This window comes from Rhipicephalus sanguineus, unplaced genomic scaffold (genome assembly GCF_013339695.2).
Source record: "Rhipicephalus sanguineus isolate Rsan-2018 unplaced genomic scaffold, BIME_Rsan_1.4 Seq333, whole genome shotgun sequence".
Classification (NCBI taxonomy): Eukaryota; Metazoa; Arthropoda; class Arachnida; order Ixodida; family Ixodidae; genus Rhipicephalus; species Rhipicephalus sanguineus.
The window spans coordinates 37,452-109,540 of record NW_023615038.1 but is presented as its reverse complement, the minus strand read 5'-3'; the positions used below and the strand labels follow the sequence as shown (position 1 = coordinate 109,540).

The following is a 72,089-nucleotide window of genomic DNA, read 5'->3' as shown; positions in this document are numbered from 1 at the left end:
AAATACCCCATCTGCTCACAAAACTCACTTTTGTCGTCGAACAAGTGCGATCCACCATTCACGCCGATTCCGTTCATATTCTCTAAATGGAAACCGGTAAAAACGCGTGTCCGGAGAATTCCTGTAGGTGTTGTTGCGCCCAGCAACGCAGCAATTATTCCCTGAGTTCGGCATTCCTACGAACAGCGCAACCGACACAAAACGAACTGCCCGCGTAAATACCTCGCGTCGGTCACAGCGGGAGTGTGGAGCGCGCAGGGGTGCAATCGCGGAGCGATGTTTTATGCTATATTATTCTTATCGTCCACCACTTGCGGCTGAGTGATCGCGTTGATAACGCGGACGGACGGTCGCTCTGGTCACTGGCCAAGCGCGAAAAGCACGAACAGTATAGTCATCGTATAAGGCATAGTACCTCGATTTCACCCCATTGCGATCGCGTGAGAGCATCCCGCCAAATCTGCGCTTCTTGCCGCTAGGGACACCTTCGCTCGGGCAACGGAGTTACGTCTGCACGGAGCCTTATTTTGCCAGACAGGGGTATCTGAAAGTGCCTACAGTCCGCCACCAGTCACATGGGTCACTGTCGTTCTTCAGAAGTGGTCCCGCATAGTGAATGAGTGGTAGTGCGGCACGTTACGGCCGCATAATATTGAAAATGTACGGTTACATGATCGCCAACAGCGCTGCACGTCGGAGATGCACCAGCAATAAATCATACGTGTTGCGGCGCTCGTCGCAGTCAGATATCGTGCCTCCGTGTACTTACGATGTTTATCGCTCCTCTCGGCAACGTTTTGAGCGATACGAACGCCGCAGAAATGTGGAAGACAAGTTATTTTATGCATGATAATCGAATCGCATATTCGAATTTTTCGAATATGCGAAGTTATCGAATATTCGAAACTTTTCGAATACACGATTTTCGAATCGAATACGAATATTTCGAATGTAATATTCGACGAATATTCGAAACTTTCGGATATTCACACACCCCTACTCCCAAGGCTACGACGTGACTCTGGAAAGCGCAGACCGGCGGCGGCGAGTCGCGCACGGCGGTGGCGGAGTCTGCGCGCGCGCCGGCGCCAGTTTGTCTGCCGCGACTACGACGCCACTCCTCACGAACGCGCAGACCAGCAGCGGCGAGTCGCGCGCGGCGGTGGCGGAGAGCGCGTGAGATGCCGGCTCCGGTGAGCTAGCTGTGTGACATAACTGATCCTCGCGTGTGCGCAGCACAGCTCATGAGAATCTACGCGAAATCGGCTCCGGCTACGCAAGTGTAGCTAACGCTACAAAAAACAACGCAGTAAAATCTTATTATGTCCTCGAGCACACAACACGGTGAGTGACTGCTACCGAAAGACTACAAATAGTCATGCAGAAAGACAAGCTATTCCACATCACCTGTCTGCAGGCTCTGTCGCCGTGATGTTACGTTATTTCCTGCGGTTGAAAATATGCGCTCACTGGGCACCTCAATAGCAGGAATGGGAAGACATCGCAAATCGATTTCAGCGATACATGGATAAAGTGCAGCTCCTTGCTTGGCGGTGCGACAGTGGCGACTGCACAGCGTGAACAAATGTTCACATGTGAAGCCAATCGCCCAGGGTATCGCGGACCAAAGTCGGGACGTTTTACGGTGCTTGCGGCATGCGCAACCGAACTACGCAGGAAGTCCGTGCCTTCGTTTAGGACGAGAAGTTGGCAAAGGGCTTGACAGTTTTCTCACGTGTTTTTTTATGTGCGGAAATGACATAATACTGTTTTTTTTAAATAAACATGCGTTCGCTTTTAAACCAGGACAGCGCTGAAAGTTTCAACGCAAGTTCTACTGTAACGATGTTAGCGTTAGTTTTAGCCACCCCACTCTAACCAAGTTGCACCATTGGGCTTTGTCGTGTTTTAGATATTCGAATTATTCGGAAGTTCAAATACTGGCTATTCGAAAGTCGAATCGAATTATTCGGTTAGGTATTATTCGATTCGAATTCGAAATTCGAGTATTCGCACACCCCTACTTTTGCAATATTGTGAATGACGCATATTAATTTCTGGGATTTCACATGTCGAAACCATGGTACGACCACGAGGCACGCCGTAGCGGAGGACGCCAGTTTAATTTTGACCACTTTTAACGTGCGCCTTAATCTAAGGAAGCGGGGGCTCTCTGCATTTCGCCTCCATTCAAATGTGGCCTGCGTGGCCGCAAATCGAGCACGCGTTTTCGTTCCTAGCAGCCCCAGACCTTACGTGCTAACCTACCACGGCTTGGTAAGAACGTTTAAAAGGACAGACTGGTGGGCTAGTTGGAATTGCATAACTCTGAACAGTAGAGCAAGATATCATACAGACGACGACAGAGCAAGACGGGACACAGCGCAGAAACACAAGCTATTCCACATGACCTGTCTGCAGGCTCTGTCGCCGTGATGTTACGTTATTTCCTGCGGTTGAAAACATGCGCTCACTGGGCACCTCAATAGCAGGAATAGCAGGCATGTATCCCGTCTTGCTCTGTTGTCGTCTGTGTGATTTTTTGCGCTACTGTTCAGAGTTGGTAAGAACGACGCAGGATAAGTACGGCCGTTCGCAGCAGAACCTGCTGTTAACATTCCCGTCGGCGTTACGGCACAAGTGCCTGGATTATGGGGCGTTCTCATGATGCCCTGACCTACATCTGAGCGTTGAAGGATACATTCGCGAAGGCGTATTCGGCTCTGGTATCCATTAAAGCGGTGGCAGCGTCCAAGGCGGAGATTTGTTGTCTTGCACTACGCTTAGGCCGCGGCGTCGGACGACCGCTGCGTCGGGTTTCCCCGCTTCTTCGACGCTTTGTTTGGCTGTCAGCGTATTGTTACGACCGGGTCGAGATTAATATTCTAGCGTCGTCGTCGGCGGCAAACGTTTCTCGGGAAGAAAAGCAGCCGCAGATCCATAAGTTACAACTTTTTCTTTTCCGAATATGGGCTGACATCGGCGCTTGGGATGGGCCAGTGTACGGCTGACGCTGCGGCAACAGTGCCGAAGGTAAACGCAGTGGACGTTGAGGACTCCAGGCATTCCCATCCAGGCAGTTCTCGATGACACGAGGTCATTCACCTGACATCTGATGCGGCGCGTTTACAGCGAACCACACAGTCCGAGCTTGTTGTACTGGCAAATGCAACACGTGTGGCCGGGTCCTCCGCAGTCGTTGTAATCGAGACAGACTACTGGGTCGGGTCATACGCCTTTCTTCCATGAGACTCCACGCGGGCTGATAGCTGGGCAGTGGCGCTGGCTGGCGATGTTGCGATGACACGGCGTCTTCAACAAGGCGCCGAGGGGGAGCGCGTGACATCGCCGTAACTCATGACTCCTTTTCTAGGCTGCTCCCAGTGACTGCTGTATTTCCTTGTGGACGACGGCAGCGGGTAGAAACACTTGCAGTTGCCACGAAGGGGAAAACTTGGGCTGTTTTTACTCTGTTAAGTTTATCAACTTGTTCCTCGTGAAGGAAATTTCAACAGCGCGGGAGTAAACACGAATGCACGAAAAGAGAACTCACACGGACAAGCGCAGACTTTCAATAGATTTTTTTTATTCAGAAAAGACGCATATATGCTCTGAAAAATTGCGCATCTCGCGATGGCGAAATAAATAAATAAATAAATAAAAATGAAGTACAGACAACTTTATCTTGTGAAAGGATGCGCAGGCGAAAGATAATCGACTTCTTTTTTGTGCAAGTCAATGGAAGGCATGCTAATGCGTTCCTCCCCGAAACGTGCAATGTGGGCTGCCTCTACAATTTCTCTAGTGAGCATATTTTTTTGTTTTTAACACGAAAGTGGTTTACGCCGGGGTCCACTAGGACTTTCATGACGCATTTCCTTCACGGAAATACGTCAGCAAAATGAGCGCCATCAAGTGGCAAAGAAAAAATCTAAGAAAAAGTTCCGTTCACAGGAGTCCAACCCGTGAGCTCTTAGTCCGCTACGACGGCTGGCGGGCGTTTAGCCCACTCACCTACCATCAAACACATAACGGAGGCTACATGAACACGCCTTTTATCTTTCACACTTTCTTTTTACAGTGCTGTTGTATGGATGGATGGTATGAGCGCTCTCTTTACAAAGGGGCGTTGACATGTGTGCCATCAGGCTCGAAAAAAAAAACAAAAAAATGCGCCGTTGCTACGACCGTCCCATTCGGCGCCTTTCCCATAGAAGAGTATTTTCGTCAACGCTTTAACACGCCGCGAGGTAGTTTTTAGCCCAAGCCTCGCTCATAGCACCCATCCATATCGAAAAATAGCTTTCCGACGTCCGTCTGGCTGTCACGCCGCGTTTCCCGCTGGCCCTGTGAAAGTTAACGGCCAGGCTAGAGGGAAGACACAACGCGCGTAGCATTTCTCTCCGCGTTTCACGATGCTTTGAAAGAGTGCATATGGAGTATCAGTGCTTATGATGTGCTTTTTGATGCCATATTTGCGCGGGATTACCTATATGCGGTGTCCACGTACCTGTTAAGAACTTCAGCTACCGCGATGGTTAAATGGGCGTTAGTGGTCGGTACGGAGATGTGCCACTAGGCGTCAACGTGAGTGCGTCCACGTAAAGCGGTAATATATTGCCACGCCCACTTCTTGCCTTGTTTTGATGCATTCGGGTTTGACCGGCAGGGACGGTTATCAACGCTCGACGCTGTCCGCGAAGCATTGTTCGAGAAGCTTCACGTCTGTAGTAGATCGTTCTGTTAAGATTGCGCCCCGCACGCGAATGTTCCAGCTTTGTCTAGAGATAACGCCGCCACCAGCGATATTGCTGGAAAGTTCGATACCGCCTGTATAAAAGCCGACGCGATTGACCGCTTGTCAGTTGATCGACGGACGACGCCCTGTTCGCCGCTATCATTGTACAGCGTGTATTGCTGTAGTTCTAGTTCTCAGTTTCTCGGCCACAAGTTCGGCCAAATAAACAGTTTCATCTCGGACGTGCTGACTGTTGTCTTCGTCGACGTCACGACCACGTGACATCTGGTGGAGGTGCTGCTTCATGATCCGGACGCCACCGCGGAGCGCTGACCCAAGCCCAAACCGCGAAGACGACGACTCTAAGGACAACCCGGATCCTCGAACCAGCCGCCGGCAGAAAGGACTACCCCCCCAATACGGACCCCTACCGGATAAGCCAAAAGCCACGGCGACAAGAACAACAGGCACGATGACGGCCGCAGCGAACCCTGCCGCGATAGTGATGCAGCCGCCCAGGGAGCCGCCGACATTTCGTGGTTCGCCATGTGAAGACCCCGAAACCTGGCTGGAGACGTTCGAAAGGGTCGCAACATTTAACAACTGGAACGCCGACGACAAGCTGCGCCACGTGTACTTCTACCTGGAAGAAGCAGCAAGGACATGGCTCGAGAACCGGGAGCCCACGCTTCGAACCTGGGATCTCTTCCGCAGTGCTTTTTTGGAGACGTTCACGAGCGTCGTTCGAAAGGAAAGGGCCGCAACCTTGCTGGAGACACGGGTTCAGCTCCCGAACGAAAACGTGACAATCTTCGCGGAAGAAATGACCCGGCTGTTCCGCCACGGTGACCCCAACATGCCTGAAGAAAAGAAGGTTCGTTTCCTCATGCGAGGAGTAAAGGAACAGCTCTTCGCTGGCCTTATGAGGAATCCGCCGAATACCGTCCAAGAATTTGTCTCCGAAGCAACAACGATCGAGAAAACGCTTGAGATGCGAACACGGCAATACAACCGCAGCTTCTCGACCACAAGCTACGCCGACGTTCAAGCGCTAGGATCCGCCGACCTGCGTGAGACGATTCGAGCAATCGTGCAAGAGGAGCTGCGAAAACTTCTACCTTCGTCGCAACCTCAAGTAGATTCCATCGCCGACGTCGTGCGCCAGGAGATCCAGCATTCACTCGGTGCGCCTCAGCTAGTAGAGCCGCAGCCGCAAGCTATGAGCTATGCTGCTGCATCCCGCCGTCATGCTCCTCCTCCACGCCCACGCCAAGACGACACACAGCCGCAGTACCGTCGCCAGACGCCGCCGCCGCCACCGACGCCCTACCGTCCACCTGTCGGCCAGACGCCGCCGTCACCACCGACGCCCTACCGCCAACCTGTCGGCCAGCGCTACACCCCGAGGAAGACCGATGTCTGGCGTGCCCCTGACAACCGCCCGCTCTGCTACCATTGCGGGGAAGCTGGCCACACTTACCGCCGCTGCCAGTACCGAGAGATGGGACTGCGTGGGTTCGCCATCGACGCGCCGCGTCCACAGCGAGGGGAAAGACCACACGACATCGCCGACTACCTCGCGGGAACGCAATGGACGCCCCGACAACCTTTCCGTTCGCCGTCGCCAGGCCGCTACGTCTCCCCCCAACGCCGACCATACACTAGCCCAGCGCGAGGCCGGTCACCCAGCCCGTATCCGGAAAACTAAGGGCAGCAACCGATGGAGCTGCGGTTGCTGTACGACGAAATACCGAAGATCCTCCGCCGCCGACGACAACGCCGCAACGACATCTAAAGAACACGCCGCAAGCCGAACGAAGCCCTGACGTCGAAACTTCACGGCCCGAAGAAGACCTGACGACACAACGACGAAGCAGCGGGACAAACCGACGTAGCCGTGATCCGACGCCGCGACCAAATCGAAACGGTAGGCGACGAACGAGTGACCTCGACGTTCTCATCGACGGCCACAACGTCACCGCTCTCGTCGATACTGGAGCCGACTATTCTGTCATCAGTGGACCGTTCGCGACGAAGCTGAAGAAAGTCAAGACCGCCTGGGAAGGCCCCGAAATCCGCACAGCGGGAGGTTACCTAGTAACGCCGGCAGGAATCTGCACAGCGAGGGTCTCCATCAACAACCGGATTTATCCCGCAAGCTTCGTAGTCCTTCAGCATTGCTCCCGAGATGTCATCCTTGGTATGGACTTCTTAGGCCTTCATGGTGCAGTCATCGACCTCAGATCCAAGTCGATAACACTATCTACAGAAAAAGCATTACCGCGGTACACGCCGCCAGGGAAGCATGCCTTGAATGTGCTGGAAGACCAAGTCACCATTCCCCCTCGCTCCAGCGTCATTTCCGTCGGCTCTCAGAAAGTAGCAGACCTGGAAGGCGTCATTGAAGGCGACCAGCACCAGTTGATTAACCGCGAGATTTGCGTCGCAAGAGGAATAGCAGAGTTGCGGGGAGGCAAAGCAACAGTGATGCTCACAAATTTTAGCAACGAGTATAAGCACGTAAACAAAGGCACGACAGTCGCCTACATCGAAGAAATCACGGCTACGTCGATGGCTTTCGCCACCGCCAATTCTTCCGAGCCAACACCGACGAACCAAGCTTCTCAACCAGTTTTCGACGTTAATCCTAGCCTTCCGAAGCATAAACAAGAACAGCTCAAAACCCTGCTCTTGAAATACAGGGACTGCTTTTCGTCATCGTCAAGAATCCGCCAGACCCCAGTCGCAAAACATCGCATCATAACAGAGGAAAATGCCAGGCCACTCCGGCAGAGCCCGTACAGAGTTTCAACGCGAGAACGCGAATCCATAAAGAAACAAGTCGACGAAATGCTACGCGACGACATCATCCAGCCGTCGAAGAGTCCATGGGCGTCACCCGTGGTGTTAGTGAAGAAGAAAGACGGAACCCTACGCTTCTGCGTCGGTTATCGCCGCCTGAACAAAATCACGAAGAAGGACGTCTACCCTCTCCCACGGATAGACGACACCCTGGATCGACTCTACAACGCGAGGTACTTTTCGTCGATGGACCTCAAGACCGGCTATTGGCAAATCGAAGTCGACGAGAGAGACCGAGAGAATACTGCCTTTATAACACCAGACGGCCTCTTCGAGTTCAAGGTTATGCCCTTTGGTCTTTGCTCGGCACCTGCGACGTTCCAGCGCGTTATGGACACCGTGCTGGCTGGATTGAAGTGGCAGACTTGCCTTGTGTACTTGGACGACGTCATTGTGTTTCCCTCAAGCTTCGACGAACACCTCCGGCGCCTTGACACTGTACTACAAGCAATCAAGACTTCTGGCCTCACCTTGAAGCCTGAAAAGTGCCGCTTTGCATACGAGGAGCTGCTGTTTTTGGGTCACGTGATCAGCAAGGGTGGTGTTCGCCCAGACCCGCGGAAAACAGCTGCCATCGCTGCCTTCCCGCCCCCCACCGACACGAAAGCCGTGCGCCGTTTTCTCGGCTTGTGCGCCTACTACAGGCGCTTTGTCAAGGAATTTTCACGAATCGCCGAACCGCTAACTCACCTCACGAAGACCGACGTGCCATTCAAGTGGGAAACGGCGCAAATCGAAGCAGTTGAAGAACTGAAACGACGCCTTCAGATGCCTCCGATACTAGCACATTTCGACGAATACGCCGATACGGAAATCCACACCGACGCAAGCAGCGTAGGACTCGGCGCCGTCCTTGTGCAGAAGACTGACGGGCAGGGAAGGGTCATCAGTTATGCTAGCCGGTCGCTATCAAAGGCAGAAACGAACTATTCCACAACAGAAAAGGAGTGCCTAGCGATCATCTGGGCTGCATCCAAGTTTCGCCCCTACCTCTACGGCAGGCCCTTCAAAGTTGTGAGCGACCACCACGCATTGTGTTGGCTAGCTAACTTGAAGGACCCTTCAGGTCGCCTCGCACGGTGGAGCCTACGACTTCAAGAATTCGACATTACCGTCGTTTACAAGTCCGGAAGGAAACACTCCGACGCTGACTGCCTGTCTCGCGCCCCCGTCGACCCACCGCCGCAGGACGACAAGGAGGACGACTCCTTCTTGGGAATCATAAGTGCCGACGACTTCGCCGAACGACAGCGAACGGATCCAGAACTCAGGAGCCTTGTGGAATACCTCGAGGGCAGGACCACCGTTGTTCCGAAGGTATTCACGCGGGGACTGGCGTCATTTTTCTTGCGCAACGGTGTTCTCCTAAAGAAGAACTTCTCACCGCTTCGAGCCGATTGCCTTCTCGTGGTACCCTCGACATTGCGGCCAGAGGTCCTCCAGGCTCTACACAACGACCCGACGGCTGGACACCTGGGTGTTTCTCGCACGCTAGCAAGAATACAGGAGAAGTACTACTGGCCGCGCCTTTCCGCCGACGTCACTCGTTACGTGAAGACCTGCCGGGACTGTCAGCGACGCAAGACACCGCCCACTAGGCCAGCCGGACTTCTGCAGTCTATCGAGCCACCTCGACGGCCGTTCCAGCAAATCGGGATGGACTTACTGGGGCCGTTCCCGACGTCCAATACCGGAAACAAATGGATCGTCGTAGCTACAGACTACCTCACCCGCTACGCCGAGACGAGGGCCCTGCCTAGAGGCAGTGCCGCCGAGGTAGCGAAGTTCTTCGTTGAGAACATCGTCCTGCGTCATGGCGCCCCAGAAGTTCTCATCACCGACAGAGGTACGGCGTTTACTGCTGACCTAACTCAGGCAATACTGAGATACAGCCAAACAAGCCACCGCCGGACCACAGCGTACCACCCACAGACAAATGGCCTGACCGAGCGGCTAAACAAGACCATCGCCGACATGTTGGCCATGTATGTCGACGTCGAACACAAGACGTGGGATGCCATCCTTCCGTATGTGACCTTCGCATACAACACGGCCGTCCAAGAAATGACGCAGATGACGCCGTACAAGTTGGTCTACGGAAGGAGCCCGGCGACGACGCTCGATGCCATGCTACCCAACGTCACCGACGAAGAAAACCTCGATGCCGCCGCTTACTTACAACGTGCCGAAGAAGCTCGACAGCTCGCCCGCCTGCGCATCAAGACCCAGCAGCACACCGACAGCCGTCGCTACAATCTTCGACGACGCTTCGCGGAATACCAGCCCGGCGACCGTGTTTGGGTCTGGACGCCGATACGCCGACGTGGGCTTAGCGAAAAACTCCTTCGGCGATACTTCGGGCCATACAAGGTTCTTCGACTCCTCGGCGCTCTTGACTACGAGGTGATCCCGGACGGCATTACGAACTCCCAGCGACGCCGCGCACGACCTGAAGTCGTCCATGTCGTGCGCCTTAAGCCGTTTTTTGCGCGTTAGCGAACCTGGGGACTCTATTTTTCTTCCTTTGTTATTGAAATTTATTTTTGTATGCACTTGTTTTTTTTTTTCTCTCTTCTATGTTCTTTCACAAGCATCGGGACGATGCTTTTTCAGAGGGGGGCAATGCCACGCCCACTTCTTGTCTTGTTTTGATGTATTCGGGTTTGACCGGCAGGGACGGTTATCAACGCTCGACGCTGTCCGCGAAGCATTGTTCGAGAAGCTTCACGTCTGTAGTAGATCGTTCTGTTAAGATTGCGCCCCGCACGCGAATGTTCCAGCTTTGTCTAGAGATAACGCCGCCACCAGCGATATTGCTGGAAAGTTCGATACCGCCTGTATAAAAGCCGACGCGATTGACCGCTTGTCAGTTGATCGACGGACGACGCCCTGTTCGCCGCTATCATTGTACAGCGTGTATTGCTGTAGTTCTAGTTCTCAGTTTCTCGGCCACAAGTTCGGCCAAATAAACAGTTTCATCTCGGACGTGCTGACTGTTGTCTTCGTCGACGTCACGACCACGTGGCAATATCTGCCAAACAACAGTAGACATTGTACGAGCTTTCATATACCAATGCACTATAAACAATCAACTACTTCTGTGACGGCATGTTTCACTTTCGTGCTATAACGATTCCTATAACAGAGGGATCGGCCATCTTTTGTAGATTACCTCAGTTTGATTGTAGGCAGGCAGGCACCCACGCCCCTTACAGTTCGCGCTCAAATGTCCGGAGTTGTCGCGCTGCACATTCCACCGGTGTTCACGTAGGCGTACATTGAGGCATGTTGACGTTTGGCCGACGTACTTCTGCCCGCATGACACTGGGATGGCGTACATAGACCACGTTGTCGGCACACGGCACGAACGAGTCCGTGTGCTTCCGTCAGAAATTTGGCATATTTGTCGCCTTCTGGTGCAACTTTTTCGATCTTTGTGGTAGCCTACACAGGTCGCTCCCTGTCGTCCTCATGCAGCATTTTCTGGAAGTCGTCGCATTTTTCTTGCAGCATCTGTAACCATTCGTTCATTCCGCTGGCGAGAATGAAACTAGTAGCACCTGCAGGTGGTGCTAATTTATGTCACTTCCTGCGGTGAACCTCCCTAAATCGAAGAGTATCTGGTGTTCTAAACTGGTCTTCGAACGTGCGAGCGCGCAGGTCGTCGTCCGGTCCAGAGACCCCGTCCGCATACGACGGCGCTGCGCTCACCTGGCTTCCTTGTCCGTGCGTGAGTGGTGGAGAGCTTCGTTTTTTGAGAATCTTGTTTCGTTTTTCAGATGGCAGCAGCAGTCAGAACTCCATGAAGTGGTCTAAGTTTAAACGAGGCCGCTGGCTGGTTGTACGCAGGATATGGTTGGCAGGGCATTCGGTCCTAGCACCTTGCTCTTGTACCTTACCTTGAAGTCGTCATGCTTCATTTGAGCGAAACAGAGGACTGCCTTTGAGTGTGGCACCCACCTGTTGTCTTGGTTGTCGCCTTGTCGCGAAATAAACCAGGCATCCCGAAGTTGTTACCTTATGGGGAGCTCGTGGAATAAACATCCAAGCTCTTCGTACCTTTGGTCTGCAAGCCGCCCTCCAGAGCTTATGACACTGCAATTGCCGTGAAATATGCGATCTTATTAGGCACGCAATGACACAACCCACGCAACAAGAAACAACCGCACGTTTTCTTACTTGCATGGCCCAGCGTATATCTGCTTCTTCTAAGAGAGAGCTTGCCTTGCACTCGCCCTAGCCTTCACTAAGGAGCAGCCGCGGTTTACCCATGTGCAGCGCCACCGCGCTAGCGTCTGAATATATCGCTTCTCACGCGTTCCTCTATTGAAAACGCACCCACTCGACAGGCGGCGCCTCTTTTTCATTGAGTGGTCATGCCTGTCATAACCGTGAGAACGAGAACTGAGAGAGAGAGAGAGAAAGAAAGAAAGAAAGAAAGAAAGAAAGAAAGAAAGAACTAAACAAACAAACAGTGAGACGGAAAGATAGGTATAAAGAAAGAGAAAGAGAAAAATTCTTGCTGGAAAAAATTCTTCACCAGGGAATTCGAACCAGCGTACCCTCGATCCGAAGGCAAGCGTCCTAACACTCGGCTATCCAGGCACGCTAGCAGAGCGTAGCATAGCCTTGTATAGAGTGTGTTCAGGTAAGAACGTCGGTGTGTGCGTCTCAACGCCCGGCATCTTTTGAGACTCAGATCTTCTACATCCGGTGAGTTCTTGGCATTTCACCGACGCTGAAAATTTCGAGGCGGGCAGTCCGCTTCGCTAGTCCTAACACAGGCGCCACAGTTTCGGTGCGAAGGCATCGCTCGCCTATCACGCCTGACGAGCCACTACTCCGAAGATGAGTGCCGGACACACCGTACAAGCCGCAGCAACGAATGAAACAACCCCGCCTGCTGCAATGGGCGAAGAACCGAGCGAAGACAACGAAGATGGCACTTGGTTTCTCGTGGCCCGGAAGCGCAAGCGACAAGCGCAGGCCATGTCGAGCTTGCCGTGCAGCACTGAGCTGACGCAGAACAGCCAGATTACATCGCGCAAAAGCTTTATGCTACCGCCACTCCCGATCGACGACTTGAAAGTGGTTTTCCGACCGAGAGATGGCCTTAACCTGAGTGAGTGGCCGCAACATTTCATAGCACGGGCCATTGGTATGGCAGCTTAATTACCCGACATCACCCTCCACCAGCTGACCATACGTATACGCCGAGACCAGAACGTTGCAGTGGTCAGCACACTGGACGAGGAAATAGCTCCACGACTACAGCAGATCAAGTTTCTATGTCTGTCAAACAAGCAGCACGAAGTTCAGGCATACGTGGCAGCTCCGGATGCTTCCTGCAAAGGAGTAATTTCAGGCATAGAGAACACTACGCCCACAACACTGATGACAAACCTCAGATCACCGACGGCACAGATCCTCCATGCAAGAATGATGGGCACTTCAGCCACGGCCATTATAACGTTCTCTGGCACTCGGGTACCGCGGTATATCTACTATTACGGAGCGGAGTACCGTTGCTACATTCATAAACCCCGACAACAGCTGTGTGGCGTGTGCCTCTCCACGACCCATAGAGCAGATGTTTGTCCCACCCCCGACAAACCCAGATGTACCGTATGTGGCATTCCAAGCCCCACGGACAACCATGTATGCGCCGAAATGCTTCAACTGTGGTGGAGAGCACCCCACCACCGACTCCCGGTGTCCAGCACGGCAAAGGAAGCCCTTTAACAAGAGCCACATACACCGACTGCAGAAGAAAATGGCGGCGCAACAAATTGAGGAGCAGAGAAAGCCCAGCAAAGCGACATCGTTCAACCTTGAGGAAACAAAGACCACCACTGCACCACATCACCGCTCCTGCACCCGGTCTCGGTCAAAGAAGCAGTCCAGGAACCGCAGCCATTCTCAAGGTCTCGACTGGTCCCGGAGCCGTAGCCATTCCAAGGATCACAAGCGCTCGCGAGGCCGGAGCCATTCTGCCAGCCATATCCACAACCAGCAGCGAGAGGGCAACCAACCTCAGAGTGTATGGGCGACAAGGCTGCAGCAGCAAGGAAAGAATGGGGCAGTGGGGCCCGCAGGCACTGGTGGCAAGACAACGTCGGTGAGTTGGTCAGCGCAGTTTCCTCCTCTTTCATCTTCCCATCCTTCACCCGCCTCCACACAACAGTCACAAATCCAAACAGTTCCCGGACAGGCTAACACACACACTGATACACCTCCACTTACGCCTGACAAACGGAATGACGACTACTGTGCAAAACAAGAGGTGCGAGGAATGACAGCTGAGATGGGGAGTATTCTAAGGGCAGAATGCAGAAAATCAAAGATATTATGGCCGATGTGAAGTACATGGTGCAAGGGGTAATTGAACAGGCCATGAGTGACATGAAGCAATTCATTAGCACCTCCTTCACCCAGCCAGCTGACTCCCTTCCACATGACACATACTCCGCTCGAGTTCCACGAAGGTCACACCCCTATACCCGTCCGCGTCGTTGAAGCACAGTTTCCCTCATTACCGACACACCGAGCAATCATGACCAGCAAACATTAGAAACTTGTTACGACACCCTTCCGAGTGTGGCACTGGAATTGTAGAGGTTACCGCAAGAAGCGCGGGGCACTCACACAATTCCTATCAACAAAGCCACACCAACCAGATGTGATAGCACTCCAAGAAGTGCACTGCACTCCTACACTTCCTGGTTACAACACATACACAGATAAACACGACACCACCAATCCGCATTTAGCAGCCGCCCTCGTATCTAAACACACCACAGTGGTCGATCACACACTCCACAGTGGTCGATCACACGTTCTAATAGAGATCTGACCCACATCTCGATCGCAAACCAGCTTGTTCGTACTAAACATCTACAGTGCACCTAAATCTCGACGGGACGAGTTTGGACACCTTTTTACTGCTGCTTGCAAGCAAGTAAAAAAGTTGATAATTCTCGGAGATTTCAATGCGTACCATCCAGCGTGGGGATATCAAACAGAAACTCCCAAAGGCCGCTGGCTAGCTCACGCTATGACCCTTCATCAATTATCTCTTTTAACAGAACCTGACACACCTACGAGAACAGGCAACAGCGTGAGCAGGGATTCGTGTCCCGACCTAACAATGGTCAAAAGGTTGACTAAATGCTCATAGATTAATCTGATGGAGAGCTTGGGCAGTGACCACAACATTCTAGCCACAGAGGTCGAAGTAGCGCCGACACGTATTCCCTATCGTAAGATCGAAATAACCGATTGGGAGGCATTTCGGCGCAAGAGAACAAACTCCGAACAAAGCGATGCACCGTCCCTATGTGAATGGATTCGAACTCTACAGGCAGATTTCAAAGCTGTAACCAAACAGCTAACTACGACAACGGAGGTCCCAGAGGTGGATAAACATTTACTTCACCTCTGGGATGCTAGAAGAGGTCTTACGAAGCGATGGAAGAGGCAGCGGCACAACCGCAAGCTTAAACAAAGGATCGCACGGATTACGGCAGAAGCGAAAGAATACGCCGAAACCCTCACTAAGAACAGCTGGCACAACTTCTGCGACCGCCTGAATGGCACGCTGAGTACATCTAAAACATGGTCAATCCTCCGAGCATTACTCAACCCAACACATACAAGAACTCACACTAATAGCACCATCCGTACTATTCTTCACAAAGACCAGATGGATGACGACAACCTCCTGCGAACGCTGCAACAGCGATACATATCTACAGGTCCTCGGCCCGAGTACAAAGACTATCCACACAAGGAAGAAACGGACCTGGATGCAGACATCACAGAGGCAGAAGTGAGGGCAGCCCTGCTAGACATAAGACGAAACGCGACACCGGGAGCAGACGGCATTCATTATGCACTACTACGCAACCTCGATGATAAGGCCATCCATCAACTCACTGACTTCTACAATAAACATTGGAAAGACGGAACACTTCCTCAGGAATAGCGGCAGGCCGATATCACATTAATTCCAAAACCTGGCAAACCTTTGTCCCTTCAAAATTTGAGACCCATATCCCTGACATCGTGTGTCGGAAAACTCTTCGAACACGTTGTTCTACTGCGTCTGCAAGATTACCTCGAGGCGACCAACTTCTTTCCTACCACCCTATTCGGTTACCGCGCTAATTTGTCGACACAGGACGTACTGCTACAACTTAAGGAAGATGTCGTGGATGGCCCAAGTGTGGCTCAAACTAGAGCAATTTCGGCCTTGGACCTTAATGGGGCATTTGATAATATCTCACATGACCTCATTTTAAACAACCTTGCCTCCTCCCGATGTGGCAAACGCACCTACGATTACGTACGAGCGTTTTTATCTGACCACACGGCAACCATTGGCCTTGGGGAACTTCGGTCGGGCACTATTAGCCCCGAGAAGTTGGGGTGGCGCCGCCTGGCGGGAGGCCTGGATGACGTCACGGAAAGGACTCTTCGACGCCTGCCGTGACGCGCCGGCATATCATGCGCTTGCTTCGTACGCTGTTCCGCTGTTTGCGTTTGCTTTTTGCCTGTCTCAAGCGTCAGATGAATGACGAAAACAGCATCGATAATGTTCCTGGTAAAACGACAAAAAGCTATACATTTTTTCTTCACAATCGCCAGCCGTGCCCGCGCTTTGTTGTGCACACTTTGAAAGGCCCCTGATCAGGTTTGTTGTTGTGTCGCGCTGCTAACCTCGGGGATGGGTCTGATTCCAGACCACAGCAGCCGCAATACAATGGGTAACATCCCTCTACTTAGATACAGGAGAACATTAAAGAATTTGAGGCGGTCAAAATTAATATATCACAATCATGTCTCGGTCTTGGCACGCAAGACACCTTATTCACATTATTACGTTGCCTTGTTCACGGGCGATTCTTTTAAAAAATATGATGACTTCGCCAAGTGTTATTTGATCGGACGTATCCGCGATCTGCGGACAACGTTTTCGCCGGTGTGCGAAGACCCGCGCACGATTACAAAAACGCTTACAGTAATGAGTTTCACACAATATCTCGATAGCGCTCGCCTGAGCACCGTCGCAGTTGTTGTGTTTGTTTTTCTTGTGTACTCACTCAGTCACCACGTTGTTTAGTTTCACGTTTTCCTCGCAATAACTTCAGGGCTTCATTTTGCTACAAAAACAAGTTGAGGTAAATTGCGGAAACTTCTTATTGCTGTCAGATTTATTTATTTATTTGATCTGTATACATACTAGCACAAGGACACAGAGAAAAGAGGGAGAGAGCAAGCTGGCAACTGCCACCAGAAGGGGCACAACGCCTGCCTTCATCAGCATCTTCATGCAGCATCGCAGCAACGGCGCTGTTACACTTGTATAAGTACTAGCTTAGAAATTATTTTTCGTTGCATTTGATATATCCCTGAGCATCATCAACCTTTATGCGGACATGACATGCCAGACCATTCAATGACTTATTGAGGCGAAGGACGTTTAAATAATACGCGGGCCACCTCACTGAGAGTGCCATCGAAACAGTTCAGAACGCTCATTTCGACTTTCACCCGTTTGTTTTGCAGACGATTGCTATCAACTGTGCTCCCACGAGAAGTTAACATGGCTTGTGACCCGGTGGTTCATCGGACCAGCAGTTTATGCAAATCAGGGTATACGGCCGCATAATCCCAGACGAGTGTGGAGAAGAAATCTTTACATAATACAAGTATACTAACATCTCAGCATTTCCGAAGTCATTGTGCGTGAGGCAGTATTATGTCGTTCAATGTTCCAAATGTATTAAATGGATCTTCATGATAGAGAGATTCATCCAAAACTCTCCTGTAGCAGAAAGCGCAGTTCTGTCAAATCACCTAGATAATCTGTAAAGGCAGACATAACATGTACGATAAACCGCAATGTATATAGTGAATTGAAAACGTCCTAGTTTCATTTGTAATTCTTCGGGACGCATGTTTTAACCGTGGGGTCTACGCCAAATTCTAATGAAGTTAGAACCATTCGCGTAAATTTTATTGGCACCAATGTCTTGGAGTACGCGGTGAAAACAACGAATGTCTTGCTCTCGTACGTGCATCACAGTGAATCTTTCGTCCTGACGGGGATTTGCCCACTATAAGCTATATTATCCATGCTTTCTACAGCTAACTTTCGCTAGTAGTGTAAACTTCCATCTTCTACCTTGGGAGATTTGCACCACTGGACTAATCAGCACCGCATCGCGAAAGAGCGGGTACGCGGCGGGCGCAGGAAAAGGCGATCCTCGGCCGCGGAGCAAGCGAGTCCTTGTCAGATCGCCGCGACTGCCGCGCCGCCAGTGTTAGTTCTCGGGGCTAATAAGGCTTTCCGGCAGAGGCACTCCGCAAGGTTCAGTTTTATCACCTACCCTGTTCAACGTGCCCATGGCAAAACTACCACCACTCCTAGACAAAATTCCAAATGTGCAGCATGCGCTCTACGCCGATGACCTCACAATCTGGGTAAGCAAAGGGTGAGACGGCGCCATTCAAGACGCACTACAGGACGCTGTCAATGTGGTTGAAGGGTATGCCTTAGCCGGAGGACTCACTTGCGCTGCTGAGAAGTCGGAACTACTGCTGGTGTTTAAACGCCGAAAAAAAAACAACATATCACCAGACGTTATCGTGCATCTGAATGGAAACCTTATTCCATGGGTAGATAGACTCCGCATATTAGGACTTCATATACAACACAACGACAAGGCCACATGTACCCTCCAACTACTGCGCAAACAAATCGCCCAAGTGACTCATATGATTAAGCGCATTACCAACCACCGACATGGACTTCTCGAAAAAGATACTCTCCGATTGGTGCAAGCCCTCATCATAAACAGATTGACCTACCACCCCACAACCTTACTCAAACCGAGACAAGCCGGATGGACGCCCTTCTCCGCACGGCACTAAAGGCTGCTCTGGGACTGCCTAATCACGCGTCCACGCAGCTCCTTCTACGACTTGGGGTTCACAACACCATACGTGAACTAATTGAAGCACATTGTAACAGCCAAATTGAACTTCTCCAGCGGACAAGACAGGGTTGTCTCATTCTCTCTCGGTTGGGATACAGCGTGCCAAACAAATCGCAACAAGAGCCCAAACATCTTTCACTTGATATCAGGAGGAAAATTCAAGTAGCCCCCATACCCCGCAATATGCACCCTGATCGACATAAAGGCCGGAGACGGGCAAGAGTTCAAGCTCTAATGCGAGTCGTAGGTGATGGCACATGTAACGCACCAGTCCTTTACACTGATGTGGCCCGATATCCACAAAAACGGGCCATGTGTCTGGTCGTAGTGGAGAATACCGATTCTGTAAAGGTACCGGCTACGCTTAAAACCCTGGACAGTGGCACGGCAGAGGAGGCTGCTATCGCCCTGGCTATTATACACGCTTCACAATTACCAGCCCCGGACGAACCAATTACCGTGGTTACCGATTCACAAACTGCCTGTCGGAACATAGCGAAAGGAATGGTCACACCCTACACACACCGTATCCTGACATCAATACACCCCACTTTGTTACACAGGGTGCGTATCGTCTGGACACCTGGACACGCCTCTCTCCATGGCAATGAACGCGCTAATGCGGTAGCTCGAGAGCTCACAAACCGGGCGCCATCGGAAGAGCTGTCCAACCCAGACGATGCACCAACAGAACCACTCAACTACACTGAAACGCTACAACACTACCGAAAAGCCGCATGTACTTCCTACCACCACACAAATCACTCAACCGAGAAGACGCTGTTGCCTGGCGGCAGCTTCAGACTAATTCATTCCCCTGCCTTTGCATCCCTCATCTCTTCCACCCCACACAATACCCCTCATACTGCCCCTATTGTGGAGCGAAGCCCACGGTGTATCACTGCACCTGGGAATGTCCACAACCACCGGGCTGCCGCCCTATTACTTCACCCTCACAATCCTCCTGGGAGACTGCGCAGACCAGCTCAGAGCCGCAGGAGCAGCGTCGGCTGATCCACCGGCACGTGGTATGTCGCGGCCCCGCCACGGTGGTCTAGTGGTTATGGCGCTCGACTGCTGAACCGCAGGTCGCGGGATCGAATCCCGGCCGCGACGGCTGCATTTTCGATGGAGGCGAAAATGTTTGAGGCCCGTGTACTTAGCTTTAGGTGCACGTTAAAGATCCCCAGGTGGTCGAAATTTCCGGAGCCCTCCACTACGGCGTCTCTCATAATCATATCGTGGTTTTGGGACGTTAAACCCCAGATATTATTATTATTATTATTACGTGGTGTGGCGCGAGCCAATGGGGCCTTTAACTAAGGGCTCCACCCAACGAGGATAATCCTTGAGGCCTCCACAAATAAAAGTTTTCTCTCTCTCGGGGCATGTCCGCGCACCGCCTTTAATTTCACTGAAACAAAATATATTTTTCTATTCCAGTCCCAAGGGCGACGAAACTATTCTTAGTTATGCGAAAACAAATGTTGCCTTAGTCAGGAAAACCCGTCCCCGCGCGCGAGCAAGCGCGGCGTTCGCCAGGATCCTGGTTGGTGCCCATTTTCGCGCGGTCGCGCTGTTCGCGGATGGCAAAAAGGTGCACGAAAACGACACCAATTCTCCCGTACAGTACAGCCGGCTGCGCATTTGTCTTGCATATCAGGCAACAGTTCAATCGACGCACGTTCACGCGCAACCACTTAAATGAGCGAGCATGCAGCTATTTTTGCCATTGTCATGATTTTTAGGGCTTAAGTATGTTGTCTCGTGTTCACGAAGAATCAAATTGACAGAAAAAACACGAAGAGTTGCTTTAAAGTACAGATTTGTACATAGGCGCGTTTGTTCTCGTTGTAGTATTGTTCTTCGAGCGGTCCAACGGAGAGCGCATATGCATACTAAGATGGGCCGTCCAGTAGAGGACTGCCGGCAGTCGACGACACGACTGACGGACGTGATAGCTGATGCGCTGTAGCGATTTCAAGCTTTCTGAAGTGTAGTGAGCTGTTTATTTATTTATTTTTATGTATATATTTATTTATTTATTATCCTTTTTTGTATTTTTAACCCATATATGCCCAGTGCCTTACATATAGGACGCTTCTTTTATGCACTCTAACATCGCTATTTCTTTAGCTGATGACTAGCGCCGCCTACAGCACATCAAGCAGGCTTCATTGAGGCCTGCTTGATGTGCTAAGAATAGTCATGTGCTTTAAGATTATGTGCTCGAGAAGCTTACATGATGTACTAGTTAGTGGAATGGGCCTGGAATTTGAAGGTGAATCTGGGTCTCCTCCTTTGTGGATTGGTTTTACCTGGGCTATTTTCCATTCTTGATGTAGTTGTGAAGAAGTGAGTGATTTCCGGAAAATTAGGCCTAGGTATCTGCTGCACCACTCTGCATATCTTTTGAGGAATGTATTTGGTTTATCGTCGGGGCCATTACCTTCCTTGGGGTCCAGCATATGCAAAAGGTTGAAAATCCCTGCGTCCGTAATGTCCAGCATAAAAAAGCATAGATATAATTCACAGTAATGCGTATTAAAACCAGCAAAATATTTTCGACACATCATTTATAGTTCGCGTTAAATTCGGCCGTGAAATCCGAAAATATTGCAGTGAACAAAAACAGAAGGTCCGCGCCGCCACCTTCAAATATTTTTTGGCACGCTGGGAGCGTTTCTTGGAAATAAAATTTTAGGTTCCGTGCACTTTGAATGTGCCCACATATTATATAAAAAACCCAGGCAAAACAAAAATATCGACCGGACAGGCATGTTCGATCTCTCGTGGAATCACCCTTTAGAGGGCGGCAGCAGCCCACTTTTGCACACGCTAGACACAAATAAAATCTGAGAACATATTTTTCTTGACGAAAAGCCACCAGAGCAAGGTTTTGCTGCAGCAGAATAATTAAAACTGAGATTTACGCACAATGCAAGCTGATAACAACCATCGGTCGCACTGAAGTGAGCACACACAGTAAGGGTCATTTTGGCCAGTTATATCTCGTAAACAAAGCAAATGAGGACATATGATATTAAAACCGTGTGTTCATTGACATAAGCGCTCTCCGATAAAAAATTGTCGTCAAAATTGAGACCGGAGTTTTTTTTATTTTCTTTTTTGAAAATGTGCTTTTTTGAAAAAACTCGCTTCTTTAACTATTTTTTTTCTTTTTTTGCGCTGCTCGTAGGAAAATGATCTTCGGTATAAATGTTGCGAAGGCTGTTTTCTATATTTTACATCGTTTTCAAGTTTCTGTTTGTAATAGCAAAGGCGCCAAGGCGCCTCAAACTTAGCACACTTTTTTGATTTCGGCCGTGTTTGCCATTTTTTCACATTTTCGTCTTTTTGAGGACGGCATAAAAAAAGCATGGATGTAATTCACAGTAATGCGTATTAAAACCAGCAAAAAAAATTTCGACACATCATTTATAGTTCGCACTAAATTTGGCCGTGAAATGCGAAAACATTGCAGTGAGCAAAAACAGGAGGCCCGCGCCGCCACCTTCAAATATTTTTTTGGCGCGCTGGGAGCGTTTCTTGGAAATAAAATTTTCAGTTCCGTGCACTTTGAATGTGCCCACATAACATACAAAAAATCCAGGCAAAACAAAAAATGCGACCGGACAGGCGTGCTCGATCTCTCGTGGAATCACCCATCTATTGAAGCATGGGAACCGGTTTCTGAAAAATGCTGGATTCATGAGCGAGGTGCGTCAGTATGCTGTCGTCATCGGCGTTTTCGGAGTCTGTTACTACAGATACAGAAGAATGAGTGGTTATGGTGCCGTAAAGGGGTACAAGCACACTGGTATGTCGTAGTCAGATATACCATGGACTACATCAGTTTTAATGCGGTTTATGTCGAAGTAATTACTGAAAAATATTAGATGAAGTACGTTCTGAGGAATTCCCTGTGAGCGGGTTGGACGTGAACCGACCTGATGGAGAATAAAGGTAAGCATAAGGTCAAACAGTGTATCCGAAGCTGATGATGAGTAGCACATAGTGTACCAGTCAACATCTGGCAGATTAAAGTCACCCATGAGAACATCGTGCGAACCAACGGTGTGACGTTGCATGTAATCATGAATGGCACTGATAGAAGCACCACCAGAGTTTGGGCTCCGATAAACACAACCCATGAATATTCTCGCGCCGTCACAAAGCAGTTTGCAAAAAATGGCATCTGCGCTTTGTACATCTGGAACAGCGACAAATGAAAGTCCCTTTTTTATCAATAACGCCACTCCACCGCCACGTGTGGGGTGGTCGTTTCGGATCGCAGAATAGTTAGGTGGTGCAAAATCGTGATCAAAAACGTCAGGTGTGAGCCAGGTTTCTGTAATTGCTGCTAAGTGAGGCTCATGATCACTGATCAGATTTTCAAGCAATTCAGGCTTATCGATGACGCTTCGTGCATTCACCGTGAGGAGTGCTAGTTTGCCGATTTTGCAGCACGACGAGTAACAGCTCCCTCTTTTGTTTGATAACTGGGTACGTTCACCGCCGTTGCTGAACTTGTAGTAGCTGAGTCTGCTTCTACGATTTTTTTTATTAAGCGGTTCCTTGTCATCCTCTTCATTGTTCCACACATATCCGCCAATATTTATATATAACCTATCAAAAACAAGGGAAACTTTTTCAACAGGGTGGCTACTTGGGCTGGTTGGTACTGCATTCTAAAAAGAAAGATACGTTCTTTGTGCGCAAAACGTTTCTGAAAAGAAGACAGATAGGACAGAGCGCAGAGTGCGCTCTGTCCTATCTGTCTTCTTTTCTGAAACGTTTTGCGCACAATGAACGTATTTTTCTTTTTAGGAAACTTTTTCATTATTTTCTCGGTTAGCTTTCGCACTGTTCTATAGTTTCCTTCGGATATCGCGTACACGTTTAGAAAAGTCTTCAGCAATCGATAGGCCGGTATCTTTAAGTCCCCTCTTTAGTATTGAAGGTTTGTCTCTAGAGTATAGTAGTTTAATAATTACAGGTCAAACCTTGTTTGACGCTGCTCTACCTATCGGATGTATGCGCTCGATTGCTGTTGGTTTTAGTTCTAGACTGCCTTCAATTATGTTTTTGTTTACGGTACCTTCAAGTATCGGGGGCGTCTCTCCTTCTGCCTCTGGTAAGCCGTATATTATCAGGTTATTTTGCCTGCCACGATTCTCGAGATCGGCAATTTTTTCTAGCATGGATTTTGATGAGAACATTCAGATTCCCTATTTGTTCTTGACAACAGCCGACGTTTTCTTCTTGGCGTCAGCAAGTCTAATTTCTTGTCAATTTTAGCCAGGCGAATTTCCTTAATCTCTTTTATATCCGCAGCTATTTCTTTTAATTGTTGGCTGATATCAGGACCAAGGTTCGTCTCGATGTCTCCGCCAAGCAATAAGAGTTTAAGTATAGACGTCTCATGCTCAATCACAACAGCACATAACCGTGGGCATCGACGCCTGTACCGACGCCTGTACCGTCGCAATTAAAGACAAATTAAAACGCAACGAAAATAAATATAAACAGATCAATACGCTTCAGAAAAGTTGAAATCGCAACAGCGTTTTCGACACGTCCGTCAGTCGTGTCGCCGACGCCACGCCAGTCCTCTACTCAGCAGCCTATGCGCGTGCGCTTTTTGTACCTCCGTGAGATTGTCGGCTCAGTTGCACAGCTCAAAGCGAGCGCTATTTGAACAAGCACAAGAAAAAGATTAGCTATAAGCGGAACTTTCGGAGTATAAAACATCTGGATAACGCCTTTTTCATGAGCTTTCTGCCAGAATAAACTCTCGCCGTCTTGGAGACTGCTTCAGGCTCTTCGAACAGAACCCCGCAAATTGTACACATGCGTCTGTAGCTGTCAAAAATTTTGTTCCTGAGCAAAATGCTGCTGAGGAGCTAAACTTAGTAATTTACTTAACAGACATTTCTCCTCTGAAGATGGCGGTGAAGAGAAACGTCATTTTCGGACGTGCTACAACAGGCGCTAGAAGGCGGAGATCGTGGGTGCCGTCTCCAGGACGCTTTCTGCGCGGACCCAGTCTTCCTTCAGTGCCTTTCTCGCGACCTGTGCGCCTTAGGGCTGAAGAAACTATTACACGCGAAAACCAAACTCGAGTGTGCACCTAGACGAACTTTTCCCAATAATTCCTTTCGCCTGGAACAATGCTACGACGAGTACAAACACGCATATGTACAAATTTGCACTTCAAAGCAACTCTTCGTCTTTTTTCCGTCAATTTGATGTTTCGTGAACACGACTGAACATATTTTACACCTAAAAATCATGACGATGACCACTGTAGCTACATGCTCGCTCATTTAAGTTGTGCCGCGTGTGCGTCAGTTTGTACACTTTTGTGGCTTTGTCACTCCGATCTCACAAAAATACTGCAACAAGTTTTTGCAGTTTAAGTTAGAGCACAAACGGGGCTTTAATTCTGGGGAGCTCTAAAAAATCGAAGATGGCTTTCTTTGTTTAATTTCAGTTCAAAAGATTGCATTTTTAGAGACATGCCATCACTTAACATTAACACTTCACTCAATAATTAACATAATTCTCGGCAATCATATTTAACACAATTGTTCAAATAATGTGTGGCAACAGTCTGGGAAATTTTTGAAAATCTGAGTAAAAAAGACGCGAAGCAAGAAAATCTGAAATAGAGCCTTATTCACCAATGGGCCGTATTTGCAATTTTTTTTTCATAAGATATGGGCAACAAAATTGCACGATAGCAACATTTTCCAAGCCTACGTTATTCATAGTATGCCAAGAAAATTTTTGACTCACAGCCAATGTGTCGGAACGACACCTGGCTGTGAGTCAAAAGAAAAGCCTTGGCTGTGAGCAGCACCAGAGACGTTCCTTTCGTATGAGTCTTCTCATTCGAAGCTCGTAAGCGAGCAATTTCAAACCTTTGCATTTCTAATGCATTGGAAAAAACATGGCTGATCCCTCCGTCATAGGAATCGGTATAACACGAAAGTGAAACGTGTCTTCAACAGAAGTATGCTTATGATATATGAGAGCTTGTACAATGTCTATTCGTGTTTGCAGCTATAGCACCGTTTGACGTGGATGCACCCATGTTGACAGCATGTCTCTATCGCGAAGACTAACGCCCATGATCATGATTAAACCGTTGAGGTAGCTGACGTTGTGAACATATATTTGGACACAGCGAATCGTGAATCGCGCGTAAGGATGATATCAACAAGTTCATAATCAACATTGGTACCCGGTATGCACTTCTTCAAAGGCGTCGTCAATTAAGGAGAGAAACGGCACGGTGTGCGCTTTCTAGTAATGGGTAGCCGACGCCTGTGCTCATGCATACATAACACACACTGCACTTCAGCAACGCGGGAGGTAGAGGTTCGTAGCCTGAGCCGCAAACGCGTGCGTCCCGCTGGCCTCTGTCTCGCAGGCGCTGCTCTCGCTCCACCAAGGCACGACATTCGCCCGTCGAAATCGCGTCCTTTCTGCAACGCATATTGCAGCAGTTTTTTAGTCGGTGCTCTCGCAATTGAAGCAGTCGGCGGCAGAGAAATCCGTTCGTGCACGTGGAAGCTGCACTACTCCGATGAGCCGACGCACGCTAACACGAATCCAAAGGCAAAGAACGTAACTGCGTCAAGGGTGCCTCGGCGACGCCAGCGCGGCCAGTCTACCTCTCTGGTATCGAGACGCTTTAACCATGACCTCCGATATCACGTGCAATCTCGGAGTAAGCGCTAGTAAGTGTCGATCGTGAAGCATTACTCTTTTCACCTCTCACAGACGGCGGCACCGCCCGCTCCGCCCGCCGCGAAAGAGAAGGTGTGAAAGATATAAGGCGCGTTCGCGCCGTGCCTAGCATCTCCCGAGTTGGCTTAGTCGGTAGAGCGTCGGGCGCTTGCCGTCGCGGCCGCAACGTCGTGGGTTCGTTCCCAGGGGGTATCTTTTTCTTGGTTTCTTTCTTTCTCACCCGTTGGCGTCCATTTTATCAACGTCATATCCGTGACGGATGTGCTTGGTGGACCCCGGCATAAAACACTTTCGTGTTAAAAAGTTGTACGCATCAAATGCTAACCGGTTTTAATTAGCAGGTTGAGAGGCTGGTGAATGCAGGCCACTCTCAGGTTATGATTGAGGCGGTGGCGGAATCTCTGCACATGAAAAAGAAAGAGCCTTCTAGACAACGTAAAGAATGTGAAGAGAAGAAGCAAATAGTTGTTATGCCATACTTACATGGCGTATCGCACAATCTTAAGAAGGTGGCAATGAGAAACGCCGTCAAGCTTGTTTTTCTTGGCCCTGCATTTTTGCCAGCATATGTAAGCGCGTTGCGCAGTATGGGAATAGTAGGTCCAGGTGTAATACGGCGCATGTCAACAGATTCAGCAGGTGCGATACATGCATTGTCTACAGTATTCCCTTGACCTGTGACGAAGAATATATTGGGCAATCGGGCAGGTGTGTGAACGATGGGAAGCGCGAGCATGCAAATTTACTTCCTTGAACATGTTTAATTCAGCGCAACGTCGTCGTTGCGCTAAGTTAAACATGTTCAAGTATTATCACCAACTGGCCCAGCTATCAGTTCTTCTACAGTAAATTTACTTCCTACGGGCACGGGTGGAAATCTACCGATTCACTGCAAGGTGTGCGGCTGCGCCCCTCTATTCAGCAAAGTTGTTAGTCCAGCATCCTACCTGTTCCTGTCTCTTTTTTCTTGGCTCAATTTTCTGCTTTCTTTGGTGCTGGCATTCCTCGTGAAGAACTATGTACCAACTTGACCAACAAGCCACCCTAATGAGCTTAAATGACGACATAGCATAGCGTATTTTTATGCTGAAAAAAGTAGTATTCTAGAAGACTAAGCAGTTTTGCCACGCGTCTGGAGCGGTCGTGAATATGGAGAAAACTAAGATTTGGTTAATGGGGATCAAAACCCTCTAGATCTGCTGTTATTAGTTGCAACAGTGCTCCTTTAGGGCACCTTGTGCCTTTGAATCGAATACGGAACACTGGGCCGCACTGCTCGTCAGCACTGACGCTTGTCAAGCGGGCCTTGCAAGCATGGATGGGGTGAGGAGAACCTTCTGTGTTCGCCTGTGCGCAGGTATGCATTGTCTGCCTTGTTGCAAAGGTTATTTACGTGTGGCAGGTACTAAACTGCTCGTGAGATAAAGTTCAGGCTGTGCATAGAGTATTCGCCAATTTCGTGGGGGTATCTGTGCGAACCACGCGCAGGGGTAGTTTGTTTTCTCCCTTCAGTATCTGCTGGGAGAATGCATTTGTTTGTACAGTAATTTATGCCTCGGTTTGTAGTAGGCGCGTTGCTTATAAATGTACCGTGCTTGCAATCAGCCAAGCCATTAAAAAAATACTGCTTTATTGTTAAATTCGAATCTCTGACTTACTAATGTTTGAAGTTGGAAAAACAGCACGTGGAAAAAACGTGCTCTATTGTCGGAAAAAGACGTAATTCCATGCCATTCCTTGCGTGCTGAAGGCGCTTAATTCCATTCCATCCGAGGTGGCGAAAATGTGAAATGATTTCGGAGTCATTTCAATTTATAATGCAACTCAGCAACACTGGTGGGAAGCATTAATCAGACACCTTCGCTATTAGCTTGTGTGATGACTGGTTTGTTATTTTTACTTCTGCCACGCTATTAACTATGAAAACGATTCCTTGCCCGACATGACGTATTTTTTCGAAGGTGGACAAGCACCAGCGTGCACTGTGGTGGAAGGCCCGGTGCCACGCAGAGAGCGCGGGTTAAATCCCATCCGATCCTAGAAATTTGTTTTCTTATTCAATTCTTTCTTATTTCACGTGATAGCGGTCACGGACACCGGCGGCGGCGGACAACTATGGCGCCATAATGAGCTGTTGTGATCTCATAACAGCTTTCGCTGTAACATACTTCAGCGCCGACAACGCCCTCTTCACTTTGGCCTGCGTGACAGGCGCGCAAAAGTCCGCTTGCGTTAATATCATCTCTGGGTGCCACTGTTCTCGTTTTTCGCACAATTTCAACATGTCTTTGCTTTGGAATTCCTGCCTGAGGTACGCGCTAATACTGTACCCTGAGATATGCTCACATTGCACGAGCTCGGTTGTTACGGATTGCGAAGTTTTCTCGTGAACCGAAAAACGATTGAGAAAATTTCGGTTTCCTCCGGCGAAATAATATAAAGTTTCGGTTACGTTTTCGTTCCGGTCAAAATATCGCTTTTTTCGTTTTTCGTTTTTGGTTTTCGTTCCATTCGGACACACTGCTCACAGCTACAATATTTATTTCACAGGACATCGTCAAAATCACATTTTAGCGCAATTTGAAAAAGCGTTCTGCTGATGGAGATTCCGAATTTTTTGACTTAGGCAAATTTTTTTTCTCAGTACTAAAATGGTTTTTTCGTGGCCCTGGAGACTCGAACAGCAAAATATTGTTTTTCAGCGAAATTTAAGGGGTCCGCGGACATGCGCCGACGTTCTTATCTGAACATACCCTATAGTATAGTGTAGCAAGGGCGTGGGAAAGGGAACTAGCATGAGAAGGAGAGGTGTGATGGCGAGGAGGAGGAAACCCACCAGTAGTTCTCTGAGTGAGAGACATATAAAAGAAAGAGAGGGAGAAAGGCACAGACTAATAAGGGAATAAAGACACAAACAGACAGAATAATGGGAATGAAGGTATAAAGAGAGAAGTAGTGACTAGTGCGATGTTGCCATACTAGGGAACGGGAATGCAACGGCAAAGGCTGCGAGAAGAGCCCGAAGCGATGGCGGCCCTACGCCACGACGGCGTGCCCGTAGATCTATGAGAGATGTGAGCGCTCGGTTCTGGAATTTGGGACATCCGTGTCGTGACTCACAAGCTAAAGCCTAGCGACAACCTAGAAGCAATATTATACTTTAAATCGTCCAGTTTCGCTGTTTCAAGCCTCGCGCGGCTTAGTGCAAGCTTCACCAAGGTGCACTCTCCTCGCTCTGCAACAGCACGCTCCCTTGGCCAACTGGCACTGTCGGTCCTTGACCAGAGCCTTGTCCGCAGCCCGCGCTCGGGACCTATTTCTCGTTGGGCGCCAGTTATGGGGTTTAGTTGTCGTCCGCTCCAAAGAAAAGGCGCTCGTAACCGTCGTGGTAAACTAAAACAATTCATTAGTAAAAAAAAGGAAGTTTAAAGACGCTACGGCGGCATGAAAATACAAGAACAAATTCCACGCCGGTATCTGCTATCCTTGGCCCTGGCGGACCGCACGCCGCGCACATGAGCATTCCTCGCAAATATTCGCCGACCATTCTATGGCATGTCGCCTCGCCTACTGTCACACGAAGTGTAAACGACGGAGAGCCAAGTGGGCCCTCCCGGGGCGCGAATCGGATTACACTCCGAGGCCGTCCGGGAAAATAAAGGTTGCCAGCAAGCCGTGTCGCTTTATTCCGCGCTCCTCTCTCTGCTTCCCCGGGCGGCGGTTGCTCATGAGGCCTTTGCACATGCAGACATATGCGCAGAGGCCCTCATTGCTGCTTCATATGGGCGAGAATGGTTTCTGCCATCCCGCAGGTTTAGAATGTCGAGACATTTATGGAGTTCTCAAACCAGGTCTTCACATCCACAGAAGGTCGGTGATTCCCTGGGCTCATTACTGTCGACACTGCGCGTGTGTGGTCTTGCATGTCTTATCGTGGTCCGGGGGCAATCTGGGGTCATCCCAGCGTTGTATCTGGCGCTCGGCAAGTTTGGCTGAACTATTCGCATCATGCATGCACTCTGAGCAGGATATTCAAAAACAGAGAAGCCTTATTCAGGTGCGATAGGAGCACAGCAGTTACTTTTGTGGCAGCTGTAAACCTGGTTGCAGTGACAAGAAAACAAGTACGCTTGTGAATATCCGAATTTACAACAGACTACTTGCTCATACGATATACTTTTACTGCACTAGAACAAAGAAAGAAATTTTTACGCATGTTGTCTAACATACAAGCATTGTTAGGAAGTTTCAACCTCTAGTTTCCATAAAAAGACTGTGATATGTAAACGGAAGTATTTATCAAGTTCAAGGCAAGCATTCTTATGGCTGTGTGCCGTGACTGTCGTTTGCCAGCAGCATCGTAGCCCGACATTTAACTTCTTCCCACTCCTCCACTACTGAGCAGTCTTGGAAAAGTGCTTCGCGAAAACACACCTTGGATGTTTCCTCGCAATTAGTTTACAGTGTAAGCCGGAGTTCGCGAAGTGGTCCTTCAATATCGATGCTTGTGATATCCGCCTCCCCTTTCTTAGTAAACGCCGTTTTCTCTCTTCCTAGGTGCACCGTGCCGTTGTTCTTCATGATAATGTGTATGTACCTTCTGCCACTTATCGCATCTGGCCCCAACACCAAAGAATTTTATAAGAAGTTTTACTCTGAGGTTCGGAAGCACTGGTGGGATCTGCTTATTCAGGCACGAAATTGGAGAGGAGACTCTGAAGCGGTGAGTATACGCATAATGTAGCTTCTTATTAATGAAAAGACCACGTCATTCTTGTGTACCAGCCATCATTGTCACCTTAGATTCAACGCAGTAGAAGAACACGTACAGGCCGTGAATCATCATAATGTCGAAAGTATCATGCATATCCTTTATGCTTTGGTACATACACAAAAGCGCCCTTAGTGGCAATTGTTACACTAAATTATATTCAAATATTGGCTGACCTCACGATAAATTGAAATGAGTCAAACGTTAGCAAGTGCACAGGCATGGCTGAAACCAATTGTTCAGGCAGCCTAAATATGTTCTTATTTTCAGGTTGCCTCCAAAATGAAATACCTGAAGTGCTTTGCATCATTTGCGCGCAATATGCAGAAATTCATTATTCTCAGAAAGTGACACTTTAACCCGAAAGGCGAAACAGTGATAGCTATAGCAATGCGTCTAACGGTGATAAAATGTTGGTAGTTTTATCGGCTTTATGATTTGTGGAGAACATTAGCGTACTAAATGAATTAAGGAGCAAGGTACCCGCGCGCACACAGACACACTAACGCATCGCACTCGATGAACCGCGAACGCGTGTATTTACAACACTGTCGTGATGAAGGACGCAGAGAGAAGTACGCACACGCACAAACTATTTGTTGCTTTTTTGAGATAGCTTAAGCTGTGGCATTAAACGCACGGTGATCCGGGGATGCCAGCCAAAATAGCCACACGAAGCGACCGGCTTGTGCAGCCTGCAGAAGCGGCGCTTATAAGGCAGGGCGCTTTTTACTGATTTTACCGTTGCCTGAACGGCAGAGGAGGAGGCTCCACCACCTGCCCATGGCAGTCAGGTCCCTTCCCATGCGTGCTTTCATCACGATCATATGGACGCACTTGTACTGTTGCCATGACGTTCTGTATAAACTCTTAGAGCGCGTTGTCTGCTCTACGTGCGACTGAAAGCTTGCGAGGGCAGCCGACGAAGCGGAGGGGCAAGCGCCGGCCGTCTTCATCGCGAGGAAGAGGCGTTGGAGTGGGGGCTGCGGCTGCGGTCGGAAGTTCCTGCTTTGAGCGGCCGGGCGCGGTCGCGCGGGCCCTATCTTGAGAGGGATCAGCTGTGCTCTCATCGCTGAGTTTGCATGAAGATCGCTCCGCTCGCTGCAGCGTGTCGTTACGCCAGTGCTTTGTTGAGTTACGCCAGTTCAGATTCTCAAGGGGTTAGCTGCTAGCCTTACTACGTATAACACTTCAGTTTGTTCCTATCGCATTCATTGCTTCGCCCACTTGACGAAACTGTGCCTTTCTTCTCGACTGGACAGCGTACTGCCCGTGGGGTGCGGTAGAAATTTATCGCACTTAGGTCTTACACGGAGCATCACGGGGACGCTGTCGACAGGTTTTCACCTAGAGTTTCCCTGAGGCACTTTGACTTCAATTTAACATTAGGCCGCTTCTCGTTATATTTCCTATATGTGTTGCCTTTCTGACATATATCTTGGCCCTGCACGTGCCTTTCGTATTTCATTATTTGGCGTAGGTAAGTAAGGTTTACGTGCAGGATTCACGGGAATTAATCGATGCACGCACCTCTGAAGTGCGGCAGCTAATGTAGATACAGAGTGGCGTAATCGCCGCTTTATCTTGCGGTGCCCAAGTATGCGCTTTCTATGGCCTCTTGCTGCCTCGTCCATGTGATATGCTGATGGTTTCACTTTTGAGCTGATGTCTACTTCTAGGACCATCACATTCCAAGCGTCACTGAGCAGTCTGAAGTTTATAATGACAGCGGAGGAGGTACCTAACTGAAAACTGTCAGAAGGCGCTGCTATCCATACTATGTAGGTTGAATCAGTAGCGTAGCTAGAAATTTTTTTTCGGTGGGGGTGGGGTGTCAACCATACTTTATATATGTTCGTGCGTGCGTTTGTATATGTGCCTGTATAGTATATGCACATGAAAAATTGAAAAAGTTCGGGGGAGGGGTTCTCCCCCAGCTGTCTAGGTCAGTGGGTTGAATACAAGGATCGAAAAGCAAGCTGAAGTACAATGGGGAAACATAATGGAAAATATAATCCAGCTTATGAACAAGTAAATTAAAAGAACAACGCTGGTTCAGCAAGTACATTTTAAAAGTGCAGTTACAACAGCAGTACAGGAAACATACGTTATAATATATAATACAACTAATGAACGTCGATTCTTGATTGGCGAAGTAGCGCCATTTGACATGATAATATTGGATATTGACAATTTCTACAGGAGGACGTAGTACATTTTACACAACGCACGAAATAGGTAAACAAACGCAAATACTGAAAAATTGATGCATGTGAAGTAATGAAAATAGTAGAGGTGACAAAATCAAAAGTTAGCTTACAAATTTGAATAAATGTGTCATTAAAAGGACTCTAAATGTTGTTACTGATTGGCAAGCTTTGATGAACGCACGTAATCAGTTCCGAAGGTCAATACCAGAAAACAACGCTGTTTTGCGTCGTTCGAGTGAACTTTTAACAGCAGTAAGCTATGTTGTAAAGGTAGTCTTATTGACATTTGTCAGATTAAGAGAAGGGATGCTCTATAACTCGATGTGATGCTGACGCGCGCGAAAAATCAGCATGCCTAGTTTAGATCATATGCAATGTTGCATGGGAAGAAAGCGATGTTATTGTAAATAGGTATAGTGATGATGGAGACTATTCTAATTGCTTGATTCTGCAAATGAGCAATCTCGGCCGAGCGAATGCTATAAAGGTTTCCTCAAACGAATCTGATTTGCTCAAATTACCTAAGTTAAATGCCAAATGAATGTATGATCTTCACTGGTGTTTGTGGCATCTGTATTCTTTGTACACCTAAGAGGGCAGCGCTCAGAGAAAGGTCGGTACTGCAGGGCGATGTATACCTTTCTCTGACCATGTCTTTTCGCGCTGCCCTGTGAAGTGTGTTCAAGAATGCCCCAACTGGCCGAACAAAAGCTGTATTCCTATGTTGAAACCGTACAAGCGTTGAAATAAATGCCAATCTTCAGTACTGCTTCCCTGAACACTCACACGCAAGCACGAATGATTCACAAACCTTCATTTCTTCATTTCTGCTTATGCTGATGCTACCTGTTTTACTGATGCGTCCTTTTTTTTTGCAGTCCACCATGTTGCACTTGTGGTACCTTTCTGCTGATTACCAGCTGTTTTTAGGGCTGTCATCGTGATTCAGACGTGCAGGACGTAAGTACAGCATGAATTCACCTGTTGTCCTGAATGATTTGATTCTCGTGCTAACGATCAAGTCAGCCTTCCAAGAAGAACTTCTCCGCATTTATGGAAAACATTCTAGATTCCGCGTTTCTGCGACAGTGCCGCACTGGGTACGTGGTTGCGTGTTGTATTTTCAATAATCACTTACCATTTCGAGAAGCCGACGCAAACGCACTATCAATGAATTTTCCAACTGTATGCTTGTCCTCTAAGATTCTTCTCTAAATTTAGCACGTACACGTGGGTTTGAGATAGCACTAATTTTTTTCTCTTGCTTATGCGACACTGATTACATTTACGCTGCTTGAACTGATCAGACGTCAGCAGTCGATGCTGGCTTAGTAAGGCTACGGCTGCTGCTCCGATGCTCTGCCATGACATAATGACCACTAATAAATGACAAAAAAACGACTCTCTTTGTTAACTAGCGGCCGTCTCGCAGTAAACACCAACTAGATGAAACCGATGTTCTCCTGATGCTGCGCCACACGGCCACTCAACAGTGCATCGCCATTTTTAGTCATGTATGAAGAACCGCAGTGTATACGGTGCCGACAAGAATCTGCACGCACTAGAACGCAGTTGCACTGTTGTTGACATACAGAATTCATATTATTGCGATAGCAATTATGTGGACAGTCTCGGCTGAATTTTGCCGTCGCCGTCGCCGCCGTCATGCACCGTATATGTATAAGTATGTATATATAGATAAAAGCGCCAAAGAAAACTAATTCAGAAAAATGATTCCGAAGCGCGGAATCGAACCAGGGACCTCTTGCTCCGCAGCGAGTGGCGCTAACCACTGCGCCACGAAACGCAGACCCTCCACGTAGCTAACGGCGAGCGTTATATACACACCCTTTACCGCTGGACGGACTCAGAGACGGCAGGCGCTTATAAGCGTTTCTTCATTACCAGCGAGATGGCGCTAGGAGCGCGACGGCCTCATTTAAAAGTCGTCGGCAAGGTCGCTCGCTTCTTCCTATAATTGCGCAGGGAGAACCTTGCCCTTCCACTGTCTGCTCGCGCGGTTTTCTCGTGGTGAGGGGAAGAGGGATGTTTCGCACTTTCACCGTGATGTCCGCGCTCATGTTACGGAGCGTACGAAAGTAACTCGAGCTCAAGGGACGCCGCTAAACGAACAACAGAAGATGAGCGCGAACTATCAAGTGTCACAGCTCGACACTTGAAGCACCCTAGTTTCCTTCGATGCTTCGGCCGCTTTTGCAACAGGAGCGCTGTTCAAACTGAGAGTACCCATTGGCGAGCCTCACTTCGTATAGCATTAGTTTCTTGCTATCGCATTCATTGCTTCGCCCTTGCGGCGAAACTGTGGCATTTTAAATGCGAAGCATTTCTTAGCGAACTTCTGCGACTTTGACCGTATCTATCTATCTATATATCTATCTACTATCTATCTATCTATCTATCTATCTATCTATCTATCTATCTATCTATCTATCTATCTATCTATCTATCTATCTAGCCGCCTACGACTTTGTGCTCTCCTGGTCGCTTGGTTAATCGAATGTGCACCAAAATTGGTATGGCGTAACATGACTGTATGACGAACATAAATGACAAGTCATAACATGAAAATCATGACACGAATGTCATGTACAGCACGATTTACATGCTACGCTCATGGTGCGCTGGCGGCCGTTTCGCTAGCTTGATATACACCAAAATTGGTATCTTGTGACGTGACTGTGTGACGAACATAAATAACACGAGTTAACATGAAAATCATGACACTCATGTCATGTACAGCATGACTTACGTGCCACGCTCATGGTGAGCTGGCGGCCGTTTCGCTAGCTTTATATACACCAAAATTGGTATCTTGCGACGTGACCGTGTGACGAACATAAATAACACGAGTTATCATGAAAATCATGACACGCATGTCATGTACAGCATGACTTACGTGCCACGCTCATGGGGCGCTGGCGGCCGTTTCGCTAGATTGATACACACCAAAATTGGTATCTTGCGACGTGACCGTGTGACGAACATAAATAACACGAGTTATCATGAAAATCATGACACGCATGTCATGTACAGCATGACTTACGTGCCACGCTCATGGTGCGCTGGCGGCCGTTTCGCTAGCTTGATGTACACCAGTATTGGTCTCTTACGACGTGACCGTGTGACGAACATAAATAACACGAGTTATCATGAAAATCATGACACGCATATCATGTACAGCATGACTTACGTGCCACGCTCATGGGGCGCTGGCGGCCGTTTCGCTAGATTGATATACACCAAAATTGGTATCTTGCAACGTGAACGTGTGACGAACATAAATAACGCGAGTTATCATGAAAATCGTGACACGCATGTCATGCTCAGCATGACTTACGTGCCACGCTCATGGGGCGCTGGCGGCCGTTTCGCTAGATTGATACACACCAAAATTGGTATCTTGCGACGTGACCGTGTGACGAACATAAATAGCACGAGTTATCATGAAAATCATGACACGCATGTCATGTACAGCATGACTTACGTGCCACTCTCACGGGCGCTGGCGGCCGTTTCGCTAGCTTGATATACACCAATATTGGTCTCTTACGACGTGACCGTGTGACGAACATAAATAACACGAGTTATCTGAAAATCATGACACGCATGTCATGTACAGCATGACTTACGTGCCACGCTCATGGTGCGCTGGCGGCCGTTTCGCTAGCTTGATATACACCAATATTGGTCTCTTACGACGTGACCGTGTGACGAACATAATAACACGAGTTATCATGAAATCATGACACGCATGTCATGTACAGCATGACTTACGTGCCACGCTCACGGGGCGCTGGCGGCCGTTTCGCTAGCTTGATATACACCAATATTGGTCTCTTACGACGTGACCGTGTGACGAACATAAATAACACGAGTTATCATGAAAATCATGACACGCATGTCATGTACAGCATGACTTACGTGCCACGCTCATGGGGCGCTGGCGGCCGTTTCGCTAGATTGATACACCAAAATTGGTATGTTGCGACGTGACCGTGTGACGAACATAAATAACACGAGTTATCATGAAAATCATGACACGCATGTCATGTACAGCATGACTTACGTGCCACGCTCATGGCGCGCTGGTGGCTGTTTCGCTAGCTTGATCTACCCCGGAATTGGTCTTGCGCGATGTGACTGTGTGACGAACATAAATAATAGGAGTTAACATGAAAACCATGACACGCATTTTCCTCAATGACATACAAGACGATGTATGCAGCTCTTTGCTGGCTGCTTCGCATTACATCGATTCCCACAATGCGTGGGATCTGCCGGCTTCTTTTTTTGATAACGTGAACTCAATGAGTTAAGTATAATTTATTTCAACGAATGATGGGACTTACCCTATATGCCATCAATTCAGATTGAGGTTGTTGCGGCGGCCGCATTTAGATGGAGGCGAAATGCTAAAGGCCCGTGTGCTTAAATTTAGGTGCACGTTACAAAACACCAGGTGGTCAAAATTTCACGTTGTCTTTTTTTGAGAACAGCAGACAAGTAGCCAGGACAGAGCGGAAAGGCACGGCGTCTCGTAACAACACTGCCCGTTTGGGTTTGTCAAGGAGAACTTCGCCGCCAAGCTCGCCAAAATAGTGCCTGTCTATGTCACTGTTCGAGAAGTGCTTCTCGCAAACGTAGTCACAAGGCGTCAGCTGTCGGTCTTTTCTTGGTATGGCGCGAGCTCACGCTTCCAACCTGACTGGGTCACTAGAAACTTTGAAGGCCTTCTCCTTGCAGGACGCGTACCCATTGCTGCAGTTCGGCACGAAACATTTCCGCCCCATCCTGAAGAAGCACTGGTCGAAATTTGCAAAGCACTCTCCTCTGTCGCGGCGTGAAAAGCGCGCGCAAACATCGAGGAGTCGGCGCCGCCGGCGCAACGCGCGGAAGCCACTGAGAGCGCTAAAGAGAAAAAACCAGCAAATCGTGAAGGGAACTTTCCCTCCCAAGGCCACCTACGCATACGCGCGCACGACATGCGAGCGAGGAGCGAGGGTCGCGTGCATGCGGCGGCAGACGTCGTCTGCTCAGGCGCCACTACTAGCAGTTCGTTTCAAGCGCTGTACGGCCTATATTCTGACAGTATCGATTAGGAACTGCAGCTAAAATATCTGTCAGCTACCGATTGATGTTACAGACAGAAATCTTAGAAATTTTACATAGTACGAGGCGCTATCACGATTTTGAGATTTTGATGCGTCGCGTCCATAGAAGAGCATGTAAAAGATGTCAACAGGCCGAAAGCGTCATCTGTCGTGCTTCGGCGTAAACCGCATTCCGCCGTGACGCTATCGCGCCGCCCTCGCGCGCTGCCGTGGTCTAGAGATTCTCCTCCTCAAATACTTCTTTCACCGTGGTCTAAGGTGCCTCGGCGACGCCAGCGCGGCCGGTGTCCCTCGCTGGCATCGACACGCTTTAACCATGACTTCCGATATCGCCGCAATCTCGGAGTAAGCGCTAGCAAGTGTCGATCGTGACGCATTACTTCTTTTCTCCTCTCACAGACGGCGGCACCACCCCCGCTCCACCCCGCCCATCTACACCGCAAACAAGGAGCACCTTGCGAGAGAGAATGGGTGAAAGATATAAGGCGCGTTCGTGAGGTGTGCAGCGTCTGCCAAACTAGTTTAGTTGGTTTAGCGTTGGGCGCTTCCCGTTGCGGCCGCAGCGTCGTGGGTTCGATTCCCAGCGGCGAATCTTTTTTTGGTGCTTTTCTTTCTCACCCGTTGGCGTCCATTTAATGAACGTCATATCCGGTAACGGAAGTACTTGGTGGACCCCGGTTAGAGTGTACTAGAACTGTCGAGTGGCGTGAACGCGCCTCGCCGGCTCATTCCTTCCGCGTCGACCGTAGCGGCGGCGCTGCAGTCGCTCGGTACTGAAGGCGCGCGGCGCCGCGCGCTAGAACTGCTGGGCGCGTAGGCGGCACCCGGCTAATCGGCACTATTACTGATGCGGCTTTCGTTGCGTGTCTATCATCACTAAGCGTAGGACTTGTCGTCGTAAGCCTTGATGGACGAAACTTCAATGCTTTTAATGGATGCTTGCTTCATATATGCCTTTGAGAGATACTGCAAATCAGTTCTTGGAGCCGAAGCGACTGCTGTAAGGTACGCAAAATATAAAATGAAACCGGGCTGATACCGACCGTGAAGATTCACGATCTTAGTATAATTAAGCCGATCTCATTGTTGGGCTAGTTAGTACATTAGACGCCGAATGACCGCCAGAAGAAAGAGACAGAGCAAACAGCTAGAAAGGGCGTGCCTTATTCTGATTTCTTCTGTTTTAATGCTTTCTTCTGGTGTCTAGTTTCGGCGTCTAGTTTATTCAGAGTAACTGAGCTGCTTCATTGGAATTTAACTGCGCTCAGTAAGCTGTGTGCTGATATTCTGCCGAAAGCACGCCGAACATTGACTGCGCGTTGGCGAAGCTGTGTGTACGGTGCGTATCTTTACAAATGCCCTGTGCAAATGTGACTTTTTCGACATTACGAGGGCTCAAAGGTATTGGAAGTCAAAGGTAACTTGACCGGTACAAATAACGGTCGTCCTCAGGGGCGTTACATGGATATTGTTATTGGCGCCGGGTGGGAGGTGAGACTTTATTGTTGTGTTTGTGCGTGTAAATATATATGCACATATATATAAAAACATAATGTCGCGAAGCGTAGAGCACCATCGCCCCTCCTGGCTTCACTTTTGACGCTTTACAGATGAGGCAATGAAATTATAATGCAAAACATTGTCGAAAAGAAGTTTTTGCAATGGCATCGATAGGTCAGGAAAAGTGCACTGGCTGTAGTGAATTTAGGTAGAATAACCGACGGGCTATATTTACATCTGCGCATTTTAAGATGCTTGAGATAAGCCGTGATGCATGAAGTTTGTGCCTCGTATGTGAACGCGCGCCTTTGGCTCGGCTTCCTGGTATTTTAAGCCCTCAGAGGTCGCATAACCGATGCATAGTAACCGCGGAAGCACGCTGTTGAAACAGCCTTTCGGCATAGAAACAGAGCAAAACTGGCAGAACTCATCCGTCACCAATATAAATGTTGTGATAGAGTTATTTGTACTCAGGTTACTCATGAAACAGTCGAGCGCATTGAAGCTCGTATATAGGGTCAATGCTCTGGATATCGTAGAGACTGCCTGCAGAAGAATTGCAGGCTTTCGTCGCTGGTTTGTTTTCTTCGTAGTCAGTGTTCGTAGTCACTTATAGTGTAACGCGGCTCGAAGTGTTGCTTGCAAACCGCACAGCAATCAGTGAGCAGCTAGGTGCATGTGCGCACAATCCGATTGTCGCCTTCTTTGGGGGCCGGTAGGCTCCAAAAAACAGAATATCTCGGCGCAATTTCTGCACGCCTGCATATTCACTCGTGCACCATGGCGCGTAGCAGGCGTTGAGACACCGATTAAAGCTCAGTAACGCATTAAACGCACTCAAACGCGCAATTACACGCTTTCGTACGCTGCGCGACGCGCGCGCGCCAAATGCCGACGCTCTCCACAGCTTCAGTACAAAGTGACCACAGCGCCGCCGCTACGATCGCCCGTCGGAGCATCACCGGAGATGCGGCGCGGCCGCTTCGTTCGTTCCACTGCCCCCTTCTAGTACACTGTACCCCGGTATAGTGCCTAGAATATACTTACTAGTGTGCCGACCGCCGAGCGTTTCCAATGGGAGACGCTGGCACCGACGCTGATGCCTTCCGCCGGACGCCACCAGGCGGCGACATTCTTAGGGACCATGCTAACCGAGCGGCGCATCAAGCCAAGCGCGCGCGTTGCACGCGCGTCGCTCAATTGCGCTTCGGATGCCCGTTCGTAAGCGCAGTCGGTTGTGATCACGGAGTTAAATATTCCGTTGCGGTGCGGTAAACTTGTGGGGCGTTGTCGCTTTCTGTGTCATTGCTAGGTTTCTTTTCTGTGCGCGCGCTTCGCACTTGTTTCTGTTTATAGAACCGCGATGTGGTCGCAGAAAACGAGGCGTAAAGACAGCGCCTGTTTTGTCCCATATTGTACGAGTGGCTACCGCTCAAACAACGAACGGGTCTCATTATTCAGCGTTCCTGTGGACACAGAAATTTAATTAAGTTTAGCCGAGTGGGAGAATAATATAAAGAGCAGAAATTGAAGACTAACTCCGGCGGCTGTCTGTGAGAAACACTTCAATAATTGCTACACTGAGCGTCGTTAGGTGATTACATAGATAATTAGTAAAATATGTGTCGTTAGGTGATTCAATAGATAATTAGTAAAATATTTGTCGTTAGGTGATTAAATAGATAATTAGTAAAATATGTGTCGTTAGCTGACTAAATAGATAGTAAAATATGTGTCCTTAGGTAAATAAACAGATCATTAGTAAACGTATGGTAATTAGCTACAAATTGCCGTGAATTTAGCATTTGTGGTCATGTGTCGCATATAATAGTATTTTTCGAAGAAACAGCCGGTATCGCGCAGACTATTAACGCTAACTGTGCGTACGATCGCTTGTCAGTGCTACGAAATCACATTCCTTCGATTACGCTTTGCACCCCAACCAACGTTCCGCAGCGCAAAACTGGGACAGCCGTCGGCGTCTCTCACAGGCGCGCGCGTCGGCTAGAGACGCCGCTCGGCATAGCATGGTCCTAGAGTCACTGGAAAATCAGAGTACCGCGAAGGTAGGCTGCACGCGGGCAACATTGGGTGGCGGCGGCCATGTCCCTTCCAGACCGTCCGCACGTTGCTAGCGTGTGTTGAGAAGTGACCGATCTTTTAGCCTCAGTGCCGTGTTACGCTCGGCGGAACGGCATTATGTATGTGTGTTTCTTCAAGAGGATATTAGAAGTGATTTCGAGTCATCGACAGGTATGGATCGACTGCGCGGTTAGCGGTGTAACTAATGAAACGTACAGCGAATGTTGCCATGTGCTCGCGAACTCTCTTCATGGCTTCGTCGGTCTCTTTTCGTGTCACGCCCGGGCGTGTTCGCTAGGTCCGGATCTGTAAGCATAGTTGCATTAGCGCAGTAACATCGTGCGAGATGCCATATACTTCGACATTTGGTGAATCTTGACTGTTTGTGCTGGCTTTGCAGTCGGTGTTCAGGTTCACTGCACTCGAGAACGTTATCGAACATCGAGAACATTCAGCATTGCGTCCTTCGACTGATTGCTGACGCATAGCTTGCTATGCGCACCGTGCTTGCTGTTCAACTGGTTGACATGTGTAATGGAAGTTGTGTGGTACGGTAATTGGAAGTTGTGCGCGACGTCTTGATTCGGAACGCCAGCAACCGAACGCACGGGCGAATCGGCGTGCGGTAGGTAAGGTGCATCTTACGATACGCAGAAAATAGGCCATGAAAAATTATTGACATCACTACTTGTTTCATTTCCTATTTCTTGATTATTGCAACTGCGCAAAAAACGGACGGAAACACGAAGGGCGAGAAAAGGACAAACAAGCGCAGACTATCAACTGAAGTTTATTACAAGAACGAGGCAATATAAAGGGCAGGAAAAAGCGAGAGAGGGCAAAAAAAGAAGGAGACAAAAGGCACGAGGGACCAAATAAAAAACTTTGGCCACATCAGGTATGGCACACCCGTCATACAAAACCAAGATAGCTTAACTCTTTATCGTGTATGGCGACAGAGGGAACACTGACGCAGGACTCAGAATTCTTGTGAATATGCGCAGCCTCAATTAGTTCTCGCGCTCTTTGGTTCTTATGCCTGAACAACACAGAGGTATCACCAAAGAGCGGAGTGCAGCCGCATTTCTTACAGTGGGCTGCTAGATGAAGACCGGAGTGACCTTTCGGAGAATTAAAATGTTCTCGAAGTCTAACATTAAGGCAGCGGCCTGTTTGTCCCACGTAAACACGTTTGCATGACAAGGGTATGGAATAAACAACACCAGTGATACAGGATACATAATTATTGACATGACTAACATTACATGTATCTTGCCGAAGATTTTGCTGATTTGCGATTCGTTTGTCTACTTTAGCGCATAAAGTGGACAACTTGTTCCTGGCAGATATAACCACTTGGACGTCATATCTTGACGCAACCTTTTTTAGGCGGTGGGTAAAACCATGAACATATGGCAGAACAACAAATTTCTTATGCTCCGCCTTCTCATCCAAGTCGCATCCATCACCAGGACCTCTCTTTATTTTCTTAATCAACTTCTCGCAGACCTTTAATAATACGTCCCGTGGAAAGCCTGCCTGTTGCAGTTTTTTCACCTGCGCAGAAAAACTGCTTTCAACCAAATGCGTGCAGGTTTTCTTCAGTGCAGAGGTAAAACATGAAAGTGCAATGGCATTTTTTACAAGTTTTGTGTGACCCGATTATTTTTTAGCAGAGGCTTCACAGACCTAGGGGCGTAGCACCAACAGACATGCGTGGACGAGAACTGCAGCTGCAGATCCAAAAATTGGATACATTGGTCCTTTAAGTATTCCGAAGTAAACTTCAGGCCAAGACCACACTGCTCAAAACTCCTTAGGATGCCTGCCGAGATATCTTCAGTGCCCTTACGGAAAAAAACAATGTAGTCGTCAACGTAACGAAACACTCTGATTATGGATGCCTGTAAAACCGGTTGGAGCTCCCGGTCAACTCTACTTAGAAAAATATCTGATAGAACCGGCGCCACCCTAGACCCAATAGAGACACCTTTCTTTTGCAGGTACACCTCACCTTGGAAAGAAACAAATAAAGACCCAGGTAAAAGAACAAAAGCAAAAGAAAGGTGTCTCTATTGGGTCTAGGGTGGCGCCGGTTCTATCAGATATTTTCTAAGTAGAGTTGACCGGGAGCTCCAACCGGTTTTACAGGCATCCATAATCAGAGTGTTTCGTTACGTTGACGACTACATTGTTTTTTTTCCGTAAGGGCACTGAAGATATCTCGGCAGGCATCCTAAGGAGTTTTGAGCAGTGTGGTCTTGGCCTGAAGTTTACTTCGGAATACTTAAAGGACCAATGTATCCAATTTTTGGATCTGCAGCTGCAGTTCTCGTCCACGCATGTCTGTTGGTGCTACGCCCCTAGGTCTGTGAAGCCTCTGCTAAACTATAAATCGGGTCACAAAACTTGTAAAAAATGCCATTGCACTTTCATGTTTTACCTCTGCACTGAAGAAAACCTGCACGCATTTGGTTGAAAGCAGTTTTTCTGCGCAGGTGAAAAAACTGCAACAGGCAGGCTTTCCACGGGACGTATTATTAAAGGTCTGCGAGAAGTTGATTAAGAAAATAAAGAGAGGTCCTGGTGATGGATGCGACTTGGATGAGAAGGCGGAGCATAAGAAATTTGTTGTTCTGCCATATGTTCATGGTTTTACTCACCGCCTAAAAAAGGTTGCGTCAAGATATGACGTCCAAGTGGTTATATCTGCCAGGAACAAGTTGTCCACTTTATGCGCTAAAGTAGACAAACGAATCGCAAATCAGCAAAATCTTCGGCAAGATACATGTAATGTTAGTCATGTCAATAATTATGTATCCTGTATCACTGGTGTTGTTTATTCCATACCCTTGTCATGCAAACGTGTTTACGTGGGACAAACAGGCCGCTGCCTTAATGTTAGACTTCGAGAACATTTTAATTCTCTGAAAGGTCACTCCGGTCTTCATCTAGCAGCCCACTGTAAGAAATGCGGCTGCACTCCGCTCTTTGGTGATACCTCTGTGTTGTTCAGGCATAAGAACCAAAGAGCGCGAGAACTAATTGAGGCTGCGCATATTCACAAGAATTCTGAGTCCTGCGTCAGTGTTCCCTCTGTCGCCATACACGATAAAGAGTTAAGCTATCTTGGTTTGTATGACGGGTGTGCCATACCTGATGTGGCCAAAGTTTTTTATTGGTCCCTCGTGCCTTTTGTCTCCTTCTTTTTTTTGCCCTCTCTCGCTTTTTCCTGCCCTTTATATTGCCTCGTTCTTGTAATAAAACTTCAGTTGATAGTCTGCGCTTGTTTGTCCTTTTCTCGCCCTTCGTGTTTCCGTCCGTTTTTTGCGCAGTTGCAATAATCATGGATCATTACCAACTAGCCCAACTTACCACTCTTCTGAACTCCTATTTCTTGTCTCCTTAATATTCCCAACGTTGCAATGAATTTGCAAATATTTTGCTGTGTTCTGAAAAACAGTTCTTTTTTTGGCGTTGCCAGCGCGTAAACAGCTGGGGTTCGGTTTCTGCACTGCTGCACTTTTTTTTCATAATGCACTCTTATTAAAGTTCCTCGGCACGGTGCTTTATGTTCTTTTGATCAGAAATAGCACATCCCAGAATTTTTAAAGCGCATGCTACTGCATCACAGTATGTATATAGACCTAGGGCTCGCAAAATCGACTCCCTCAATGCGTGGGATCTGCAGTTTTTTTTTTTTTTGCTGTTACCATTTCTCACCAACCATACAGTATTTTAAGGGTACGCTCGGTGCAATGCAGCATTAACAGCATTTTTTGCAACAAATGTAAAAATACGCTTGATAACATTGCCTTATACCAAGTTTATCAACAGAGTTCCACGCTTCTGTTTTGTGCAATGCCAAAGATCATGCCACAATTGCCTTCAAGGTATATCAGTAAACAGTTATTATTTTAATAAATCTTCCATTTTGCTCTCGTGCGTGACATGCTTATAACCCGGATAGCATGCGTATTCTGTTCAACAGATCGAGATATAAACAGCCGAGCAAATAGAAAGGTATGTAGTTTTCAATATCGCTGACCATAGCGAACCGAAAAGGTGAAGTATCCTGTCGCATAAGATCTTTTCCAGCAAAGTTAGTGTAGTTCACTGCAGGAAGGTGTGTTATTCGAGGAGGGCGAATTCGTTCAGGGCAACTATGCCGCCACGAAGAACGGCGCTGTTTGACATTATTTCTCCCACACGGCAAACGAGATTCCCAGAGTAGCTCACCAGTAACGTTCGATTGATGGTGAGCTACTCTCTTCTGGCATCTGCATGCAGTGGCGTACCCAGGGGGTGGCACACCTGGCCCGTGCCCCCCCCCCGAAAAAAATGTCTGCTTACGCCCCTGTCTGCATGACGCGTTTAAAAAAGCGACGAAGTACTTCTAGGGACCGTAGTACTGCTAAATGTCCGGCCACGCTCTGCATTGAACGCGCTAGAAACGCGCCTGCACCCAAAGCGCTTGGAAGGGATATGGCGGCGAGAAGTCACGTGATGCGAGTGAGCCAATCGCGTCGGCGGCGGCGCGCGGAAAACAGATGCGATACTCTGAAAATTTTCCAGTGATTCTACATGGTCCCTACGGCTATCGCCGTCTGGTGGCCGCCGGTGGAAGGCATCATTCTCCGTGCCACCGCGAGGCCCGCGGTCGGCACACTAGTAAGTATATTCTAGGCACTATAACCCCGGCATAAAACACTCTTGTGTTAAAATGGGCGCCTGTACTAGTGACCTAAAATAGGGGAAGTGTCCAAAGCGCCGCGCGAATGCATGGGAGGAGCGAGGGACTTTTGCGGTGAACTCCTGCGCCACGGCGCTGCCGTGCCGGACCCGTGGACTTTCTCCGCGGCGGAAGCCGCGCCAAAGCGGCGAGCGTCTGTTGCGCATCTGATATTTTGGCCGCTATTAGCCAAACTTGCGGTAATTCGGGCAATATTTAATACCGCGTCACTGCAACATAATACTGCAGCGACTCATCGCACAGAGAACGCGTTTGTGCGTTGTGAAACGGGGATTTTTTTTATATTTCCTTTCAGCTGGTTTGTCACCGCAGTGGTCTACACTTACGCGGATGTTTGAAGGACGCATTCTGCGCGCACTTCATCGTGAGAGAAGGCGCTTAACTTACTTTCGTGTGGAATGACGAAAGTAAACTTGCTGCCGGAGAGAATAAACTGGAGATAACAAGGAGAACGTAGTAGATATGCACATAGTAATTAAATGGCCAGCGCAAGCTAACGCGCTTGTACCCTTCATATCCTTTCTTTTATTTCGTGCGTTCAATTTGTTTTACAAGGCTGCCTCCCGCGCTCTGCTGCTTCAAGCCTTTTCATGCGAAGTCTAATGTGTCCATCGGCGCGCGGCCGCAGTACCTAAAGTAAAAAATTTACTCGCGTAACTCGCGTCTCGTCCGCTTGGTATACACGAAAATTAACATGGGTGGGCACGAATGTATACCTAACATGGCCAATAGGTCATGGCATCACTAACTTGACGTGCTTGCCATTTGCGTAACGACTGACAATAATAATATGGCGTGTGGCGCGCAAACCCGCTTTCTTCGGCCAGAATAATTCTGGCGGTGTGTGGTCTGACTATTTGTCCTCGTCAGGCAATAAAAACGTGGTGGTAACCAATATATATGTCAACATGTACGACTTACCCATACATTTTGAAGAACTGACCGCGTCGGTAAAACGTATGCGAAAAAAAAATACATGAAAAAAAAAACACGGTCCCTATATGCAATTCGCGTGAGACGACTGGAAAACGAAAGCCACTTCTTCTTTTCGTCCGTCAATACAATGAACCTCCCTCGCCACTCTCCGAAAGCTTTCTGCACATAAAGTGGTTTCGGAATGCCCACAGGAGCGAAAGCATTGCAAGCTTTCTGCACCTCACCTGCTTTTACATTGCCTCCGTGATCGGTCTCAGATCACGGAGGCAATGCAAAGCGACCTTATGATGTGATGGCGTCATCATAAACGTCACGTTGACGTTATAATGGCGTCACAAATTTTGTCGATCAGTGACGTCATGGTGACGTCACCACGTGATGATTTAGCGCATCACTCGTGTTGGCGACGCGGGACGACAACATTCAATTTTCGTGTTTGATGAGCCATCTAAGGCTTCTGCCTTTTTAAAAAAAACAAGACAAACCAAAGTAAATGAAATGATAACAGTGCAACATCGTGTATGCCTGACTTCACGTTACCGAGCGATCGCCCGAAAACAAACCAGATTCTCAGCTCAGAGCAGCTGACTGCACGTGTCTGCGGGACAAAAGGGGCTTCCTTTTCCCGTCTGGTCATCTCTTATGTTTATGAAAGAGATGATTAGACACGCTGTTTACCGCAGCTTCAGCACGAATACGTGGTGGACGCTATAGTGAGCTCATCAGGAAAAAGCGGGAAATTGCGGTCGGGTGCCTTGTTGACGCGCACTCAATTGCCGCGAAAACAATTTTATGTAAGTACTCGGCCGCATCATTTTGTAAAGTGTCTGACTCGCGTGAACGCTAACCTCCGAGAACCGTGAAAACATCTGAAGTTGATAATGAGTTTGAAACTGTTTTCATTTCGTATGGTGAAGGCTTGAAACAATGCACGCATCTCGCTCGAACATTTCATAATGACGTTCATCGATCCCTGTAGATAGAAACAAGACCGCATGAGTGACCACAGCTGGCTCCGGAACATCTAGTCGCTCTCTCTCTCTCTGTATATATATATATAATATATATATATATATATATATATATATATATATATATATATATATATATATATATATATATATATATATATATATATATTGCATGTTGCTTTTTTCAGGCCAGGTACATAAGAGATCTCTGTACTTGAACAATTTCGTGAAGTGATTGATCGAATAGGCTTTCATACTTGTAAATTTCTTACCATATTTGAGTTCAGGCAGCTATTTAACTCGTACAGCAAGAATGGGGGTATTTGTAACTTATTTTTATGATATCTAGATATTTATAAAGCATTTTCTATATCACGCCTTTTATGCAAAAACTTGTGGAATAAGGTTAGTTTACATGGCATGGCTTTTCTTTCAAATGTTTGCGCACGGTGAGCCTTGCTGTACGGTACCTCAGAAGCAAAGTAGGCCAACAGCATTGTGGTCGTATGGCCGTCTCTAGTCTTTCTTTTGTTTCTCTTACGTCTTCCCGGTGTGCTCTGTCCATAATAAAATGTTAGGGGAGGCTAACAAGTTGTCGAATAAAGCGGTGTGCATATGGCTAGCAAACCACTGGCGACCATGAGTAAAAAGCTCGTAGTGTGAAGCGGTCACTGAGCGTATAAGTATTTCAGCTGACTGCGAGTGTAATTTGCTTTTTTATTACTCTTAAATCTTTCATGAGTGATGCTATTCCCGATTACCCGTGAGAGAGCTTTTTTCGTTATTTTCTTGTGCGTGTTCATTTGGCGCGTTTTTACGCACGCACAGACGTTCTCGAACTCTATAACCGGAACTAGGCCACGCTGATGCCGCTTGACACATGATATTTTGCATGCTGTTGTTGTCCGAGCACTAACACAACGCTTAAAAATGGATAAGCTCCATTCTGCACTGCATTATAAAAATGAACTAGACTACAAATGCCCTGTGTGGAAACTCAGCGCAAAAAACTACAGCGTGCAGCAGACGCCCCTAGCTTTCCGCGCGCTTCCCGAGCGCGGAAGCCCACGGGTCCGGCGCAGCAGCGCGCGGCGCGGGAGTTCACCGCAAAAGGCCCACGCGGGAGCCGGCGCTTTGGACACTCCCCTATTCTAGGTCACTCTAGCCTGTACATAAGTTGTCGCATGCGCTGAAAAATGTAGCTAGTCGGTATAAGATAATTGAAAAAAATTATAACTGCGCTAAGGACGAGACACCAGAAACGAAGTGGACAGGACGATCGCCGACTAACAACTGGTTTTATTGAAACATACACCACCCTTATGAAACAAACTAAGCGCGTGCGCAATGACATTCATGACCACGTGACAGGTTTCATCACCCCCAAGACTCCTATCTACTACAAAGGAAATCACGCTCTTTTCTGGAAAGATACACGAACGTGTCGCTGACGCACTTATCAGGCCCGTGTCTAGCTATTCAAGATGCCTCCAAGATTTCTCCTGCTCTTTGGCTTCTAGCTCGCCCTATCACCTTAGTGCTACTGAAGATGGGCTTGCATCCCTGCGCGCATGCGCCACAATGAACTGGTAGGTGCTTCCCACTCCCGTCTCCTATTGAATTAGCATGCTCTATCAAACGCTTGGTAATACAACTTCCGGTCTGCCCCACGTAAATCATTCCACAGGTCAGGGGGAATTCGTAGACCAGTTCAGATGTACAGGGTACATACGCACGTCTGTGCTTAACATCACATCCTCCATTGTTCACTTTGCTCGCTTGGACATGGCACACAAACTCGACAACTTGCAAGGCGCTGAAAAAACCATATCGACCCCGTATCTTCCCGCCACCTTTTTAATGCCGTGCGAACCTTGTGTATGTACGGCATCACTTCAAACTTGCGCCTTTCATTCTTCTCCGATTCTTTTCCTTCATTTACTTCTGCGTTTCTGTCATCGGCCGTGGTCGGGAATACGGGTAATTGGGAATAGCATAAGGGTGGTGTATGTTTCAATAAAACCAGTTGTTAGTCTGCGATCGTCTGTCCACTTCGTTTCTGGTGTCTCGTCCTTAGCGCAGTTATAATTTTTTTCAATTATGTCTTACCAACTAGCCCCCCAACGTACGCTTCTCGGGTATAAGATCAATGTTGTTTTTTCTGCTCACAAAGGAATAATAACATTTGTGGTATAGTTGAAAAGAAGCTGGCAGAATAAGGTTCAGGTGTGACAAAAAAAGGCTGCACTGTAAAGCACACGCCACCGTCTGTGCCTCGCACAATGGGAGTTGTATACCAGCTTCATTTTTTATGCCGTCACGTCTACACTGGGCAAACTGGTCGTAGCCTGAATGTAAGGTTGTCGGAACGCAAGCGCTCATTGGACGGCAACGCGTACTCACACGTTTGCTCGACACTGTGCGCAACGCTGACGCGCCCCGAACTTTCGCGACACCATAATATTTTCAGGCACAGCAATCAGGCTACTAGAGAAATTGCTGAGGATCATTACATTAACAAAAAAATGGCTATCTATATGTAAGGATGCCCTCAATAGAACTGCATAACGATGAAATGTCGTTCCTCGATCGTTTCATTGCATAGTAAAAAGTGTACGTGACCATCGTTTCAAAGACGATAGTCTTTCTTGGGATACATGAGCGCGAGAAATTTTGGTCTGTCTGTCTTTCTGTCTGTAACACGAATCAGCCACCCAGCCAAAGTTTAAGCACTTGCTGAACGCCCAGCATCTTGAACTGGTAGCTGCGTTAAATACTTGTGAACATTGTCGATCAAAAAGCAAATATACGCATATCGGAGGTGCAACATCAATGCGTAATTATTAGGTGTGGTTACTTTACAGAAAATACATAGATACGTAATTCTAAAGACCCTAGTGTTGCTTAGGCTGCGCTGAAAATGCTACGCTATGCACGAAAAAGCCCTCTGCCGACGATATGGTGTTGCCACCTGGAAGTGGCCCTGGGTTCTGCGCAAGCTCATGTTTCCCGACGCCACTGTCAGATGGCTAGGCTCTCCCCAAATGGTACGAGAACAGCATGACGGGTTGCCGCGGATGAGACCAGGACTCATGTAGTACGGCCGGCAGAAGGCTATCGCCTGTCGACAATTTGCAGCGAATTACGCAGACACGCGCCAATTTTTTTGTAACCGTTCCTAATCTTTGTAGGAGCACATGCTTTTCCTTCTCATTTTGGCTAGCAATGATGTAAGCGCACGTGGTACTTGGCAAAGGCTTGAATAATAAGTCTTCTTTCTATTAAATTTAGTAGTGAGAAGGCGCTGTGTGGTGTGTTGTACTTTTCTCGTGTCCTTGTTTTTGCGCTGTCTACTTCAAAGATGCATAACCAATTCCAACTTGCCCAAATATCAATTCTTCTGTGCCTGCAATAGGCACACAGGCTGAGAATCGACGCACCGCCTTCTTGTCGGCCAGTGGCGGAAATGGATGATGACGGCCGTCTTCAGCGGGTCAGGGCGGACTCCAGAGTTGCTGATGGCGTGTCCTCCAAAGAGGAGTTCTATTTACGCGAATCGGCATTTTTCCGGTTTGAGTGTTAGTCCAGATGCCCTGCTTGCCTGAATCTGCTTCAAGGCGTCGGAGGTGTTCGTCAAAGCTGGGAGCGAAAACGACGACATCATTCAGGTAGACAAGACAAGTCTGCCTCTGTAATCCAGCCCGCGCCATGTCGATAACGCGCTAGAATGTCGCAGGCGTCGAGCAAAGACCAAATGGCGTGACCTTGAACACAAACAGGTCGTCCGGTGTTATAAAGGCAGTCTTCTTGTCTCTCTCTCCGCCGACCTCAAATTGCCAATAGCCCGTCTTGAGGTACATCGAAGAACGTACTTTGCGTTATGGAGTCGATCCAAGGCGTCGGCTCTCCGTGGGAGTGGATATGCGTCCTTCTTGGTGATCTTGTTCAGGCGACGGTAATCAACACAGCAACGCAGAGTGGCATCCTTCTTTTTTCACCAACACTACTGGTGATGTTCGCGCACTCTTGGAAGCCTGTATGATATCATCCTGCAGCATCTCGTCGACTTGTCGCTTTATAGCTTCTCATTCTCGCGTCGAAACCGGTAGGGACTCTGATGGAGTTGTCGATCATTTTCTTCCGTTATGATGCGGGACTTAGCAAGGGCGTCTGTAGAACTCTTTATGCCGACATGAAACAGTCCTTGTACTCACGCAGAAGGCATCGGAGCTGTTGCTGCTGGCAAGCCGGAATACGTGGGTTGACAACGAAGGATGGTTGAGGTATCGGGGACGTCGTTGTAGCTTCGTCAGGATCTGAAAAGGCAAACGCACCGCTGATGGCCACGATTTCCTTGATATATGCTATCATCGATCTTCTGCTGAGGTGTCTGTATTCTGGCTGAAGTTTGTGAGCATATTATATGCTTGGTTTTCCATCATGCAACCGGGTGATGCCTCTTGCGACGCAAATAGCATCGTCTAGCCGCAAACGCACTTCACCCTCGATGACGCCTTCGATGTCTTCAGATGTTTAGGTGCCAACGGGAATTATGACGCTGGAGCGAGGTGGAATGGGACTTGCTCCTCGAGCACGTTCAAGGCATAGTGACATGCGTTTGGTGTTGCTTCGTCTGATGAAAGTTACCGACTTGGTTTTTGAGTCGACGACGGCGCCACGTTGACATATCTCCATGCCAAGTATGACATCCCTGGAGCAAGTTGAGGATAACGAAGCTCGCAGGACTAGTCTGTCGTCGACGGTGTCTCTTGCTGTGCAGACTCCAGCCGGCGCTATTAGATGGCCTCGCGTGGTCCGGACTTCAGGGCCTTCTCAGGCGGTCCTAATTTTCCTTAACTTGACGGCGAGCGGCCCACTGACGCCGGAATAGTCATATAGTCATATCCAGTGTCGGCGAAAGCGGTGACGTTGTCCGTCGGTTAGAACGGAGACGTCGCTAGTTCGTCGTCTTGCATTGGTGTTAGGTCGCGTCTTCAGATCACGCTACGTCGGCTTGTGCCGCTGCTTCTACGTGGTATCGTCTGGTCTTCTTCCGGCCGCGAAGTTTCTTCGTCAGGGCTCCGTTCGGCTTGCGGTGTGTTCTTAAAATTTCATCGAGGGATTGTCGTCGGCGGCGGAGGACCTTCGGTATTTCGTTGTACAGCAACCACACCTCCATCGGTTGCTGCCCTTAGTTTTCCGGATAAGGGCTGGCGGATCGGCCCCTTGTATGGCCCCTATACTGCCGGCACTGGGGTGAGATGTAGCGGCCTGGCTGTGGACACGCTGTGGTCCTCTCTGTGGACACGGCGAGTTGACGACAAAGCCGCGCAGTCCCATCTGGCGGTAGTTACAACGACGGTAGGTATGGCCGGCTTCCTCGCCGCTGTAGCAGAGCGGATGGTGGCGCGCCAAACGTCGGTCTTCAGGGGCGTAGCGCTGGCTGACGGTAGAGCGTCGGTGGCGGCGGCGGTGTCTGGCGACGGTACTGCGCGGTGCGGTGTCTTGGCATGGGCGTGGAGGAGGAGCTTGACGGCGGACTGAAGCAGCATAGCTCATAGCTTGCAGCTGCGCCTCTGCTAGCTGAAAAACGCCCAGTGATTGGTAGATCTTCTGGCGGACGACCTCAGCGATGGAATCCACTTGAGGCTGCGATGAAGGTAGAAATGTTTGCAGCTCCTCTTGCACGATCGCTCTGATCGTCCTCACGCAGGTCGGCGGTTCCTACCGTTTGAGCGTCGGCGTAGTTTGCAACCGAGAAACTGCGGTTCTGTTCCCGCGTCCGCATCTCGAGCGTCTTCTCGATTGTCAGCATTCAGCAGCAAATTCTGCGACCGTCTTCGGCGGATTCCCGATCAATCCGGCGAAGATTTCTTGCTTGACGCCCCTTATAAGGAATACACTTTCTTCTCTTCGGTCATGCTGGGGTCGGCGTGGCGAAACAAGCGGGTCATCTCATCTATGTAGATCGCAATGTTTTCATTTGGAAGCTGCACACGTGTCTCCAGCACAGCGGTCTGTTCCTTGCACACGACGCTCATGAAAGTACTTAGGAGTTTCGTACTAAAGTAATCCCAGGTTTGTCGTGCGGATTCTCGTTTTGGAACCACGTCCTCGTGGCGTCTTCTTGGTAAAAGTGGACGTGACGCAGTTTTTCTTGGGAGTCCCAGTTGTTGGAGGCGGCGACTCGGTCGTACGTCTACAGCCAGCTTTTTGGATCTTCAAACGATGATTCATGGAAAGTCGCTGGTTCCCTGGGCTGCTGCATCCCGACCAGGGTGTCGGAACGAAATGTTTTTCGTTTTGGTTTTAGTTTCGTTCCACCGCAAAAGGTACTGCTCCGTTTCTGCTCGGAACAAAAAAATGTTCCGTAACGGTTCGGAACGGTTCTTTTTATGCAAAAATTTGAAGGTAATGTAGATACTTGCCCTCCTCTTAGGAAAGTGGGACAAGGATAAAACAAGTTCTTCAGAGAAGCGGAAGTAACTGTACCACGAATTCCTACCAACTAGCACAAACCAGCAAAAATTTCAAAGTCATAGTATTTATTTTCTCGAAAGTGGGCTCAATGCTTTTGGTGGGCTCAATTCTTTGTGTCAAAGGAGTGAGCACGACCTCAGAAGCAGCACGTCATTCAGTGTATTCTCTGGTTTCCGAGACCGCTGTTCTGATAAAAAAATTGTACCATATCTACGAAACGACTGATGTTAGAGGAGCTTGCTCGGAGATAATCGGGTAAAACGTGAATGCTCCGTACAATTCCTCTACTGTCATATAAAGACGTGACACGTTGTTATAGTAGCGATTGTGGTCAGGTTGTTGTCGAACCACAAGCGGTCGCAGACCTTGCAGCTGGGCCGAACGTGTGGTCGAGGAAATCGCGCTTGAAGTTCGCGTCGGCGCCACCAACTTCAGGTAGCGACCGCTTTCGGCGCTTGGCCGCTGCATCTCGCGCCCGTACTTCTTCGAGGTTCTCTTGCCGCTGCTTCGGCTTCGCGGGCTTGTATCTCGGGGTCCGCACGACGCTGACATCTCTCTTCGGCCTCGCGAGCTCTCACCGCAGGTGTTGGCGGCGAGCCCGCGTGCTGCTGCCTTGCGAGCCCTCCGCTCCGTCGCCTTTTTCTTCGTTCATGTTATTACCGTATTTCTCGAATCTAGGCCGGCCCCGATTCTAAGCCGACCCCCGAAATTCACAAGCCCAGAAAAAAAACTTAATCACTGTAGTCGAATCTAAGCCGACCCCTTCCCCCCAAACACTACACGCACTTTCGCACCATCGTTTTTTCGAAAAAAAAAACATCGCCTTAGATTCGAGTAAATACGGTAGTATCGAAGCGCACTGACTGACGACTGTCCAAAGAGAGAGGAAGCGCCCAGTTGTGGCCCTCTAGCGGTCTCCTATCAAACTATAGCAAGCGCCGGAGTGGAGCGAGCGCCGCATGCTACTGTTGGCTATGATATAGTGTTTTGCCTGCGTAATATCATCATCAAGGCACTCGAAGAACAAAAGGAAGAAGACTTCTCTTTCGCGCGAGCGTGCGCTGAGATGGTTATACTTTACCTGTCTTACGTCCGGCCACTACGGCGATGGACAAGCCCCGAGTATAAGGAGCAAGCTCCTAAAGGATCGCCAGGCCTGCGCGGAACACGCAGCACAGTCCCAGCGAAAGCTGGAAGAGCGGACTTTGTAGAGCCCGTTGTAGAGTCTTTTGGGGCAACTAATACAAGTACAGATGCAAGGTACCCACTACGCCATAAATCATCGTGATTTTTCTGAAGTAGCGGAGTTCCCACTATGCCATTTTTCGTCATTCTTCGGAGAACGTGGTACCCGCTACACATCTGTAAGGCATTAGTGCACATTGTGCTGTGGCTGATGATTATGAAGAATTATGGCTGAGCACTTTGGAGTGGGTGGGGCAGCAGTGTGCATAATGGAGCCTCCGTTCCATTCCAATTCAATTCCGGGGAATTAGAATTGGCCGCAATTCCATTCCTTTCAATTTCTCGGAAGAAAACTTAGCCCATCTCCACTCCGGGAATGGCCAGGCAGTTCAATTCCATTCCTGTAATTCTTCAACGTAGGAATCACAGTTGAAAAAAACAATGGAACCAATTGGAAAATTTCCACCTGGTTCCATTTGTGAATTAGTACTCAATTGGGCCATTTGGACTAATTAGGTCAATTGGATGTATGCCAATTGGGTCAAATGGTGCAGTAACACATAACCAATCGGGCCAATTAGTTGTACTTTAATTGGGTCAAATGGTGCAGTCAGCACACAACAATTTGGGCCAATTGGTCGTATTCCAATTGGTTCAAGTGGCGCAGTTACCACAGAAAACATCCGTCTGTAAAGTTTTCAAGCTCCTTGGAGCTGGGCCATGCCCAGGTGAAATTGCAGGATTAAACACAAAGTAGAATTCAAATTGCGCAGAACTTGCACGGATGTCAGCTGGCTGCTATCGCATGTCACTTATAGTTGGTTCCTGGTTTGATTGGCTCAAGACCTGCTGGTCCAGCCAACTGCACGCAGCCAAGGCAGCATGGTGGGGAAACTCAGAATTTATTTGAACACTTGCAGCACGTGTTCTGATAATGGAAGATATCCTTAGATGAGCAGTGTGCTTGCGCGTATGCTTGTACACACCTGAAAGAAATGAAGGCAATAATTACTCATCAAACGTACGCAATTACAGCAAATGTATAGTTTTACCAAATAACATGCGTGGCATAGCCCATTTGCATTAGCAGTACAACGTTAAAATGGCCCTTAATTAGCCCAGTCTGACAAGCACTCGCTGTTTATGCCGTAGGAAAACTATGTAACCATTATTAACGTTTGCCATCGCGGCGGTCCATCATTTACAGTGCTCGGCGAGCTGACCCGAAAGAAACGGGTTCGATCCTGTCCGCAGCGGTCGCATTTCAAGGAAGGCGAAATGCGACCCTTACGGCAACCGATTATTTTTCATTCAATACTACTCTGACTAGACGTCAAATGAATTCACTTGCACATAATCGTTAGCGCTTTCTACAAAGACACATGTGCGCCATAAGGCACAGGCATTACACAAAGGATGCTTACATCAACGGCATGTAGTGTACTTCGCGCATTTCATCTCATACTGCAGCGAGGTACAATGACACCATGCTTATAATAAAGAACACAAATACTAAGGACGAACGTTCGCTTGCACTCCAAATTTGTAAGTGCAATACTTACATGGAAGGATCAGAGCTGACGAAATCGGTGACCCTCGATCGACGCTGACGAAGCGATCACTGCATGGTACAACCAACACCAAAAACGCTCAAAACGTGTTGATGCTGACTTGTTACACTTTCGACAGATAAAAGCGACCTAAAATAAATGTTCATCTTAATGTCACCAAGGTTCCTCTAGCACACACGCTGCACTATGTAACATGCCGCACGCACACATAAAAGCAGAGCACCACGACTGTTTGCGAAACTACCAAAACTACGGGCTCATAATAATACTTGACCACCGCCTGTAATGCGCTTACTTGTAAAAAAAAAATGCAGCTTACTTTTTAATGTAATATTCATATTATAAAGTACGTTATATTTAGCATTTCTATCGGAAACATCACGAAAAGATACGAGACTACTGCTACTGAGATGCGACTGTTGCTGCTTTGACAGTAGCTACTGCTGTCAACAAAAATGCCGGCAATGCGGCGTTCGTCGTGCTGGCGCGAAGTTCAATGCGCTCCGATAGGGGCAGATAACGACGAATGTTGATAAAAATAAATCCCTCTTCTTCTAGGGAAGTAACCGCTATGCTTTAAACATTAGCTAGTTGCGCAACGGCTCAGTATGACAAAACGGCTAGTAGATTCCGTGCCGGTCGTGCGCAGATCTACGGGAAACGTCGAATAAAAGTTCACTTTCTTCCAGCGATATTTTTTGCAATACATTCATACGAGGTACTTTATATCACGGCTGTAAAATTTGCACCTTTTCTTCACACCATTTAAATTAATGCAACCAAATGGTGCTTGGCATAACAATTGTATATATAAATAAGCACTTATTTCAACACTTCGCAAATAAACGAAGTCGAAGCACTTGATAACCCAAATTCCTTGATCGAATTGTGGACGCAAATTTCCAATGGAACCGCCTGGCCCAACTGAAAACGAGTGTTTCCACTTGGCAATTCCAGTTTATCGAAATGGCCCTTTTGGGGATTCCATTTGGACCAATTGGAAGTGAGGTTCCAATTGTGAGCTTCCAAATGGTTCAAGTGAGCTACCACTTGAACCATTTGGTAATTTCAATTGTTCCAAATGATCCAGCTAGAGATCCCATTTGGCCCAATTGAAAGTGAGCTTATCCTCTTGAACCATTTGGAAATTCCGAATGGTCCTGTTGGGATACTATTTGGCCCAATTGGAAATCACTATTACCATTTGGACCCATTGACATTTTCAAGTGGTTCGAATTGCTTTTTGGAGTGAGATTACAGGAAAATAGGAAGCATATGCAATCAGATGCATTAAGAACCCCAAAAGTACGCAAAAGGCGTTACCAAGGTATAGGGATAGTACCTTGGTGACATATCTCGTGCTGTACAACACCCTGCTAATTCCCATAGGGGCAGTTCTTCCGCTACCTATAGTATTTGCATGGTCAGCATGTTTGAAGGAATGTTGGTGTTTTAGTAATGTTTGAGCTTAAATGTGCTAATGCTAACTGACGACATAGCGTATTTTTATGCTGAAAAAATTAGTATTCAAGAAGACTAAGCAGTTTTGCCACGTGTCCGGAGCGGTCGTGAATATGGAGAAAACTAAGATTTGGTTAATAGGCAACAAAACCATCTAGATCTGCTGTTATTAGTTGGAACAGTGCACCTTCTGGGTACCTTGTGCCTTTGCATCGACTACGGAACACTAGGTCCGCACTGCTCGTCAGCACTGGGGTGCTTCAAGCGCGCCTCGCAAGCATGGTGTGAGGAGAACTCTCTGTTTCGCCTGTGCGCAGGTATGCAGTGTCTTCCTTGACGCAAATGTTATTTAGTGTTCAGGTACTAAACTGCTGGTGAGATAAGATCAGGCTGTGCATAGAGTATTCGCCACTTTCGTGTGGGTACAGTAAAACCTGGGTGATACGAATCTTGTGGGTTACCAAAAATATTCGTATGATCCGAAATTCGTATCACCAAAAACATGGAAAATTAGTATGTAACAAAAGAAAGTTGGCATACGTTTTGATTCAGTGTCTCTCGGGCCTCAGCGACGTCATGAACAGCTCCGATGATTGCCAGTAAGTTTTTAGACGTCAACGATCATACTTGTACTCGTAAATATACGGTGCATGCGCGCTTGTGTAATTAACGAGCCAGATGTGTTGTGCCCCGTGACCGCTAGTAGCCCCTTCCGAATTACTACGCTTTCTGCATGACAGCATAGTACTGCGGCGAAAGTGACTTAAGAATCGCTTTGCACACGATAGATGAGGCCAAGCTCATTCGCCCAGACCGCCCGCTTCGTCTCTTGGGTCTTCATCACCACCTTTAATGGGACTCATGACGGACCCGCAGCCTCAGTTTCAGTCTTGTTTCATAGAACGTTGATTGCGGAGACATGGCTTGCATCAACGTGGCAGGCACGTGTTAACACAGTACAAAGACGCTGCTGCCTCGAGCACAGGAGCACGCGTCAACGCGTCGGCAAAAAAAAGAAAAAAAAAGAAACGCGACGTCAACGTCATCTGTAATCTAAACACGAAGGCGCCTAAAGGCATCCGAGATTTGCGCGCACTATCTCGGAGGCAACGACGCACCGTTGGTGTCACGCAGCGCGCATGCCCGCGCCCGCGAGTGACTGCCGCGCCTTCCGCGACAGCGCGGACAGCACGTGTTTTCGGGGGGGGGTGGGGCACTTGCTGAAAGCCTGGACTATTTGAGAAAAATGCCTATTTTCATTATTTATTTGTGGTAAAACACCATGTATAAAAATTTCGAGCCCCCCCCCCCTCCCGGCTATGGGCCCTGACCTGTTTACCTGTGCGCTAGCCTACGTTCGTATCAAACGTCGGGGAGCGCAAATCGGTTCGCAACAACTGTACTCCAATACACTGCAGGCTAATGGGCCTTGGCCTACCACAGAAAAATTCGTATCACCCCGAATTCGTACGAGCCGTGATCGTATCACCGAGGTTTTACTGTATATCAATGCGAACCAACGCGCAGGGTAATTTGTTTCCCCTTCGGTATCTGCTGGGATAATGCATTTGTTTGTACACCAACTTATGACTGAGATTGTAGTAGGCGCGTTGCTGATAATTGTACCGTGCTTGTAATCAGCCAAGCCATTTAAAAATACTGCCTTTTTGTTAATTCGAGGCTCTGACTTACTGATGTTTGAAGTTTGAAAAACAGCACGTAGACGAAAACGTGCTCTATTTTCGGAAAAAGACGCAATTACATTCCCTCCCATTCCTCCAAGCGTTCTCCCCATTCCATTTCCGTTCCATTCCGGGGTCGCGAAAATGTGGAATGATTTCGGAGTCATTCCAATTCTGGAGTGGCAACTCCGCAACCCTGGCAGGATGCATTAAACCACACCCTTTGCGCTATTAGCATAGTTGATGCCAGGCTATTATTTTACTCTTCTGCCACGCCTATTACATATGTTAACACGATTCCTTTGCCGACATGGCGCCTGTATAGAGTTCTTTTTCGAAGGAGTACAAGCACCAGCGTGGCACTGTGGTGGAAGGCCTGACTGCCACGCGGAGGGCGCGGGTTAAATCTCATCCGATCATAGAAATTTGTTTCTCATTCATTTTTTTTTATTTCACGCGATAGCAGTCACCGACACCGGCGGCAGCGGACAACTATGGCGCCAAAATCAGCTGATATGTGATCTCATAAGAGCTTTCGCTGTGACAAACTTCAGCGCCGACAATATCCTCTCCACTTTGGCCTGCGTGACAGGCGCGCAAAAGTCCACTTGCGTTAATATAAACATCTCTGGTTGCCACTGTTTTCGTTTTCTCGCACAATTTCAACATATCTTTGCTTTGGAATTCCTGCCCGAGGTACGCGCTAATACTGTACCCTGAGATATGCTCACATTGCACAAGCTCAGTTCCGGATGGCGAAGTTTTCTCGTGAACCGAAAAACGATTGAAAAAATTTCGGTTTCTCTCCGGAACGACATAATATATAAAGTTTCGGTTACGTTTTCGTTGCGGACAAAATATCGTTTTCTTCGTTTTCGTTTCGGTTTTCGTTCCGTTCCGACACCCCGGTACTGGGGACGCATGACCTGTCATCGTGGCAGTTCTCGTCGTCGCCGTGGCTGTCTTATCGGGTAGGAGCCCGTACTCCGGTTGCAAACCTTGCAGCCTGTGGCTAGCTCACTGCTGCACCAGAGCTTCGGTGTCTTTTTCAGGCTGTGGGCTTGGTTCCTGGCTTTTCGTAGGCGTCGGAACATGAAGGAACCAGCGCCTCCGCCAGATGTCACGTGGTTGTGACGGTGAAGAAGGCTGTAGCAAGACTGGGAAATACAAACGGTTTATTTGGGCGCACTTGTGCCTGACGAAAGAAAAGCCAATGTACAAGCGATTTACGCTGTAAACTTATAGCGGCGAGAACAGTCGGCGCCCGTCGAGTAATATGACCATCAGCAGAACGGGTCGTTTTAAATGCGAAGCATTTCTTAGCGAACCTCTGGCACTTTGAGCGTTTCTATCTACGTATCTATCTATCTATCTAGCCGCCTACGTCTGGGTGCTCTCATGATCGCCTCCTTAACTTGGTGTAGACCAAAATTTGCATGGGAAGGTAAGAGGATTTGACGAATATGATTGCCGGGTCATGACATGAATAACGTTAAAATCCGGTCGCGTACGTCGTCAAACACTTTCCACTAGACACGTGTGGCACATGCCCGTTTACCACGGGCTGCGGTGTACGGGTATGCACCACAGGTGATTCACAGTTTATATCTACCCAGGAACGGCGAGAACAGACATTGGTAACTTAATTTCTAGAGCGTTAAGAAAAACCAACATCGGCAGCGTTGACTCAACGAATAGAAAGAATGAAAATTAGGATCCCAGCAGGAATCGAACCCAAGCATTCTGCGTGGCAATCAGGTATTCTACCACTGAGCCACGCCAGGTCTATCAACTGGTTTGGAAAAACAGCCTACGCAGGCGTAATACGGTGCTACGTCAATTGTGGTTGTGGTTCTGGCTATTTAATATTACAAGAAAGCAATAAACACTACATGATGCTCCTACGATGTGTACTCTTACGATACAGGCGTCATTTAAGATTAACGTCTGTGGTTCCAGTGTTGGCTCCGCTTTTATAGCCGTCTAATAAACATCACGTTTGTATTCCTATGATTCAGCAAGCTATATTGAAGCATTGCTCGACCCCGGAGGAATACATTAACGAAAGTTACATATGATGTCCACATCACCGCACCGTAAAGTGCACTTCGGCCACCAGAACGACGCAGTGTGTGTCCTCTTCATTTCTTACGAGGCTGGGCGATGGCCTCATGCTGACCGAGGATGACGCCAGATTGATTGACAGCCGCTTTGTAGACTAGGCTACATAGGCCACATACTCCCAGGTAGTCTACGAATACGACAAACACAATCCACTGACGTTGGTCTACGTAGCACTATCCAGGCCTACCAGCCTCGACGGCCTATAATTCACCAACGAGAAGGGTGACTTCCGGTTCCGACATGTCGCCGGCTCTGTCGACAGTCAATTTTTCGACGAAATGACCGAGGTATCCACGAATTCCAACAGCTCTACTATACCACATACTTCACTACACATGGACCCCTCGTCACCACGATCACGACCGGATCCTATAACAAGTCATGACCAGCTGCTGGTGCTCACTGATCACGGTGATGATGCACTTGTTCAAGAACTGTCAAGAACTTCTTGCACACATGCACACGGGTTCGTGAAACGTGCATGCGTTCTCGGGACCCGTATAAGCACTACATATCAGCTTACCGCTTCTGGTGTTTGTAATACCCATGTTGCCATTGGCAGCGTTACCTAACCGTAAACAACTGGTTATATAACACATATGCGGCTCTTCAACATATATTGTGCGTATAAAATTTATACAAATCTTTAGCGTCATTTGTGACGTGTCACTCAGTAAAAAAGTTACGCCACAGTCACCTACCCGCCGCATGCTTCGCATAACATCGACTCCCACGGTACGTGGGACCTGCCGAATTTTTTTATACAGCTGTCATCGAACCTTCCAGTGCTATCGCTGGTGGTCGCGCAAGGTAATCAATAATCTCAGCCTTTCGTGCCCTGCACGTAATTTTAAAGGGGCCCTCCAACACGTTTTTTTTCAAGCGCCTACCTTGCTGCCGACCGCATCAACACGTAGTGGCGCTCGCCAGAACTATTGCGGGTGGAAACGACGAAGATGAGCGCTGGCCTATGATTATAAATGTAACGTTAGAAGTAATAACGGCATTGCATCACAAAAAGCGTTATTATTGGGTTTAGTTTTTCTTTAGCATGCTTTTTTACTGAACACCAACTAGACCAACGATCTTAGACTTCTTCAGCTTTAAAACTGCAGCGCCCGGCAAAGAATGCGCCGAACGCCACGGCGCTGGTGTAAACGCGCTGGGGGACGCTCCAGGCGCCGTTGTTTGAAGAACACTGAAGGGAAAAAATGTTAGAGCGTTGATATAGACGCCGTCGCAACAAGAAAGATGACAACTACAAAACACTATAGAGGCGTTCGCGATCTGCCTCGTTTCGCACGTGCAGTTCATTCTTAATGCACCACATTGTTCGTTACGCAACGACGTCATCATTACGTTGGAAAGAATGGGCAACATTGTATGCAAGCTTCCCGTACGTAGGATCTTTGAGATCATTTCATTGGGGCGCCATCAGACGTCACAGGGCGAGTGAAGCGTGGTCAGGTGACGCCGCGAAAATCGAGTTCAGGGTAGGCCTCCATTTTATTGTATTTTGAGTGTTCAAGGCTGAATAACTTCGGAATGCGTGCTCCTATCGCTGCCGTTCTTGTCGCACTAATCTCTTCAGCCTTCAGTCTACGCAACCCGAAAGTAAAAAGTGTAAAACAATGAGGTCTAGAAAAATGTTAGAGGGTCCCTTCAAAAGAATGTTCCAAACAATCGCGAAGCTTCCCAAGCATTGCGGCGCGACCTGCGCCGACCGTTGCTAACAGTTTTTGTGGATGAAACCCGAGTACATCAAAATAAAGCAATAAACGTGTGTGCCATATCTTCATCTGATCTCAGCAAACCCAAACAACAAGAAAAGCGCTTGCAGTTTGCTGCCACCTAACAGTACAAAACAGCACTTTCTAGGTGCTGGCGAAGCGCCAGCGTAGGAAGCGAATGCTCTAAGGCGCAATGAAGGACGACGAAGAGACAACTCATCGAATTTGGCCGGCTGCAGTTCGTTAACGTAGATGTAAACGAATCCCATCAGTCAATCACGTCCATCGGAATGCGGCTGCTGAGGACAGCATGGACCCCGCGATCCGATCTATACTTGGCCGTAATTCACGACAGCCGTGGAGCGAACGGAGCCCCGAATGACTGGCTGGTCGAACAGCCCTTTCTGTCAAAAGCAAACGCGTTTTAATTTTTGGTATCACCTATTTATTACGACCGCCCTGATATTGTTCAAAAGAGGACATCGCGAGCTCGCACGACTCCGCACGTACAATGCTGTGGGTTCGTGCACTGCAAAAACGCCGACGGATGACCTGTAGAGGGGGGATGGAGAGAAACGCGAACAATGCAGCGCGCTGCTTTCATCACGTTGTGACCATGGTGGTGCTAAATAAATGCTAGAGCGGTCCTTGATTGTATTATGAGACTCTATTGGATTTTACACCGTCCAGGCTGAGAGCGCTCGAATATAAATGCGAAACAGCAGAGAATGTAGATACCGCATGTTCGCGTTTCTTTCCATCTCCGCTGTACGAGCGAAGCAGTAGATTTTCAACAGTAAAGGTCAGACACTTCACTAACCCGCGTGGTAACAGAAAACCTCGTAAAGCTGTACTCTGTGGGCCGTCATTGGCAGTTTGACTTGCCCTGTGTATTTCCAAGAAAACTTGGTCTCGCGAGAAAGAGCCCATTTATCTTGTCGCGTAAGGCCCGGTTTGTTCCGTGATGCACAAAACATGCCAAGTTGTAGTGTGCCAATGCTTTAACAACGAGACTAGCACAGCCGAAAAAAGGAGCGTCTACCCCTTCCTGGTCTGCTACCCTCTTTCCAGGGACATCGGCTTGGTGTCGTCTATGGGCATTGCAAATCCGTAATCACGATGCGGCTGTCTTTGCACACTCGTGTGGAAAGAAGCCACGTCGCGTGTGTTGCTAGTTACAGTGGCGTCTTTGTTTTTAGCACTGCGCAAGGGATCCAAGCTTTGTAAAAACGTTCATTGATTGTTTGTGGTCCTTCCGACAGCTTGTACTTGTTTTCTGATCTATCTGCCCAGGCGAAATCGGCTGGCTGCGTCCATCTTCGTCATTCTCTCACTCGCCTCCTGCGCCATAGCAGCGTGGCAAATATACGGCACTAACATGACACCATTCATGGTCCTGGTGCAAGGGTCGTACAGGTGAGGAGAAAAAAAAGGTCTGTTCAGTCGAAGAGATAGGCGAAGGAATGCTGTGACATTTTGTGGGCGGCTGATAAGAACGTTTATTCAGAATTCAACATGAAGTGAATGCTGATAGAACGGCGGCAGGGAAACGGAAGCCATTATCACTTTGCCCAGAGCACTGGGCACAACAGCACCTGTGCTTATCTCATCTGTCTGTCGTACGTCCTGGTTTGCGTTCAACTTTTCTCCTTCAAAATATACTTCCTGAAAGCTAGGTATGGTGTGATTACATCTTGGTGGTGGACCTGTCAAGGCATCTATCTTGACTACTCAAACCATCCGCTTTAGCGATCACTGCTGCTGCCACATTGTCCAGCCATAACTACTACATGGAGCACTCGGTAATATTTCTTATTTTGAACATTATTATATGCGACTTCATTGCCATACTACGTCTACAAATACTATACTTCGGCGTTTGTCAGAATAATTCAGGCGAAAAGTCCAACATATGATCCTAAATTTACCAACCATAAATATCTGCTAAACGTTTTTCAACCTTAATACATGTTACTGGAGTCATTTAAGACGGCAAACTGCTCCGTACACTTTCCGCAACTTCGAAATCTATGTCGCCTACTCTTGAATTCTGTTTTAGGAAATCCATGAAAAACTTGAACTGCAAAGACGGTTATATTGGAATATATGGGCCACAAACCGAGGACGGCATGCGAAATTCAGTGCACCACCGGACCGAGAGGCTCGGAAACATAAATTTAAAAAATTGCCATTGGCAGCAGTGCCATTCGGTGAAGCATCTATGATCAGAATCAGAATTAGAATTTTATTATTAAAAGTTGGGTGAAGTTACAAGCGTTTGGTATACAGGAAGAGGTCCCATAACCAAGAGACTGTATCGGGACCTCCTGTACAAAATGAAATAAGGTAATATGCACATCATAGTAGCAACAGTAGCGAGATCAATCATTTAAGCAAAAAAAAACATAACATTCACAGAAAAATTATACATGTGATTACATAAACTAATACGCTTTTAAAATATCACAGCAAAACAAAAATGATGAGACAAAAGGAAAAGAAAAAAGAAACAATACAATAGTCAGATAATTTATATCCAAAATACACTGAACAACTAAGCACACGTACCTTAAATGAAAGACACAGTTACTCTTTCGTTATTCAGAATGAAGTAAGTGCATTTTTAGTTCTTAAAATGGTGTAATGGTCTTGTGGTTTTCATGATAAGCGGAAGAGTGTTCAAAAGGGAAATAGAGGTGAATGCTGCAGTTTGCTTCCCATAATTAGTCCGAATTTTGGGTAAAAGAAAATTGTTGTTCATCGCGAATCGAGTAGTACTGTAGATCATGAGATTAGATGATGGAAAAATGGCTGGCGGAAGTTCATTATTTATAAGCCTGTAGAAAAAAATACCTAAGTTGTATTTAGTGAGTCCAGCGATGGTGAGAATGTTATCCTCGCGTAGTAGTGATTTGGCATTACAGAGGCGTGGGCTGCAGTAATTATTCTTATAGCATGGTTCTGGACAATCTGGAGGGACGCAATATGAGTATTGTAAGTATTTCCCCAGCATGTTATACCATAAGTGAAATGAGAATGGACGAAGGAGAGACAGTAATGTGGTGCGTGAGAATTAAGGGCGCATTTTAATTAGGACGCGTATACCATATGCAATTTTCTTTTTTATGCCAGCAATATGACTCTGATGAAGCTTAGTAGAGCGTATTATACGAAACGAAATAGTCACTTACGTACGAACATAAAAAGAACACCTGCAAGTGAACAACGATTTCATTACGAAATAAGAAAGCGTAGATAATCGCACTTAGAAAGCAGGAAGTGTACTTTTTATCGTTCAAGCATTTCTGAACGACGGTACGACGCCGTGAACACACTTCGTAACTCGGAATCAAATAACGCCTATGTCATGAAAAAAAGACAGTACTTAGCGCTCTCTGATTTGCTGTCAAGTATCAACTCCCTCAGCAAAGTGCATTATTACTCTTCCTGAAACGGTGTAACGTGTACATTTATGTTAGTTTTAGAATGTTTGAATCATGATCAAAATAGTGTGAACATACTTCCTAAAACGCCGTAAATTGAAGTTTTGAGGACGATAGCTATAGCTGGTAGTGACTAATCGTCGAATGATGTAAAAATTGTTGTGATTGGGCCAAGACATTACGTAGTTTTTGTTGAGTGTGATAACTTATTGGCCGCTATTCTTAGTGGGGCGCTTCCTCACAAATTATCTTCTAGACAAACTTATGGAAACGCTCGCGTTATCACCGCTTCGTCAAAAACATGTGTTGGGGATGTTCGTGCCATCATAAGGCACCTCTTACCGTAGAGACTACATACAGAGTGCGGTTAAGGGAGAAAGACCACTTGACGTTACCTACCACGCAAGCTTGATTCTAAATGCATACAAAGCCAACAAATATTATGGCCGACTTTGGTATTTTCTGACAGCACCGTCGTAGAGACGATGAACCACTACTACATGCTTCCGTTCTACCACGGGGTGTGCTTCTTCTCTGGCTGCATCACGTTCCTCGCCGTAGAGAAATACGGCAAGGCCAGCATTTCCAAGGTGAGTTGATTCGCCGAAACATCTTGACGGTTGCAACCCAAGGGCAAATGTCGCCTCCTACTCATTTTCATGAGAGCTTCTGGCCACATAGCTTTGTCAGAACATCCTGGTAAAAGAGACATCGCTGCTTAGCCAAACGTAACGTTTTAGGTAGCAACTTTTAATTTACGTTAGCCGAGAACAAGCACTTCGAGCGGAAGCCTTTCACGGGTGAAGGACACCGCGGTGCTGTGGCCAGAGCTCCCCAAACTTCGCCGTTGGATATCAACAATGAGTAGCTCTGACAGTGTCTACATGTTGTTTCATGCACGTGTCGCTGAAAAACAGCTAAAAGGCTAAAGGAACGACACGTTGCTCTTCTTCCCAGAATAGCCGCTGATTGTGAAGGCGTCACAGGCCTGCCACGTTTCAAATGTCCCTTGGATCACCAAGTAACCAGCTTCAGCACGAACAACGCGAATTTTTCCGTACAACTTTGAGAAGATAGACGAAAGCTGAAAATTCATTCATTCCTTCAGTCATTTCTAGAAGCACCCATATGAAGCTCTAGGCTTTTTATAATGGTGCACTTTTGCTACACAAAGAGCAGAAAAAAATAAAACCGAAATCCCGAAGGAACCATGAGACAGTAATGCAGGAAAAAAAATAAGAAAGAGAGAAAAGAAAATAGCCTAGGACAGAAATCATACAAAGAGCAAATACAAGAGCTAAGGCTGTCAAGGTCACAGCGCAAAAATTTCGTTGCCTTGTCCGCCACGGTGGATCAGTGGCTACGGTGCTCGGCTGCTCACCCGAAAGTCACGGGTTCGATCCCGGGGGCGGCGGTCGCATTTTGATGCAGGCGAAATGGTGGAGGCCCGTGTACTGTGCGATTTCAGTGAACGTTAAAGAACATCAGATGGTCGAAATTTCCAGAGCCCTCCACTACGGGGTCCCTCATAATCATATTGTGATTTTGGGACGTAAAACCCCGGATATTATTAAAATTTGCTTGCTTTAAGTAAGTGTAAGACATTCCAGGTAGAGATTGAATTGACATAGAAAATGGGGGCATTGCGCAAACTAGGGAGAAGCCACAAGGAAGCTACATCGGACAGAAAACGCAAACATGAGAACTGGTTGTGAATGAACGTGTCATTCAGGACTCCTCAAATACAATGCAATATCGCAGGCTCGACGGAAAAAGCATTCTAGGTGTCTCACCGCATTGGTTTCTCAGTTTCATTACGAGAGGCGAAAGAGCGCTGTTTGCTGATGCGCTGGACTGCATCAGGATGAGCAAAAGTTTATTTCATTCTGCCTACATGACAACACCCTCACAAAAATTGTGTTGTGATGAACGTAGTCCGTACGGTACTTTTGGTTGCATAAAAATATTTACATTGTTGCAATACTGTGCGGAGTTTGGGACGTTGGCGCTTGTCTGGATGCGAGAACAACCAATTAGGAAAACATCTGCTGGCACTCTTTCTGCAGTAGCATTATATCAGAGTGTAATTGTTCTACGTATACAATTCTCGAGACACGCCACACCCTGACAACTCTATACAGGGCGTGCCAGGAGAGAGCGTATAGGCTTCCCAAGCATCGCTTAGTGGCGCTGCTCCTCTTGACAGGCAGTGCCATATCTGGCAGAAAATAGAAACTGGGAGCGTGCAACGAGCGTTCTCCGTTCTCGACGCCGCGGCGCCGCTCGCTTCCGCGCGCGTGCAGAGCTCTCGCGGTACATTCGCGTAGCCTCACAATGTACCGCCTGCAGCGTGGCTAAAAAAGATCTCCGAGCTGGACAGGCACTTCCGAAAAGGGAACTGATAAAAGGGCTCGTCAGTCACGTTTAAGGTGAATAGCAGACGATCGACAACGACGCCCGACTCAACGCGAAATGCATTTCAAAGTCGCGATAACACCCTGCAGGACGTATACCTCGATGTACGACTCATTCTGTCATGTTGAAGATACGTAATGGTCCATATGAACTGCGAAGTGAAGCCGTGCACGCTATCGATGTTGTGCGTTGTGGAGTATGAAGCATATGATTATTGTTTTGATATGGCATGCTTGCAGTAGCAGCCGTGTACTTTCGTTAACAAACGTTTGCGGCGTGCGAAAAAAAGAAATTATACGGCCATGGTACTAGAAAAGCCTGAGAAGGTTAGAGTCAAGTCCTCCGTGCCGCTGGAGCATCACCCGCCGATTTAGACGCGAGGCAGCTAGCTGAGCTTTAACCACTGCGAGGAAAGGTGAACTGCTCGCCTCACTTTTTCGGCTCTCACGTCGTGCTTCCACTCTCGTTTAAGAATATCGACTTTACAGGCGCATAAAACCTGCTGCACGAACACGTCCGTTCCCGCGTGATAAAGCAGCCTTCCCGAAGCGTAAATTGCAGGCGCCGAACTTTTGAGAATGTGCCGAGTTCAGTTGAATTCAAACAACCGCTCAACGCCAGCCGCGGTATAGCGCTAGTGTGAACGTTCGACAACGACGGGTAGGTCTCACGAACACGGGGAATCGAAACACAAAGTTGTTTCAGCTACAAACATAACTGGACTTTCACAATGCGAGAAGACAGCGAGTAATCATTGCTGTAGTCGTTGCGTGCATGCGCCGCGTTACGTACTGATACAGGTAGTCGAAACGAGCGAAAGCGGTGAACTGAGACAGCCAAAACAGAAGGCGAGACTGTGCTATCAACAAGGACATACTTGAGTCTTCTTACTGCAGTGATCCATGCTTGTCGCCTTTATTTCTCGTGCGACATGCCCGGGAACCGATACAGTTTCACACGTGAATCGCGTACCTTGGTGCTGTCTGCACTGTTGTGGCAGCCCACGGCACAGCAATACTTCGGACCTCGCTTCCGTGGGGTTGCTTCTGCAGACGCGGAACTGCAGCTTTGCACAGCAAGCCTCTCGGTTCAGCGCACCAAGCTGCCGGCACGGCGTCCCAGTTCCCCGCACCGACTGAGGAACGCGCGCGCGAGCGTGTTCCCGTTGCCGACAAACAGGCTGAGTCGGCCGCGCATGCCCCTATTTGCACAAGGAGCTTCTCTCCAGAGCCGCAGCGCGGCGCTGTCGTCGCGCCGCAAACTTGAGCTTGAGTTCCCTATTGCT

At 48.1% G+C, this 72,089-nt stretch overlaps 1 long non-coding RNA gene across 1 annotated transcript; it reads left to right on the top strand.

The window, feature by feature from the left end:
* The first annotated feature begins 34,269 nt into the window (after window positions 1–34,269).
* On the top strand, window positions 34,270–68,977 carry LOC125756628 (uncharacterized). Its single transcript, XR_007414648.1, has 3 exons — window positions 34,270–34,299; window positions 66,240–66,362; window positions 68,859–68,977. It is a non-coding gene; the product is annotated as an uncharacterized LOC125756628 (long non-coding RNA).
* Window positions 68,978–72,089: the final 3,112 nt, after the last annotated feature.